The sequence below is a fragment of the Phoenix dactylifera genome, chromosome 3 (assembly GCF_051530095.1).
Source record: "Phoenix dactylifera cultivar Ajwa chromosome 3, Ajwa_hap1_PhDact_Kaust_v1.1, whole genome shotgun sequence".
NCBI lineage: Eukaryota > Viridiplantae > Streptophyta > Magnoliopsida > Arecales > Arecaceae > Phoenix > Phoenix dactylifera.
In genome coordinates, this window is record NC_143192.1 from 47855632 (window position 1) to 47927163 (window position 71532).

General features: G+C 39.1%; 6 protein-coding genes and 1 non-coding gene across 14 annotated transcripts in view; 4 read left to right on the plus strand and 3 right to left on the minus strand.

Moving 5' to 3' along the window:
* The window catches only part of LOC103724189 (uncharacterized), a 6377-nt gene extending 1963 nt beyond the window's left edge, over positions 1–4414 (minus strand). Inside the window, exons 1-4 of one of the 4 annotated variants that reach the window (XM_088718730.2) lie at positions 3325–4414; positions 2920–3210; positions 1790–2296; positions 1–321 (exon numbers count right to left, since the gene is read on the minus strand). The exon at positions 1–321 is cut by the window's left edge and continues 762 nt beyond it. In XM_088718730.2, coding sequence (XP_088574856.2) covers positions 280–321; positions 1790–2296; positions 2920–3210; positions 3325–3552 — 1068 coding nt within the window. In that variant the 5' untranslated portion in view covers positions 3553–4414 and the 3' untranslated portion in view covers positions 1–279. Of the gene's footprint in view, positions 422–1619; positions 2297–2919; positions 3211–3324 lie in introns of those variants that run through there. The other 3 variants (XM_088718729.2, XM_088718731.2, XM_008815374.5) reach the window with 3 other exon arrangements.
* Positions 4415–16374: 11960 nt separating this feature from the next.
* Positions 16375–17810, plus strand: LOC103724191 (ethylene-responsive transcription factor 2). The gene has a single exon (XM_008815376.6). The coding sequence runs from the start codon at positions 16513–16515 to the stop codon at positions 17464–17466; it is 954 nt and encodes a 317-aa protein (XP_008813598.4). The 5' UTR covers positions 16375–16512; the 3' UTR covers positions 17467–17810.
* Positions 17811–21883: 4073 nt separating this feature from the next.
* Positions 21884–36719, minus strand: LOC103724192 (COP9 signalosome complex subunit 7-like). Of its 2 annotated transcripts, none has more exons than XM_008815377.6 (10): positions 36591–36719; positions 36314–36497; positions 36063–36138; positions 35200–35285; positions 32804–32893; positions 31653–31697; positions 31472–31542; positions 23171–23303; positions 22816–22904; positions 21884–22100 (listed from the first exon to the last, which is right to left on the minus strand). In XM_008815377.6, exons 2-10 carry the CDS (start codon positions 36470–36472, stop codon positions 22079–22081), a joined length of 771 nt encoding a protein of 256 aa, XP_008813599.2. In that variant the 5' UTR covers positions 36473–36497; positions 36591–36719; the 3' UTR covers positions 21884–22078. The 2 variants fall into 2 exon arrangements, with proteins under 2 accessions (XP_008813599.2, XP_008813600.2); XM_008815378.6 differs by having other exon boundaries at positions 22816–22924.
* LOC113461080 (small nucleolar RNA Z103) lies at positions 28640–28747 on the plus strand. Its single transcript, XR_003383093.1, has one exon. It is a non-coding gene; the product is annotated as a small nucleolar RNA Z103 (small nucleolar RNA).
* Positions 36720–48274: 11555 nt separating the features above from the next.
* Positions 48275–54981, plus strand: LOC103724193 (protein ROLLING AND ERECT LEAF 2-like). Its single transcript, XM_008815379.6, has 4 exons — positions 48275–50927; positions 51056–51240; positions 53535–53758; positions 53922–54981. The coding sequence occupies exons 1-4, from the start codon at positions 49853–49855 to the stop codon at positions 54718–54720; spliced, it is 2283 nt and encodes a 760-aa protein (XP_008813601.4). The 5' UTR covers positions 48275–49852; the 3' UTR covers positions 54721–54981.
* Positions 54982–61251: 6270 nt separating this feature from the next.
* On the plus strand, positions 61252–62065 carry LOC103700664 (oleosin 16 kDa-like). The gene has a single exon (XM_026802069.4). The coding sequence runs from the start codon at positions 61394–61396 to the stop codon at positions 61760–61762; it is 369 nt and encodes a 122-aa protein (XP_026657870.3). The 5' UTR covers positions 61252–61393; the 3' UTR covers positions 61763–62065.
* Positions 62066–64626: 2561 nt separating this feature from the next.
* The window catches only part of LOC103713588 (ubiquitin carboxyl-terminal hydrolase 3-like), a 7608-nt gene continuing 702 nt past the window's right edge, over positions 64627–71532 (minus strand). Inside the window, exons 4-10 of one of the 4 annotated variants that reach the window (XM_008800571.6) lie at positions 68676–68781; positions 68379–68437; positions 68197–68271; positions 67498–67546; positions 67295–67371; positions 65104–65189; positions 64627–64920 (exon numbers count right to left, since the gene is read on the minus strand). In XM_008800571.6, the coding sequence (XP_008798793.3) occupies positions 64917–64920; positions 65104–65189; positions 67295–67371; positions 67498–67546; positions 68197–68271; positions 68379–68437; positions 68676–68781 (456 nt within the window). In that variant the 3' untranslated portion in view covers positions 64627–64916. Of the gene's footprint in view, positions 65190–67294; positions 67416–67497; positions 67547–68196; positions 68272–68378; positions 68438–68675; positions 68782–71532 lie in introns of those variants that run through there. The other 3 variants (XM_008800570.6, XM_088718733.2, XM_088718734.2) reach the window with 3 other exon arrangements.

Below are 71532 nucleotides of genomic sequence, written 5' to 3' on the forward strand. Positions count from 1 at the left end.
TGTGCTTTGTAATGATGCAAGAGAAACAATGGACCATCCATATATTTTCATCATGCAAGTTCTTCACCACCATTTCAAAGTCCGTTCTTATCCCTAGGTGTTGCCCCATCTACAATTTAGCAACAAGAACTTTCGTCTGGCTTCGACAAGAAGAAGAAACTTTTCCAAACCATCGCAGCTTATCATCTTGATGCTGCTGGCCACCATGTCTGAGGTTTGTTGGAAAGAGAGGAAATCTTGAATCTTTCTAAATATTCCAAGGGGTTCTCAACGTTTCAATTACTGGTCAAGCCAGGAGCTTTTGGTGGAATTTGGAAAGATCTGGGCCAAAATTAAAAATATTAATCAGAAGCTGCTTGATTCCGATGAAGTCCCTGCGACAGGAGGTCCTTGGTGATGGTTTCAGGATTTCAGACAGTATCTGAAACAGAAAGTCCTATTCTTAAAAGATTTGCTGCTGCAGCCATTCTTCTTTTCCAATACAATGTCTTGGAAAAGAAATAGCATATGGAAAGCCTATTGTTTCCACAAAGATTATATATCACTATAATATATATCAACACTACTATCACATTAGCAAAAGCAAACAACCGCACTTCAAGAAAAGGTGGGATTTCCATTCTGGAGAAAAATTAGCTCTAATAACAATTCCAAAAGGTATACAAACCCGATCGAATGCCTCTGATATGAGATCTAAGTTATAATTTACCCGAAAAGCACGAACCAAAAGTGGCAACTGAACAGTCTTACAACTATGGAGAACTGAAGGAATTGAGGGAAACCGTGCAAGAGCGCCACCAGGAGAACTGAAGGAATTTACAGACTGACTGACATGTAAGAAGAGACCCAAGTCTGCCAAATCTTGCATGAAAATGCCTACCACATCAAACCCTAGAAGGAATGAAATTGCGTGTGGAGATGCAATCAAATTACACTTCTTTTAAGCAAGGTTCACTATCTCGATACCAGATCCCGTACCAGTGCTACACTAGTACAGTGTCGCTACAATACAAAATTTTTTTGAGTATACCGAATATCAGTACACCATCCGCACTGTGTACCGGCATCGAACTGGTTCAGTACAGTATGCCTCAAACTGTCTGATTCGGACCAGTATGGCGTACCATATCTTTGAGTAATGATTTCATCACATCCATATATAGTTAACCAAACCTATCTTTTTCAACAGAGAGAGAGAGTAGAGACTTTTTTTCTCACAACAAAGGAAAAAGAAGAGAAGTCCACATTTTAAAGTGCATCCATTCTTCACTTTGTACAGTTTCTTTTAACGATTGAACAACATGTTACTTTCTGATATGTATATGTTTGTTTGTGGTTGTCTCTTCTCTTTTAAAATCGGCAGGAGCTATCTTGTTTCTCTTTCTTTTCTTAAGAGGCAAACATGGGAGAAAGACGCGAGCTTATTTGGTGATCTTGTGCACAGCTGTATGGGAAGGCAAACCAGTTTCCTCTAATCCCACCAGACCTAGAACCCACAAAAAAATGATCTGGGAGAGCAGATAGTTCTGATGATTAGAAGAAAGACACATGCTCATGTTAGTTATGCAGCAAGAGTTGTCATGAAATTAATGAAAGGGTCCCCAAAAGAGAAAGAGCACTGAATCAATTTGACTTCTTACATTTGTTTTCATAATGACTAAACTATACAGAACATGCCATATTGTCTTTATGCTTAACACAAACATTAGCTTATATCCATAGTTTCAATTATTTCAAAATGCATCTGCAAATTGGGGGGGCTATTGACAAAATAAAATATCTCAGTTACCTTCAATTTTCCTTCCCATCTGCGAGCTTCATCTTCAAGCAAGTGCCGCAGTATGTCTTTCTCCTTGCAGATCCAAGGGCGATCACGATCACACCACTGTCTGGGAGTGCCATGGAGTGTAAAACGAATACTTGCATCGTAAAGCAACAAGTGCTCGGCAATCTTTCCGATCACAGTATGATCAGTCAAATATGCTCCAGTGCAATTTAATCCAACATCCACATAATGAAACTCGGAGATGCTGAACAAAAGACAGCCTTCAGAAATAGGACAGATGCAATCTTGGATCTCCTGAGATAATCTAGATGAAGGTTTCTCACTGCTCATCGAGTTTCCTGCAGGTTTGGTATTAAGGTGTGCAAGTTCAGTCACAAGCTGGTTGACAACAGTCCCACCCTTGCTAAATCCAAGGATGATTGTTTTGGGTGGAGTTGGTGATGTGGATGCAGGAGAATGCACGTCTGTCGGCATTTGTTTTGTTACACTGCATGAAATCAAACTTTTCACCTGCTAACCAGCAAGGGAATAAACATGCATGTCCACATTATGTAAACAATATATGTATATCAAAGAAACTACAGAGACGTGGGGATCATTTCAAAGGTGGCAATCTCAAGCCATAGCTCACCAACAATCTACTTGCAGCTTGTTCATTGCAGAAACATTCTGTTTAGATCATTTCCTAACAAACAATAGAACAGAACCAAAATTCTGTACTAAATAATATATGACCTCGGCATTCAGCTTTATCCAAGGATGAGCATCAATAGGAAAGGCAGCTAGATAAATGATGTAGTATATTTCAATGAAATTAAATATATATTTGCGTTGTGAAAGTTGGGCTTAGTAGTATCCTTGTCTCATAACTAAATCTGCTCAGGGTAAGCAATCCAGAGAATATTAAGGAGTATGAACCTAAGGTGCAGTGTTGGATTTTTGAAAGGGGATAGCCAAGTTTGTATTCTGTCAGTGGTCTAGGCTAGTGATCATCTTTATAAAAGATCGAGACTTGGCACTTGATGACTTCACTCCTAAGAGAATTTCCAAAAATACTACTGCCCTCTAAACAAGTAGAAGAAAACCAACTCGCTTCAACAACCTCGAATTTAGCAAAAAGATTCAATTTTTACCTCTTCGACGCACTTAGATAAGATTGCAACAATGGAAGACGAAGCCGGGAATCCATTAGGATCATAACGCTTCGGCTCCCCTCGAGAGTTCACCGACGGTATGAACTCCTTATAAACCGCGAAAGGCCCGTTGAAGGTGGATGCATCCACAACCCAAGCGTTGGCGGAATCCCCCAGCTTCGAGACGAGGAGCTCGGCGATGTTCCTCGAATCCGATAGCCTCTCGATCACCGGGTTCCCGGTGCCTTCGATCCGGTCGCCATTAAAGAAGATCGCATTCACAGAAGGAACCTACTTTCCATCAAGAAATCAAGAAGAAAAACGAGTTAGGGTTCTTCGGATCGAACGGATTAGGGATTGGAGAAATCAGGGTTTACGGAGATGGAGAGAGAGTAGGGTTATTACGATAAGGGCTTTGTCGGAGTGGGAGAGGAGGAGGGACGCAGCGACTCTGAAGAAGAGGCCGCCATTATTGGGGCCGAGGGAGACCTTGAGCACTCCGGTCCAACGGTCCATGGAGAGGAGACCGGACGGCGAGGGGTGAGCGTACCGGGAGGTGATAAAAGCTGGGCTATTCGAGAAGAAGCGCGACGGAGGGCATAACGACGGTAACGCCCCTCGACTGCTTATCATTTTTCGAACAAACTTCGGCACGCGATATCTCCGATGGCGGACGGATTGGGTCCATTTGGCGGGCCTTTCACGGTGCTTAAACCGCCGGAGAGTTTCGTCTAGTTCTAGAATCTAGATGTCATGATAGGAGAAGGTTCGAGATGTTAATAGCTCGGTGGTTTGGTCTTGCAAGATTCCTTACGATCTGTATAATTCAACAAAATGATCCAGGTAGACATTTAAAGGGTGTGCTTTTTTTTTTTTTTAAGACCCACCCAATAAGGGCCGGAAACGGCCGGGCTGGGCCACCTTAGCCCATCCTAAATCCTTTACTCAGGCTTCAGATCAGGTTTAGGCCCGCAAATTTAAAAAAATTAAGGCCGAGCACCGTCACGAAGGCTGTTGGAAACGTCACCAGAGCCCTACCATTTATATTTTTTTTTCAAAAATAAAAAATTCGCCGACTACCCAATCTTGAGCAAATGGTTGCAACTGCATGCATACAGTGGTTGTAGGAGCCGAGGGGCCAGCTCTTGCGGTGGTTGGTGGTGAGAACGAAGAAGGCGACTAGGCAGAGCATTGCCGCTGCCACTCGAGCCCCGATCCTAACCCTCAGCATTGTCTTTGCTCGCACGATCTCGTTCACGACCCGCGACTAGCCACCCAAGCCCCGACCGCCGCCCTTCGTAACGCATCCACCAGCATGATCACGTTCACCACTCGAGCCCTGACCACCGCCCTCTGCATTGCCTCCGCTCACACATACCACTTGTCATTGGGTTCCTCCCAGGTATCTGGTTCGCCATGATCGATTGGGGGTGTCATGCAATTAATATCGAATGGGGAGAATTTTTCCACCCTAGTTTGGTCATGAGCTCAAGCTAGGCCAAGTTATTTCGAAACCCAGCCCAAAATATATATAGACCGTAATTTGAAACCCAAACCCGATCTGTCTTGCCTCAGGTCTAGCCTAGAACTCGACCCAAAATCAATTGGACCAAATGGGCCTCGGCCTGTCCCTCTAATACCCGAGATGCTTATCTTCAACTTTCTATCCATATTCCCACCCTTTTGAACATGTAGTAATGTTGAGATCTCGCAGGAATGATAACATAATAGACCAATATCTATATTCTATGACATCAACAAGATTGTATATATGACCAATCACGTGAAGCATATGATCTCACACTTTCCCCAAGAAGAATCAAGCAGCTAATTGTGCAACTCCTGACAAATGTCCACTAAAGTATGAACAGCTACAGAAACATATTAATCAAATAGAGGTGTCACCAGAAGCGGACAAAAATCACCGCCGGTGATCACCACTTTTCCAAACTAATGGAGGATAATGCTGGTGCAGGACCGCAGGAATCTCTCATGCTCCATTCTTTTAACAGAACTATACGCTGAACGTATGTCCAAGGTTAAGAACTTAAGATAGGTATTAACCCTAGCCTTCTATGTTAGGAGGTGCGCCGTTCGATTTTGGATTTTCTTAGCTCCAGAGTGTACAAAGTAAGATGTGGGGTTAAAATTCCTCATCTTAAATATATTAAGAATCTATTTAGATGATTAGGCTGAAAATTCTATTAAATTTGTGGATTCAGATGGTACAATTAGTAACATTATAAAATTATAGGCTGAGATAGGCCGATATAAATATCCGAATCCCATGAGAAGTAAAAAAAAATTTCTTATGAATATAAGCTTAGTCCAATCTGTAATTCTATAATTTTACTAGTTGTGCTAGTTTAATCTATGTATGAGAGTGAGAAGGGACTTCCGGTTTCTATTTTTGACCTCTCCTTTTTTTTTTCTATACTTTGCACCAATCATTGTGCCGAGATATTTTCGCCCCTTCTCTGGTCGAAGAAGGCCAGGCGGAATGCCCTGATGCATGCATCTCGGGTATGCGTGCTTGGTTTGCTTTCTTGCCGTTTGGGTTCGGTCAGTGGTGATGTTGCCCGCTGCAGCAAGCATTAGTTAGGTTTCTGGTTGGGCTTTATTGGTGTCGAAGGGGAAAAAACAAAAGGTAAGCTCCTTATGCATCTCTAAATATATTAATTGCTTCTATCTTTTTGTCCCCTTCTATGTACCCTTTCCTTTAGCCAGCAGAACTTTTCTTCCATTGTTACTGTTTGGATAGGAACAAAATTAGGCTGCATTTTGTTCGAGAATGAGAATAAAGGGAATAGTATTCTAAAATAGAGTAAAGAGACTAGGAATAGTTATCCCATGGAAATAATTATTTCACATGTTATTTTTGATTCTGTTTAGATGCAATTTTTGGCATATGGTGTTTTTGTCTACACACACACAAAAAAAATAACATAAATAATTATGCCAAAACATCTAGGCTAGCATCTGGTGTTTTTGTCTACAACACAAAAAAAAATGTGAATGATGACATAAATAGCTGATGATGGCTTTTGCTTGAAATAATTATGCCGGGTATAAGAAAGTTTTATTGAAATAAGTACTACATGCTTATGGGTATTTTCCGAAAATTATTTGGCAGTCACAAACCTGATTTCAAGTGTTATATCTATTTGCCAACTAACCCTAATAGATTCTGAGATTTTGAGTGCTGAACTTGCACTCACCAAAGTGTTTTCTTTTTATTATTTGATCATTTCTCTATGGATAGTGGGTAGCAAAATAAATATATGGCTGCAAAGCAAAACTTTTAAATTCACTTCTATATTTCTCATAGAAAATCAAGTACACATGAGATGTATACTAAAACTCAAGTTACTTATTGCTTTTTCTGCTTACAAATGTCAAGATATTCCTGGGCATTTGACTATGAACAGAGGATAGCAACAGCTGTGCTTTACTTTTGTTTGTACTTAAATAGGGTTATCACTATTTTTTATGCAGTTGCTTTTGCTTATCTCCTCATGTACTCAAATTTACACAATCAGCTATCCGTTCTTGAAAGGCCTTATAATAAAGTTATATTGTCTTGGTGATCATTGAAAGTATTTGAAATGTTGATCGGATGAACATATAGCCGTGTGGATGGCATTTATAAATTTCAAACAATTTCACTTAGACAACATTTTATATTTTATTTTCTTATAAATTTTTATGCAGACTACAAGGTTACTAGCATTTTCTAGGATAATAGAGAAAGTAGAAGAGTTGGATCTTATCTAGCCTTTACAATTTTTCTATTATAGCTGTTGGAGCAAAAAATGGAATTACGTCCCAGCGCAAGGTATTATCCACTTTGGAAAAGTACGCACATGTTTTACATCGTGCGCAGCTCGTGCATGGCAATTTTCTCTTCACGACTTTGCCCATTAAAAAGCGCCTTGTCTATGGAGAGTGATGGAGCAGCTCAGCAAAGAGCAAGATATTGTCCGCTTTGGAAGAGTACACACGTGCTTTACATCGTGCGCAGCTCATGCACAGTAATCTTTTCCTCACGACCTTGTCCCACAAGAAGTGTCTTGCAAGGGAAGGAGCGGCCCCTTCTTATAAGGTATAATTCTTTTCGCTACTCAACTGATGTAGGACTAAAGTATCGAGCTCTCCTCCACCTATCGACATACATGATGCCTTTGGTTCTATCTGCATTATTTTGCCTTGCCAATAAAAAATATAAATCAGTTTTTAATCTAAACCATAAAGTAATTCCCGTATCTTGTACCTATGCTTGATAAATCTTCCTCGTATTTATTTTTTGTATGAAACATGCCATATTTTATCAACGGACGGTGAACCCTACGTACATTTCTTCAGATCGAGGACAAAAGCAGCTGACCGATCCATCAAGTCCTATCCAAATTTCTCATATCGTACAATTATTGATGCCTAAGAAGCCCGTCATTTTCCAAAGCAATGATGATGTGCCGACGCACGAGTTTCCAGTGGGAACATCTAACTTGCCCCGCCGAACTCGAGAGTATTTTGTCCGCTGCGCGATGGGACATGGATCGCCGGTCGCCACCCAAACGCCCGACTGTTTTCGTCGAGAGCTTTTCCGAAAGATTCGCCGCCCGTGCCACGAACCCAAAAGAATGGCACGGGGCCTACCTCCAGGTTCACTGAACGGAACTCACATCCTTCGCGGGCTGCGAGGCCAAAATCCCCATTGGAATCATAAGCGAACGTTTCCCATAAGTCTAGATAAAAAAGGACAAGATGTCGAGCTGGTTCCCTTGGTCCTTGGCCTGATGTACCCGGCCAAGACCTCTCCTGCAACCTTATCGCCGCAAGTTGGTGAAGTGGGATCGCGCACACTCGACACTGCACCAATGATTGGCACGAGAGCATTGGAACCCACTGTGTCAAGATGCGGGCTTAGCCCAAATTTTAAGATGATTGCGGTTGGAAGTTGCCACATATTTGACACCTCAATGCCACAGACGAAGTTGAAAGCAGCATGGTCTGGTTTGTGCTATGTACCACATGCCTTGCATAGGAAAGAGATTCTTTGGAGGATGACTGTGCGACGGTTATTGAATGGATCCTACAGGCTTCGGAGGGATCGGCGATTACCACCTGTTGCTGAAAGATATTAGAGCCATGGGATATGATGGATTGGTGATTCAGGCAAAGCATGTATTTAGAGAGGTCAGTGAGACTGCGGATTAAGTGGCTTCGTTTGTTGCCAACCATTCGGAGGACTATCCGGAATATTTTGCTTTTTAATTTTCTTGGTTATATCCGTACATGTTATATATAATACTTTCATTTTAGTTAAAAAAAAAAAACCCATTGTGTCGATGCTTTGAGGAAAATAATGTGGCTCATTGCGAAACCTACTTCTCCTGCCACCAATAGGATGAGATTCTAAGTTTTATCACATGGGGATTAGCTAGCTTTTGCAATGACTTTATTTATTCTCAGTAAATATGTACCTTCAGTTAAATCTTGCAAAAAAAAAAAAAGGGATTGATGCCAACTAGCCAGGCTTGCATGCTTTTGTAAGAAGTGTCGTGCATAGTTTTGTGGTTGGGTCTAGCTCAAAATAATGTGTTTTGACTCGCATGAGATGGTCACCAAAACTAGCCTTGGTGCTCGACAAGCATACCACATACTTTACAAAGAAATGCAGCAAAAGTTGTCTTATCTTACTGATTTCATCTTTTCTATCTTGATTACATTAACAATCATTTAGTTATTATGTATTATTTATTTGGATACTTTAAATTCATTAGTCAACCAAATTGTCCCTTCTAATATAATCGCTGATTTACGATATTCTAAATGATTTGTGTATTAGGTCTAGAATACTCTCTACCTCACGGCATGTGCTTGTGGAACCCACAATTCTTTTCTATATCATCTCAAATGTTTTAATGGGATCATATTACACCTACCTGCTAATGGGATCATATATTATCTTTGTGCCTTTTTCATTTAAATTTTATTGTTCTTGTTAGACAACCATTTGCATATAAATTAAGTTTAGTTAACTCGATTGGAGAAGAAAATAAGAGATATTTTTTATATTGGTAATTATAATAATATACGACCCCCTGCTTAACCAATAGGGTTATATAGGCCATCCAGAGCTTTTGCCTATAGGGCCCGCAAGTAGATTCTTAAACTTTGCCGACACTATCTATCAAGTGCTTATCTATTACGGGGTTCTATGTTTTTTATCACCCTTTTTTTTTGTTTCTTAATCCGATGATGCCAATGCCATGTGAAATCCAAGATTTATGAAACAATATTTGTATTATGGATTCATAAAAAGCAAAATGGCATTTTGACTTCACACTTCATTGATCCATGCGATCTTAGCTATCTAGCTCTACTTAGTTCGCTTGGGCTTAAATGCCGAGACCTAATTTACCGACTCAACCCTATTTAGTTGGCTAATTAGATCTAGACCCAGGAGCAAAAATCCATCCCATGAGTACCGATTTAGAGCTATGGTCAGATCAAAACAACCAACATGTACCACTAATTAATATACCATCGCCCCCTTAGCGTCACTATAACCCACTTCTTGATTGAAGAAATTTATATCTTACACCACATGTACCATATGACGGTATACGATAGCTGCTTATTTTTGTTAATTTTATTCATCTAAATATTTATTAGTTTCGGTGCATCAACATCGTACATAAAGAAATATATGGTTGCGTAGAATTTAATTTCTCCCAAGACTGTGCGCGACTTCCAGGGATGCGCGCGGGGCGGTCACTCCAAAACGCCAAGTCCCCATCTTGGCAAGTCGCAGTTTCCTACGCAATCCAAATATTATATTAAGTTTTACCTAGTTTTACCTCGTGATCGAATGAGGAAGCATCTCGGAAGGAGCGATGATGAGAAGCACGGTCAAATTGACTTTTATTATAATGGTATTAGCACACGTGAGGGTTTCTCTCTTTTGGCTTGACATCCAAATAGCTGAAGAAGGAGCCCCCAAGTTCTCGTCATCCTTCGCATGCCTCTAAGATTCGAAGACAAGCGGATCCCAAAAAGTCCATGGTCAAATTCAAACGGGACCTAGACCCGTCAACCAATCTTTTTCTTCAGCTCCCTTACCTGCCCCCTCCTCCGTGGCCGTTCGACCAGCCCACCTTTCACATGCAAAGGCTTATTTTCTAATGAACTTGGAATCATCAACCCTTCTCGTGCAAGCATTTCCACAGGCTTCCTTGTTTCTTTGAGCACGCAATATCAATATATTTGCTCGAAGTGTCGCCATGTTATTGATTGGTTGATAAAGATAATGCGGAAAAGTATGACCAGGAATAAGAGTTCTTTGGTTGGGTGATACTTTGTCAAGAGGTGGTGACTTATGAGCCTCTGGTTTCTAGTATCGTCTTTGACCACAAAACCATAGGAGAGAAGGGCCAATGAATGGCGTACGTGCCTCATTTACTTGGAATGCATGCCTTTTCCTCTAAATTCTTGCTCTTTTTTTTTTTTTGCTGAACTTATTTTTGCAAAATACATCCATCAATCCACTACTGCAAAATTTACAATCGAGCATCTCTTGATAACTTAGTATGAAGTTCTTCTTATTTTATTTTTCTTATTCCATTTCTACGTGAAAAATAAGAACGAATTGAGAGCATAATATTGTTTTTAAAGAAGGTTAATTTATATTTATTTATTTAAAAACATATATTTTTTAAAAGTATGGGACAAAAGAAATTATGTTTAAGTAGACGGTCCATTTGTACTATTATAATGGGAACTTTTGCTGTGCATATTCATTCCAAAAAGCACAATGACCAATCCATCTAAACCTTAGACATTATGCTCGACATGCATCTTGCTTTCGCAGATGAGAGCGATGGTGCTGATTTTTTAATCCCTCGGTCTATTATTTAGATATTGTCTTGATGATGATCGTTACCGCCCATATAAGTCATATTGTTATCATTACTATATCTCTTTTGAGGTCTCATCCTTTTTGTAATTGCCAAAGCAGATATTAATGTTGTTTAACGCATAGCATTAAGCACAGTCTTCAATTCAATTAAGAGAGAGCCACAATTAGAAATGCGATACGATATCTAATCTGATGATCATGATCAATAGAAACATCGTATAATAGGAACTACAAAAGACTATTCGTCGAGAGTATGCCAAAAGTATTATATATCAACAGTAAGTGCTAAAAATCAATATAACAAAACATCACATGAAATTACAGGCCTTGTACCTTTGCTTCTTTGTCAAAAGTCCAAACAATAGATATAACAACCAGTGAAAGTCGAATCATCATTGATTTCATAAATCTACCTCTCTCTCTCTCTCTCTATTATAACTTACCGTTTATGTGGCGACAATCGTTCACTTTTCTTGGTATTAAGAAGTGTAGTTAAATGTATTCTAGTAGAGCATAATTTTTTTTAAAAAAACCTTTGATCAATTTTTTCAAACCCGGACGAGCTCAATACTTCCCTAATCCTTCGAGCTACAAAAGATTTTGCTATGATTTATAAGGTCAGTTACAAACAATTTTTTTATAAATCATGACTTACAAGCCTCGCGGGGTATTATTACTACAGTTTTCCTCTTAGCTAAGCTGAATGATCAAAACACTGAATCACACAAGCAGAATAGGCTCCTTTCTCTCAACGCATCACCATTCCACCAACAGTAGACCTTCTAGAAACCTTAATGTTCATGAATCTTCCTATCCACTAAAAGACCACATGGAAATATTATCACTATTACTATTAAATGTGCATTATTCGAGGAACATTGATAGGAAGTTGGAGCTTTCATGAACACTATAGTTTTATAATTATTGTGTAAGGACCAAGTAATAGGAAATAGACGTAGCACATTAAACGCATATAAAACGTCACAGGGAGAATGAATCGGGACTCGATCGGTGCCGTCAAGGGCCAGCAATTGCTGGGAGGACGGAGAGAGTAGTTGCGGTGTACGGACCAATCAGCCAACACCGCAGTGGTCCAATAAAATGGGTTGGGTTCGTTAATTACTTCGATTAGATGATGACGCGGCTCACGTGTGATTTGGGCTGGCACGGCGTGGGTGTGTGGGATGGAGAGCGGAGGGGAATGGCTTCCGGAGAAGCGATGCGACAACCCAAAAGGGCGAGGGGCGATGCACGGGGGTGGCCGCGGTGGTCCCCACCAACCTGACCTTATCCTTCCCGAGGTGTCCAGGTACGCTGCATCTTCCTTCCCCACTTGTCATCGCCGATTCCTCGCCGGCCTTTTGACCCCGCGTTTTTGTCCTTTTGCGGATGGTTGGAATTAATTCCCTCTCGTCTCCTGATGGTGATTTTTTGGTAGCTGATAGCCAAATAAATAGAAAAAGCAAAAAAAAATTATTTCGTTATATTTTTTTAATTAGGAAAAAAAAAGAAGAATGAGACTTGATTCATTTCGTTTGTGGAAATTTTAAAGGATTTTTAAATCAGTTATTCAAATTTATAAAATCTAATTCAAAATTTTGATTTAGTAATGTTATCAAGAAAATGGAACAAGTTTTAACCTTTATTTTTTAGAAATTTTGAATTTTTATTTGTGTAAGATTTTTAACTAGTAGACAAATAGGAATGGATAAGCAACATGGGAGGCCAACAGTATTTTTTTTTCCGTGTCTAACAAATAGAAAGTATTATTTCTGCATGCAAAAAAATTATAATTGCTGGTAATTTAACCTATTGTAGTTTTGCTTCGCGAAATTTGTATTGGATGAAGTATAAATTATATATAATATAAATCTTTCATTTGCTTTGTTATTTGAAATTATAGGTCGGATGAATATATGTTTATGCCTCAAATATTTATTTTTCCATGCATAAGACTTTCCATGCATTGGCGTAATAACTCAAATCTTTTGTAAAAGCAAGATAATTGATCTTAAAGTCTTTTTAGAAATTTTAAAATTAGTTTATTGGTGTAGAAAATTTTAATAAGTCAAGCTTTGATTGACGATCCTGGCAAGCTTTGTGTAATGTTTCAAGAGGCTCATATATACCTGATGAGGGGCGAAATGGATCGTCCAGCCCATAATAAAAGGTCGCCCGATTTTGGCCCAACAAAAGCCAACGCCAACCGATTGAATTCTCGGTCTAGCTCAGAATCATCCTGGTCTCGGACTCCGCCAAAAGCTCCATCGGCCTCATATATTCGCCGATCCGTCCGACCAAGTTTGGAGCGTCTCTAATATTCGCCGATTTGCCCCGACTGAGCTCGGGGCACCTAGTTTAGTAGTACGCTCCGACTCTCGAGCTCAGGGCGCTCCACCGAGCACACCTCAGAATTCGGAGAGCCGAGCTATCCTCGGCACCCTTCTAGCTGACCTCGCCAAATGCATGGTATGACCTCTCAACGGATTCGGCCTCGCCAACTACCGCACCCATGTATGCGCCTACGCCCTCCTACGTGGCCGTACATTGCAACGCCACCGTGCCAAGCTTTGATAGCTGGCCTCGACAGTCGAAGGACAGCGCCATGACTACTTCGGCCATACCCTGCTACGATTGTCAACACCTTACCGTTCTCGAAAACGGACAACACCACACGCCACCAATCAACCTTAGCTGCACGCCATTCGACTCAGAGCCATTTCCCTCTCATGATGAGGGCGAACAATGCCTCTGTCACCTGTGCCTCTCCACCGGAACTATAAATAGTCCGATCATGTAACTTCTAAGGGATATTTTGGCTGGACCAAATTTACTCGACTCTAACTTGATCGTCAGAGGGGCCTCACGGAAAACACCGGTGAGACTTTGTGTAGGTTCACCGTCACCGCCGTGTAGGAAGTGGCTTCTGTCTTATTCCTCTAACCACCGGCGACTCCTTCGACTCTATCGATATGGTCGCTCTTAGGCCAAATTTGAACCACAACAATAGCAATCGTGCTCAACCACGTAGTCAAAGAAATCTTATTTGAGACGAGATAGTTGAGTCACACCACAAATTAGTCAAGGTTTCCAGAAGACCGGTATATGATTCTAGGATGTTCACCAATCCCAATAAATGATCTTACTGCGCTTTTATTCCAATGGTATGTTTCATGAGGGGATAACCCATTAATTCATCGTTGCAATGAAGCTTTGACGAAAATATTCACACCCTCTTGTTGTAAACCGTGCCCCATTTAGAAAGTGATGTCATGCTACCATGTCTTCTTTTTCAAATAGAATATGGTAATTGCATTTAGGAATCTTCTAAAAAGTTATGTGCATAAAACATGAAATTTTAACATGATCTATAAAAAGAAAAAACTTTTTGTTGCACATCTTGTTGAGTGGGGCTTAAATGAAGTATATCTATTAAGCTATGATCCATTTACTTTAGTACAGGTCTCCAATTGATGGGCTAGTCATAAAGAAAAAAGAGTAGACTGTGAATGTGTGTATGCACACACTCTTGAAAAAACTTAAGATTAGATATTACTAGAAAGAAAGCGCTTTAAATTCATTGAACATCATGAAACTCCTTCTTTCATAATTCGCATATATATATGATCTTAGGAATGGTCTTGACTATAAGTACATAATTTTCTATAAGTTCATCATATAAATAAATGTAGGCTAGTGTTATAATCATTTTTTTCCAAGAAAAATAGGCAAAACCCTTTGAAATTTCATTGAGATGATCAATATACGCACATATACAAATACATACATACGATATATGCATGCATGTAATTAGAAACATGTTACCATTAAAGTAACGTTGCACTTGTAGCATAAAAGATCCTAACATTATGCTACAAGCAAAAACTTCTAGCGTGACATCAAGTTCAAACTTCAAATTAATTTACTGCATCTATGTGAATTTATATTCAAAAAGTTATAATGATTAGTTTATGAGACAATGACCTTGAATATCAAACAAAATGTATTCATCAAAATATGACCCTCGAATCTTAGTGAATCCAACATCGTTAAATCTATGCTTGTGGAACTTAACCGACTAGCTAGCCATCCCACAATGTGAAACATTCTTAACTTGATAACCATGCACGATTGGGCTACAAATCAATCTTAGCCTGCATTGCAGGCTCCATTGTCCCCTGGATTATGCATCATATTGCTAGTGCTATCATTATGTTTGGCTCCCCAACAATTATTGTATCCAAATCCTCAAACATATTTTCCTGCATCTTTAGCCAGTGTCAAGCTCCACTACTTCCTCTAATGCTGCATCCATAAAAATCTTATACTGAAGTGCCCAAAAGAAGTGAACTTATCATCTCCTCTTATTTCAAGTTTTTGGTCATTTAAACCACACTTATGTCAAATGAATTGTACATGAGCATTCTAATAGACAATGTTAAAATGACTATAAAGAAATGCATGTGAATAGAAAATTACACATCCAAAGTTTGACAACCTCCGGTAGGTAGCTATCTCATGCCATCTCCGATATTCCTTGTGAGCTCTCGATCTGACCAAATACCTTCTCATTTTTTACATTGAGAGAGACCGTCGAAGTTTTTCATTCTGGCATGCTATAATTTTAGAAATCTAGCAAGTGGAGCTAACTGTGGAGCTCAAACAAAGTGATATTTGATTACAACATTTAACCAAACTTATAGTAAAACACCTAACTTGCTATTGTTGAATGATGATGAAACTAAACATCTCTATTATGCCTATGATTCTCATTAGATAAATAAATAAATTACAAACCTCTTTGAGATTAAGGATAAAATTATACTCATGTCCAATAGTTTGAAAATCCTATATTTATCCTTCCAAAGTTTACTTCTATCTAACACTCTAATCTATAATTTAATAAAATTTTATTCAAACCGTTAACTTTAAAAAGGACCTAAATGCCGTATCAAAAAAGAATTTAAAACATGATTAAAATAATCTTAAGTGATGTAGTAGCCATCCAAAAATATAAAAAAAAATATACGCATCCATCTTTCTATCTAAGAATAATTTCGATTTTTCTAAATAGTTTTATTAATACCGTTAATTTAATTGATGTAACTATAGATTTTATAAGTTATTGGATGTATATTTAATAAATATAAATTTTTAGAGAAATTTTTTGTAATTTATTTTGAAAAAACTTACCAGCGGATTTATTATGTTACAGACTCTTTTCTTCCATCGGTTTCTTCGCAGCTTCCGCTGCCGATGAGAGCGGCGAGTGAAGAAATCAAAGGCCAGGTCTTGGCCAGGCGACCCAAGTAGCGACAAAGCCCGGGCTGACATGGCGCGCCGCTGACGACCTCGGTCGTGATGTCACCTTTCCACGAGCCCTTCCCCAGCTACAGTTTTAATTACATCAGCAACCAAATTGAAAAGAAAAAGAAAAAAAAACCCACTTTACCACGCCGCGATTAAAATAATAAAAAAAATTAGTAGTTCCAACACGTGCTTACGCTGAGGAAGTTTCATCGAAGCACGGCCCCCTTCCTCACCCTAATCCTACTTCCACTCCAGTGTATATAAATCTCACCCCTCTCCTCTCCTCTCCTCCCCACCATTCCACTCACCTTCCCGACTCCCAACCCGCTCTCCTTTCTTATCCTCACCAACGGTGACCAGAAATGTACTCGCAGGAGCCCAATCCCGGGGCGGAGCTGGCCGTTCTCGAGTCCATCCGCCAGCACCTCCTCGACGATATCGTCCCCTCGATCGAGGTCCCGTCCTCCGCGGTGACCGCACCTCCCGTTTACTGCCGGAGCTCCAGCTTCGGCAGCCTCGTCGCCGACCAGTGGGGTGACCTCCCCTTCCGGCTCGACGACTCCGACGACATGGTCGTCTACGGCGCCCTCCGGGACGCCTACTCCCACGGCTGGAACCCCTCCCCCGAAGCCGGTCCCGTCACCGCCTCCGCTGTCGTCGTCAAATCGGAGCCCGTGACCGAGCTGCCGCTGCCGAAGCCGGAGATCCAGGTGCCTCCGGCACACCCGGCGCCGGCCGCATCGCCATCGGCAGCGCCGGCGAAGGGGAAGCACTACAGAGGGGTGCGGCAGCGTCCGTGGGGGAAGTTCGCGGCGGAGATCCGAGATCCGGCGAAGAACGGGGCGAGGGTTTGGCTAGGGACGTTCGAGACGGCGGAGGAGGCCGCCATCGCCTATGACAAAGCTGCCTATCGGATGCGCGGCTCCCGCGCGCTCCTCAACTTCCCACTCCGGATCGGATTGGAGGATGCCGCCGCGGCTCCGGCGGTGGCGTCGCCGTCGAAGCGAGCCTCGCCGGAGCCCTCTTTCACCTCCTCCGCCGCTTCCTCTCCTCGCTCCCCCCCGTCGTCGTCGTCGTCCTCGTCGGCGGAGAAGGCGTCGCCGAAGAGGAGGAAGAGAGGGGAGGCCGCGGCGGCGGCGATGGCGATGGCCATGCCTCCGGTGGCGGCGGCCCCCATGCCCAACTCTTCTTCTCCGGTTTTCGTTCCGCTTCCGGTTCAGGCGCAGGCCGGTCTGGGTTTCGGGAGCCGGACTGAGGGTTTCCCGGTTGGTCCGGTCGTACAACTTACACGCGTCGGTCAGCTCTTGGTTAGTTAATCAGTAGTAGCAGGGTAAAAGTGCAAGAAGAGTGGATGATGAGTAATTGGCGGTCAGAACAAGAGCTTTCGGATGTCTTAAAAGGTTGAGCAAATACTAAAAGGTTCAGGGGGCAAAAAAGATGAGAAGGTAAAGCCAGCGGAAAAACAGGGAAAAGAGACTAAAGGAAGGCCTGCTTTGCTGCTACTCTTCAACATTGAAAATATCTCTTTCTAAGACTTGGTGAAGTGACTTTGGGGGTCTTATGTGATTTGTGAAAACCTTGAAACTCTTTTTGTATAAACTATGAAGAGTTCTAGGTGATCCACTTTATTCTTTAATAAAGGCTCCAGTATTTTTGAAAAGGTTTCTTGGTGGATGTTTGTATAGATAGACTTGGGTTACAAGCATGGAATGAATGAAGTCATTATACTGCACAAAAAAAAAAAGGGTCACTATCAAAGCTTTGAGCATTCTATCTATATAATTCTCAAAGTCAATATAATCAGAGCATGTGAAGTGCCATCAAAACATTGGGAACATAATCTCAGCGCATTTAACTGGATAGAAGTTTACAATAAGGTAAGAAAATAAAGTAATTGACGACCCATCATCTATGTGGATTGGCTCCATGGACCCTTGTGACTACTCCATAATTCATATATGTAAATGCTTGGACTGGTCAACAGCCCGGCATAGGCTATATTTTTAGAAATATAAGCAGTTCCAGGTGGCCTTGATGTTGAATACTAAGTAGCTAGAATCAGGGGCGAATATATGAACGCAGATGCAGGCTTCGAGTTTTAGGAGAGAGCAACGGCATTTAGAAATCATTGGCATAAAGATTATAATTCTGAGCGACTTATCCGGTAGCTTTAGTTCTTGTAAATTTCGCGGTATTAAATATATAGACGTGTGGTAGCCATATTCTTTTATTTTTACCCATAGGAATGCTAAGCGGCCGGTTGTTGGGTGCACTTTTAGAGTAGGCTGATAATAGGCACGCTTCACATTATCTGTTTGTGAACTAGAAGCAAACAAAATGATCATCAGGAGCATTGATGTCCAAAATAAGGAGAGGCTGGCATCTTGATTTTTTTTCTGATGTAATGATGAATCTGATAAATGCTCTGAAGTTTTCTGACCATCATGTTAAAAGTTCCCATAAATTGTTATATATACTGATAATGTTTTATTCCTCTTAAACCTTGAGCTAACGAGTTAATCTCTTGAGTATCCAGGAGTCAGGTGAGCCTAGTCAACCTGATGGTCAAACCTCTCTACTCAGAAACAAGTGAGTCCCTTTTCTTTTTGAAATGACTAACATCTAGCGAGCCTCACTCAATATGAAGATGACTAAACCTAGAGGAACATATGTATTTGTGTGTATATATGTAGGAGATAGACTTTGGCTACACTCGAATGGATCTCAGTTAATCTTGTCACATCTAGATTAGATAATGGGAGCTCCAAATTGATGATCCAAACTGTTGACCTGCTTAATGAGTGTCCGGGTTCAGTCCAAGGTACGACTTAATTTAGTTAGATCCAAACCCAGCCCTGTTCGGCCTTCGATCTACTTTCTAAGCCCAAGCTCACAACTTACTCGGACTTCAAGCTAGGCCTCAACTTTTGACCACCTTGGCTCCTCCTTCATCCTCGCCTACTCCTCCAACTGCACCTAGGCCAACCTCTTTGCTAACGGCCAACATCAACTCTCGTTGGCAAACCCTAGCCATATCGATCTAGACCAATGTCTCCTAGCCAGCCTCGGTCCGCACCTTCGACTAGATGTCATGGATGGATGGCTTGTGGAAGAGGAGACGACGATCATGGAATTAGGGTGAAGGGTCAGTTCGATTATCATCTTGTTGATATAGACACTTGGAGCCCATGCAATGAAGCGTTGCCGCTGTCAGTTGTGTCATGGCACCATCTGATGGACTCATGGAGATTGGATCCATGAACTCTCGGCAACTCCCACTGCAGGTACGACGGGCGAGTGCGATGACCTGATTTGCACATCCATGAGAGACCTCTTGGTGAGGCTGAAAGATGGGGAAAGGAGAAGTTCGATTCTCAAATTGGGGGGTTCCCCCATAAGAGTGAGCATGACTTGGTTGTGATGGTTAGTGACTTATTAAAAAATTGGAGTGGCGAGACAGAGTCATGATATATCAATAACAGAGATTTTAGCAGACCGGCGATTGGCAATCTTGAAGAGGAGTGAAGGAGGAGACTGGAGGTGAGCAAATTCCTTTTCCTTCTCCCTAATTCCCAAAAGCGACGAACAAGCCACCCCTCACCAACCTAGGCCTCAAGTGGTCTAGTGAATCGGACCACCAAGCATCTTATTAAACTGGCAAGCCACCCCTCATCAACCTAGGCCTCAAGTGGTCTAGTGAATCGGACCACCAAGCATCTTATTAATGTTGAAGGAAAGTAAATCAAACCACCAAACAGCTTATTAATGTTGAAGGAAAGTGAATCGGACCACATTAACTGTTGAACGAGAGCTTTAATACCTAATCCTGGGTTCAATCCGTTTAACAAGAGGACTTAAATTTCAAGCCAGGCTTGATTCTTTGGGTTTAAAATTCAAGTTCATGCCTGCCTAAAAGACTTCGAGCTTGAGTAGGCCGATTGGGTTATATGGCCTATGAATAGGTCCAACTATGATCTACTAGCTCTAAAGTTCTTATATATTGAAAATAATATGATTTGGAGACTCCTGGTCCATATGTTATTTAAATTATCTATTTTTTCTGACCATCTAGATATAAAAAATAACCTAATCTGATTCGAGCTGAGATTCCCTTGACTATAGCCACTCTCTCTCTCTCTCTCTCTCTCTCTCTCTCTCTCTCTCTCTCTCTCTATATATATATATATATATATATATATATATATATATATATATATATATATATATATACATATTATAGTGTCCTAGGACAAGAAGCTAGTGGAGAGTCTTGATATGGATAGAAGAATGGTCACCACAGCAGTGTAGCACGCAAAGTTTTGTTTTCAGAAAAAAATAACAATCAAGAGTCAGGGTTCTGCCCATCGATTTGTTTCACGCCCACAAAAGTTTCTCGATGATTTGGAGAAAGACTGCAATCGTAATTGGTTCTCGTCGAGCATCCCAGGTAACAAGCTCAAAGGAGCTAGTACGTGTTTCACTGAACTCTCTGATCCAAACAGCTAAACCGGGCATGTAATGTAACAATAGTTTATCTTGGACGAGATCCAAGTGGAAGCCAACAGTACAGGATTAATCTACTCTAATCCTCACAATCTCACGCACTTCTCTCAATTCATTAACTGCAATCAGATGGAAAATTGGCCCCATCACTCTGCAGCAAATGCAAATTGGATCTCGTGGAAGCCCGTGATCTCATTCATAATCATCCTCATTAGAGTACTTTATCCTCAAGCTACCTTTCTCATCCTTATCCCCACCAAATAAAATATCATGGAACATCTTTCCTTCACATCGAATGGCTGGTTGTATCCATATAGAATGAAATATTATTCTACCAGTAACAAGGTTCAACAGCTAATCAATCCAAACGCAGAAGAAAGGCTTCTAGAATCACATCCTCGGTGATTCCTTGGTTCCATATGTCGATGATGCAAATCAGGACCTACCAAGCTGTTCGATACCTCATGGCCATAAATCCATCGAATAAGGCAATCACTTATCGTGATCTCCCAAGCGGACGCATGCCATAAGACTAAAATAATTATGATGAGCTATCTACTTAAATCTTAATGAACGGATTGTGATGTCGGAAGAGATTGATGGCCCCCAACCCAGCTGTATTGACAAAGACCGCCTTCAGGCACAAGAGGGAGCAAAGTGATGGTAGGCCCAAATCCACGTGAGGGTTGGAATGGATTCTGACGATAGATTTAAATATCAGATCTCCTTTCTCGACCTGCTTTCCACTTTCCAAACTAGCATTCAAAACCCACACCGCCAGACCCTAAAATCTTTTCTCGGTCAAAAATAAGGCTGAGACCTCAAAGTCTTTCCCATCGCATTCAAGCTGTTTTCTTGCCTTGCTGCTCCGTTGCAGTTACCTGGGCCAGCAGATTCCACGCCCTACTTTCCAACACCGTGGGCCGCTTTGGAAGGTGTCGACGCTTGGAAGCTTCAATCTGCCACGAGGAGGGAGTGACGCTTCGACACGACGCAAAGGAAAAAAATGAGAGAGGGTATATGATCACCAGGCACGAGCCCCTAACAGAGACCATGCAGTGAGCTCGAAATCCATGCCGACGGTCGACCGGAGACCAACTTGCAAACGTCTCTAATATGATTCAATATAAGACGCATGATTGGGATGTCCCCAGACACAAATGTAATCAAATTATCTAATAAGCATGGTTTGTAACTATGTACCAGCAATCTCTTTCTGCAAATAACGCATCAAAGAAATGCTCTAGTTGTCGAATGAGTTCAAGGTACACGACTTTCTCTGGCTAAGCTGACGGTTGAAACCACTATGGGGGAGAGAGAAAACTGGCAGCTTGATTGTAGAACATCTTTGATCCCAAGGCTGTCAGCAGAAAAAGTTAATCCTGTGAGCCACTTGAAACAGGCCAACTCCACAAATTTCTCCTTCTATGGCATTGGCTGCCGCCTCCTGCAATGCGAAGATGGGAAAAGTCCAGTAAGAAGCTACTAGATGCTAAAAGACTATAATGTTTAGCAGGCTCAAGCACATGTCATGGCTGAGATGAGTTGAAGAGAAAGAAAGGGCAATTGGGCCACATATATTTGCCGACTTGATGATGTGCCAGCAAGTGGTTGTTGATTTGATCAAAGCGAAACAGATAAAAAAAAATGATAAATTCCATGAATATTTAAAATGAAGTAAAACAAGGAGAGCCCTAAGGGATAGAGACATGCTCTGCATGTTAGCATGTGAGACTGATGATCTAATCAAGTGTCTGGAGTCTGGATAGTGAGATAGAACATATGCAATGAATAAAGGCTCACTGTTTATTGGATGAAATCATGCATACAGACACCACACCAGGATAACTTATGCTGGATGGAAAGCAAACTCAAGTGGAAAGACAGGTTCTAATTTTCTCATATTTAGAAGGATGCTAGTGCCACATCGGATTTTGTTGCCATCATTCATGTGATATCACAAGATATAATGAATTTGGGGGAAAAATCACTCTTGATGACCACAGATGCATGAAAATTTCAGCCATAAACTGGAATAGTTATGGGAGGTCAGGTTTACTGCTGTGCATGTTGCTTACAAATAAGGACACTCGCATAAAAAAAATGCCGCAGATGTCAAAATGATGCACAGTTTGCATGACATTTATTAAGTTACACATTACCTCTTGGATCGGACACGATCCTCTTCATAGTCCATCATTCCTCCATGTTCAGAGAACATATCCTCGTGGCCTCGTAAGTCCATGTCTGCCTGCTTAAAGTGTTCAGCTTCTGCCACCAAGTAAGTAAGACACATCGACCAATATTGCCCATCTTTGATAAGCAGTTTTGTTACTCCGTAATTTTGCGTGCACTTTTACATGATTTTTATTAACCACATGAAACAAGCAAAATAATGATCCAAAAGCACACAAAGTTTTATGCGAATTTGGACTCAAGTACATTTCGGCAAGCAGCATGTACTGTATCTGTCAACGGCTTATAAGAAATATACATGTATTCAAATCATCAACTCACCTTCAGAGATTTTTTCACTTCTTCCACCTTGTCTTCAATTTCCTTGCAGTGTTTCTTGGTTGCCTCACTCATTGTATCAGCCCACTTGATTTTCTCTTGAATTAAATGAAGTAAATTATCTGAAGTGTCCAACCTGTAGGGTATTCGTCCACAGATGGAAGCAACATATCATAATTAATGAATTCTAGAACATGAAATAGCAACATGAAAAAAGCATGGCAAGTTCTGCTTGCACAAAGAAGTGAAACCAAGATAAACACAGAATCAGTTAGAAAATTAGAGAGAGGGAGAGAGACCCTGCATTTGTTCTTCCCAGTGGAATCAGAACCACCTGTTGCAAATGAGTCAAGATCTGAAGGATCGAGCAGTAGCATGTTGTGAAAACACTTCACAAACACAAAAGAATGTAACATTTCATTTGATTATAAATCGATAAGGTCTGGAATGCAAAAGGCCTAACATAAGCTGATTAGCTGAATGACAGTTCATTTGCAATAGTAGGCACTATAGCTCTTAAGACCAAATCAGCAGCTAGTGGATGTACTCGGTTATGGTGCACTCCATTAACCTAGTGAAAATTTTTTAGCGATGCAGAATAATCAAAGAGAACTAGAATTTCAACGGATATAGCGTTTTTAAGTTTTGAACAAAATGAAGGACATCTACTTTCCCTGTCTGAGAAGGAAAATGCAAGTGGCATCTATTTTCCACCGAGAGTGATTTGAAGAGGAATTTGGAGCAAGTCTTGTTCATACACAAGTCCTCAATGAACACAATCAAGCTAAGGGATCCTCAACATTACCAAAAGAGGGAACTACTTTAATAGCCTTCTGAATAAGAAATCAAATTTCTATTCGAGTAAGGAAAAAAGAATTGTTATAATAGCAGACCATAACAAGCTATCATGGAAAAAGTGTATTACTATTCATCATAAACACACCAAACAAATAAAGAAGAGACAAGACATCCTTAACACATGGGAGAATGCAAAAGTCGGACTGAACAAACCCCTGAAGTTAACATTTCAAAATGGATTTGGATCTCACTTGCAACTATCAAAAATCTTGATTGTAGTTACATCTGAAGATTAACTTTTGATGAAAAAACCTACCCTACTAGAATTCTTTGGGATAAACTGACATAATCCCAACCATTATTCCACAGCTTAAGAAATTCTAATAAGACAAACTGAAGCCAGTCCACCCAAAAAAACACAAGAGTCTGATGTTAAACTCATGGATATCATGTTACAACACCTGAAAGCTAGGCTGCAATTGACACTAATTAATTGTCTATAGAAATCTACTAAAATTACCAACTATAAGTTTTAGCCAGCTGTAATAATAATCTGATAACTATAGAATCCTAATTAGCACAAATTCAGCAAAAGATCCTAAATAAGCCAAACTTCTAGCCAACAATTTCAGTCACAGAACTAGGCCCCGTACCAGTAGCTTATTGATAATAGGTCCAGGTCAGCATGGTACACTACTATACCAACAATACACTGCTGGAGGCGAAGTAACAGATGTACCATACATTGGTATGAGAACCATACGAAGCCCTTGTATCGCAATGCTACCTTATCAGATTGGTAAGATATGCCTGGCGGTAAAGGTTGGTATAGAAAACCTTCCTTCTAACCCTATATCAGTTTCCTGTAGTTTGTTGATGCACACCATGATCACTTTCTACTCTACTTCGAATGTATCAGTAATTGATGATGTGTTTTAAGTGAAACATGCCTCCACCTATAATGGAATTCCATATTATAAGAGAATTTTCTTTTTTATTAATTAAAGAGTAGCTTTCAATAGTAGATGGCTCTGATCCTTCTTTCTCATAGATTTATTGGTTTAAACTGTATGAATGCAATACATCAGTTTTATACATTAACTGATGCATGCCAATCTATGCCTATCAGAATGAACCTTGGATTTTGTAATGAGATCTGGCAAGTGATTGGCATGTGACTAACAAGGTACATTATGATACCATGCCATGACAGAATGTAACCACCATAGATGTGGCAAGTGATAATTTAAAACATTTCATTTGCCTCTAAAGAAGCAAGTTGTATTAATGTCAAGATTGTTTCTTTTTCTTTCAAGATAGTGTTTGCATCTTTCAGCCATTTTGTATCTTTCTTTATCTTCATTCATGAAGGAGAACATTAGACATGGTTAACTTCATTAATGACTATCTTTTCTACCTACATACCTTCTTTTTCAACATCCTCGAGATATTAAACATTATTACAGGGTTGACAAAGAGTTTAAGCTTGCACATCGACCTGATCTTGACTTTCTAATGAAGATTGAACTAAAGCAGCTTGAAAAAGGTTATGCTTGAGCTCAAAAGTGGTGGCTTGTAGCCTTTTCAATCACCAAATGAACGAGGCAAGGTTAAGACATCATGATTTTTGAGAGTCAAACCTTGTTGACAATGTGTTATTTTCTCATGCAAGCATTTAACACATGTTCTAGATGACATTCACTGGTCCATCTTGATACAAAACCTACATTTGAATACTCAAGATAAGACATGGATTTGAGTATCACCTATTCTATTATGCCAAATTTTCTGCTTATATTCATGGTCCAAAGCCATATTAAAGGTAATAACTATTATGAAACCTTAAAGATCAATCCTAGGGACCCTTTTAAAAAAAAGGAACTAGGAAGAAATGCATAGATGGCTCCTCCAATGACTATCCAATTTGAAATCCACTACAAAAGACTAGTAATCACAGAAAAGATTTTGTTTTAAGCATCCTTGATTTTCAGAAATCAAGTCCCTTCTTAAGCGATATCCTGTGAACCCACACCTTCGCATCCTAATACAACATTCAAGTATCTACTGTGCCAAACAAGCAAAAGTCTTTTTTTGTTTTCTAATCATCCTTTTTGGGCAATCAAGTCCACTCTCAAGCAATACCCTGTAAACTCACACTTCATATGTGCTTGCACTATAACTTTTATATTTTACTGTTGAAACAAGCAAAGAGTGTTTGCTTTAATCCTCCTTTATTATGCAATCAAGTCCCTTCTTAAGCAATATCCCTTGAACTTGCACTTCACATCCTAATTCCCCTTTCGAGTATGCGCTTACACTAACTTTTCTATTTTACTGTGTCAAACAAGTAACAAAAAAACTGAAAGTTAGATCACAACATCATAATCGTATAATTTAGTTCTTGCATTATATTTGATCCTATTACCCTAGCTTCCTATCCATAAAGTTAAACTGCCTTCATTATCAATCAAAAACCTTAAGATTGGTTTATAAAGATGGGATATTTTGCTAGCTTTTTCAAAAGTAAGTCCATTTAATTTTACAATATATTTCTTTAAAATCTAAGATGAAGTTGTTCAAAGATATTTCCTTCGTTGGGTCCAAATCAATTGCAGAAACGTAAAACTTGTTCAACTAGTTATCTAAAATTGTGGATAAGTTTATACAAACTAAGAAAGATGTATTATATGTTTATATCAGATTTTCATATAAAATGAAATCTTCAAATGAGGGAGAACATGTTGAAAACATTAAAGAAATAGTTTGATAATTATTTTATACTGAAATGAATAAGTAAGGTTGAAATGCAGGGTTCTTGGACATCTTTAATATGTATACTGGCAAGATGATGTATTTCATAAAACCCAAGGAATCTATTTTTCTGAAACTATCAACATTCTTAAAATATTCTATATAGAAAAGGGATTTCTAAACATTGACACGACTAAATATATTTGGTCTATAAAAATCACAGCAAATAAAAGGATTTCCATACACTGATAAATAGACTTTTCAAACTTAAGTTAACTGGCACTGTGTAACTTTATTTTTAAAATATCAGTTGTGAAACACAATCTGGGACTTCAAAGAATATTTTTTCTTGAAGAGTTTGATAGAGGTGGTGTAGTACTCATTTATTTTTTAGTTCCTTTTATACTTTATTGGTGGGGTTTGTGCTTAGCGCTCTCAAGTAAATGACGCTTATGGAAAGAAGGTTAAAGAGGATTAAATGAGTAAAAATTACATCATAGTGGGATAATACAGCTTTTAGCTTGGATATCTACCTCGAGGAGAACTTCTTATCAATGCATGCACAAAACACAGCTTCACAGAATAGATTTAAAATCATTTTTCTGAAATGCAGGGTTCTTGGACATCTTTAATATGTATACTGGCAAGATGATGTATTTCATAAAACCCAAGGAATCTATTTTTCTGAAACTATCAACATTCCTAAAATATTCTATATAGAAAAGGGATTTCTAAACATTGACACGACTAAATATATTTGGTCTATAAAAATCACAGCAAATAAAAGTATTTGGTGAAAGTAATGCATGTATTTGGTTGGATGCACATGCAACATGGTCATTATATTTGATTCCAAAACATGGTCCCAACTAATTGTTTCAAGTACAATAAATTGGGATTTGATGCTACTGTTTTTGATTCACAATTTTATTGTTCCAATTATTCTCATTTTTTTGCTACTAAACCTTTCAAGTCACCTTTGTAGCATTTTTTTCATCACTCTGTTGAAAAATCAGATCAATCATCTCTACTAACCTTCCACACTTCTATTTCTTTTGCAATCCAAGTAGGCTTTGTTGCTAAATAATAACGATCAATGCAAACGTTGGAACAAATACTATTGGAAGATTATCAACGGACAGCCGGATATAGACACTGAAGTTTTCTACAGTAACATCATAAAGCAAGGTACAACTAACACTATTCTAGGCAGTTTGATCTCCTAATTACTATAAGCAAATTATCAAATTTGACTTTAAATGTGAAAACCATAGTTAAATCAATTACATATGAAAGTGTCAATAAAAGTTTGATGGTTAAGATCATCTATACAATATAAAAGTGTCGATAATTTCTGTCCAGAGGTGATCTGGACCCTAAAATCTAAACGAACAAATCCTATCCATCTGAAGTCTCATAAACAAATTCTAAAACCACATTTTCATGTCCCGATCTGATAAAGATTTCAAACGGTTTCCCGATCCTTATAAGGCTCTAAAAATTTCACAGCTTTGATCTGATATAGATCTCGGAAATCTTTGCAGTCCTATAAAGGGTTTAAAATCTCTGCATCAGGTAGCAGATCATTGATGGAGGATCTCATAGCCACCATTCCTGATATTGATCCCAGAAAGTTTCCCAAACGTGTAAAAGCTTTAAAATCTCTGCATAAATCTGATAGCTGATTGCTGGTGGACGATCTCATGGCCACTGCATATGAGTCAAACAAGCCATTGCATATGAGTCAAACACTAAACTCCTCTTTATCATCTGTTTTTCTCCTAATTTAGCCATCAAGTTTACATTTGCAGTTCTGGATATATTCCTCTTTTGTTTGTTTTTTTCAAGCTCTTTTACTTCCCTTTTTATAATTTTTTTATGAATCTGATAGCTATTAGTCTTGATGGATGGATAGGAGATTTTAGCGAGGCAATGATCCTTTCTCCACATGATCAATTATGATTATGCTTGCATTTTCCATTTTTTTGGTTCTCTGTTTGAAGAAAAATCAAGCCAGAGATTCTGATCCTTATCCACCACCATCAAGCTTGAATTGATGTTAGGAATTTTTAAACACTCTCTTTTTCTTACCTTTTAATAAAAATTTCTAGCGATGATTGTCAATAGTTTAAGAGAATGTGTTTGATGAGTAGCTAATATTGTGAGATTCACAGAATTCAGGAACGGGATTTCCTATGATATAGTCATGGGTAAAGGATTGGAAGGTAAAACTTATAAAATACCAGTAGGTCCAGTACCTTGATATTGAGCATTATCTTTTTGGTGCAACGACTCATCTGAAGTTTGTACAAGTAGCTTTATGATCATCTTAGCCAAGCACATTAGATCCCATAATTCATACTTTCTAACATGGAACTGAGAATCTATCTTCTCTACAATCTTTGTTGTGAATTTTTGACCCCTTCAATCCCCACTTTCTGTCCAGATTGAACTCCAACTTGGTCTCTTTCCTTCATAGATAAACTATGCACCATAAATAGCTCCTAAAGTATCTAGTAAGATGAAGAATTTCACATCTTATTAATTCACCAAAGTTAGAACCAGATCTTAGTTTGATATCCAAATCACAGCATTCTAACTACTTTTGAGAGAGTGGTCAACTATCATGATCCTATTAAAGAAACTTGCAACACCCAACTACAGCTTGATGCATTGGGATGGGCCGTCAAAGCTAAAGTTTTTGTAGTTTCGTAAGCCTATTGCCATAGTATCCCCAAACTGCAGATTTTGAAAGGGTATCTTATAATAATTTTTTGTATATATAGTTATATCTAATGATATATACCATAAAGTATTCTTTAATCAATACAATAATGTCTTAGATGAAATTTTTAATATAACAACTATGCAAATTATTTTGCTTTTTTTTGTGTGAAAGATAAATTGTTTTGCTGTTAGATGGTGATAATATTGCATACAGATGGTTAAACATAATTTATAGATTAATTAATGGTCACTTGAGCATTCTTTTTGTTGTTCTGTGTGTTTAACAAGTCCTGTATTTTTCTTTCAATAAATTCTGAGTAAAACAAGAATCAAGAAAAAAACCAAAATAGTTATCAATTATTATCAATAATAAAGACATATTTATTGTACTCTAAACTTTCTCCATGATAGTGCATATTTTCATGAAATTATTATAGAAAAGAAAAGAGTACTAAGTTCCCTATCAAACACATGCTTGGCAATTTCTTCACATGGATATATTGCATTTGTGAAGCTATCTCATCCAAAGGAATGGACATGGACAAATATGACCCAACTCAAGCATGACATGATTTCTATGGAAATAATCTTTAGGTATGCACAATTCAAAGGAAATGCATAAACATTTATATACAGTTAGGTGTATTTTATAAAAATAAATTCATAAAATATTTAGCAATACATTTTAATATTTTCAAATAAGTAAATAAATCAATAGAAGAAAGAAAGAAAAGCCATGACCTTGGTCTGGGATCAAGGCGTGTAATCATCATCCTAAGGTAATAATTATCTCCTTTTGTGTAGGAGATGTAGCAGTTGATAATCCCAAGGTACAACCCAAAAAGTGGTTTAGGAGGTAGAGAGGCATTTCATTCACAAGACATAGAGTGACTGTTTTTGAGATAGGCAAATCAAACACAGAACCTCCAATTGCCAAACAAAGGTGTAAGACCACTAGGACAAGCCCCAGTTCACAAAAATAAATAAATCACTTTTAAATAACACCATCTATACCATCTAAGAGATAGCATTTCTTGAGTCTTCTTTTTGATTGATGATTGTAGAATAAATGTATTATCTATGTCATTTAACATATCCCTTCGTGCCACTTGATGATAATCAAATACAAATGTCATGAGTCAATGTCCACTAAATGAATCATTCCTCTTAATTAGAAAATCTTATGTACATTTGCACTTTGAATTTTCTATAAATCAGGTTTTAGGAAACTTCAATAGTTTGTACCACAAAGAATCCATTGATTATAAAGTGAGGTATATTGGTTTTAGAATTATTTTTACTGATATTAGCACACATGAGCACGCAGATCCTACACACCCTTTTTTAAGTATTCAAGAGCTTACATACTGTCTTTGAAAATATGTTTTACACTTTTCATCTTAATGTGCATTGGCACCTATATTTTTACCAGGCCCAAAACATGGTAATGGTTTTACTAAAAGTGTGCACGTAAATGTATCGTATTAAATTTGTATTAATATACAAACATTTACACATATTCCATAATCGATTGAAAAGTTATAAAATACTTTTCCCACATTCTAATATTCTAAACTTTAAAGTTATATAATTAGGTTCTCTAACTTTACATATTCTGCATCATTTTAGGTTTCTGAACCCTTAGATTTTATCAATGGAGACATTTGCATTCTTAATAATATGAAAATATTTATTGATCTCCAAATTTAAGAGTGGATGGTTGATTATCAATAAAAATGGTCCCTCAAACATGTGCATTTGCATGTACATATTTACTAGTTTTAAATAGAGGCGTATTCAATGAATTCCCCAATTTAAAGCTACATTTCAAACAGTCCATCTTGTTGCTAAGACATGTCAATAGATGTTCCCCACTTAGCATGTAACTAAGAACTGATACTTAAAGAGCCATCCTGATAAGCTGACATGACAGCCATGGGAAAACATATTACTAATGAAACATGATGACAAACTGAGGCCACAGGAAACATGACACATTGTACACTGTACAAGAAAAAGAAAAATTACCAGTTTGCTAATGTTTGTATCATGTTGTTCAGTTGTTCAGGTCTAAGATCCCTCCCAGCAGCAAATTGGACCTGCACCACAAATCAAAATGAAAGATGTATTACTATTTGTGCATTAAGAAAACGAAAAAGAAAAAGAACAGAAGAAATTAATCAACAAGTCTGCAGCAAGTCATTCAAACCTCAAAGCACCTGCGCAACTGATCCAGTTTTCCTCTAACAATACCCTGTGAGAACCACAAAAACATGACCAAAAGCCCATTACTTCAACATATATTTCTACCATAAACAAGTAGAAAATAAGAGTGTAAAACACTAAAAAATACCAAACTAATTTATGAACCAGAAGAAAATCAATACAGGGAAATCATAATTCCCAACTATATGCTCATAATTAGTGCCCACTGAGTTGGATTTCAGCAGAAGACTTTACGTTGAAGAATATTATTCCACAAACACCGAAGCTTTCTCGATGATAAGGTATTTGCATTTTCTTTTAGAATAATATGAAACTATGTTAAACATGAGGTGTAACTCATATTTATACATAACCATAACCATCAAACCTAGTCCCAAGTACTTGCAGTCTGCTGTATGAATTCCCATTGACCTATAATTCAAAACTAGAGCTACCTCCAATGTTATTCAAGCTTTTCCACATCCTACAACACAACCTCCATCTTTGTTACCTCAAGTTTTCCTCTCTTGTTCCTACATTCTCCAACAAAAGTCAGTACTCCTGCTTGCGGGAGCACCTCAGATCTTTTTCTGCATACCCACCTTCTCAATCGATTCTCCACCAATTTGTCCTTAGTTGGTGCAACTCCTACAACTCCCCTAATATACTCATTCTCATTTTAGCCTTTCTAGTTTTACCATATATCCATTTCAACAGTTTTTATTCATGGTACATTCAGTTTGTTTTCTAGGGCCCTCCTTTTGTCCAATATTTTGAGCCATAACATATTGCAAGTTTGTTGCTGCTTTAATAGATTTTCCCTTAAATTACCAAGATATGCGCCAATCACATAATACCTCAACAAAACCTCTTCACTTCATGTAACCAATTTTGTCTCTATCATATGTCTTCACTTATCTCTCCATGAATTTAGATCCTAGATTACAAAGCTGATCACTCTGTGCTTGTTTTCTTAAAGGAAATGTATGTCTGTGGTATGGAAAGGAAACATTGATCGCTCATAAAGAACAATGTTAAAGGAAAAAGGGTCAAACACATATAGCAGAGCAAGGAACATATATATGTACATGGCTTGTGACTGCAAGCCATTTTTTAAATAAATAAAGAAGAAAAGCAACCTGGAAAAATGCTTACCGCATACATGCACTCATTGATGAGAAAGTCTTCAAGTTCCCTTACATTGGAAACATCTAGTTCTTGCATAAGTTGATTGTAAGGCAATACCTGATAATCACCATTGTGAACGGCTATTAGCAATATGCAATGCAATTCAGATTAAGAGTTCCCACGTGAAATGGTTCAGAAATTGGCCCAAAGACCAACACTGAGAAAGTATTAGGCACATCATAAATTCAAGAAACTAATATAACTTATATGAGATTAAAGATTAAAACATTAGCCAGTCACAAAAGGAGCAGTTGTCATTTGTTACTAAATAATTATCCATTACAATGAAATTTATGCATGCCAGGCTATAGATCACGTAATTCCTTCGGTTCAATGGATTTTCCTTCCCTTTGCCACATTTCACTCAAAGAGTTGAAGGGAGATAATGCATCAAGCCATTCGTAAGCGCCAACTTGATCCTCTTCTCCAGGCATCCCAGATCAGGGAAACCTAGGAAAGCCACTAACTCAAAATCGGAAATGATCTATAAATTAGAAGATCCTTTCAATTGGCAAGAATCCCTTATTTAAACGAAAATAGCTATTGTGAAATCATAATAATATTTAACAATACATTATGTACCTTGCTGAAAGACCGATCCTTGTTTACCAACCACATATTGTCTAATAATAAAATTCTCCCTCGTTACATTCCTCAAAAAATCCAATTCGTCCTCATTCTTCCCCCAACCAACAAAGAGATCTTGTAGCTCACCATATGCATTCAATGGCCCCTATCAAAACCTAGATATTGATTATGGTTCACATCTTTCATTGTTCACATACCACCTGTGGAATGGTACATTTCTCATAGTTGACACTACCACCACATTATCTCAGATACTTATAATTCCAGCCAGATCATTCCATTTAAAACTTAGAGTTTAATTCCCTTTCTTTCATTCCTTCAATCATTGATAAGAACTAATAACCCAAGTTCCCGTTACATTAATCATTTTGACTAACTGTTTTTACATAGATGATAAGTAAAAAAGCAATAAGAACTAGAATGAACAATAGAAAAAAAAAGCTAGAATATTGGCTTCCATAATCTCATTCAAATTCTTTACTAAAGCTACAACCATGAGCATTGCAATAAAATATTAGCACATATTTGACAAGCTATAACCTAGGCTCATGCATTAGCATGACTAACGGAAACTGATATAACTAATATGAAATCAAACTTTTGAATACATGCTGCCAATAGAAAGAGTTCTTATTTTTTTCACCAAGTAACTATTAATTACAGTGAAATTTATAAAAGCATTCCAATTTACAAATAGAGTTTAAATTGTTTATTTGGGCTCCAAACCTTGCAATGAAATTTTGGTTCCTATTTGGAATGCAACAGCTTCATGCATTTTGATAGCACCATAGATCCCTTGGGTTTCATAGTTCATCTACATGTATGGTAAAAATCAGAATCTTTCAGTGGTGTTTGGATGCTGGAAGAATATTTTCCCAATGAGGCTTCCCTTGGAGATAGAGTTAGGCAACTAGTCCATTGTTTTAGGATAATTAAGCCGATTTAAAAGGTGATCTATCTTATGATTTGAAGTGTGGATCAAAATTTCTGAAATTGGGAAAAACTCTCCCACCAGCACTCTCTCTCTTCCCCACTAAACTTTAACTTGCCTCCACCACATATATTAAAATCCGGTGGATACCTTACCAGGCATCCAATCAACCCCTTAGTCTATAGGATCTATCCCTTCTAACCTAGGGTCTATAAACCATTTTTCCAAATAACTCCCTCGATGTGCTTGAAAAAAAAAGGACCTTTACCTAAAAAAAGAACCAACTTAAATATTGCACTGAACACTGAAAAAAATAAACCATTTGCCTCACATATGTATTTAATTTTCCAAAATAGATAACAGAGGCGTATTTTCAATTCCAAGTTTCAAAGTACATACAGCAAAAAAAAGCACAATCATTTTTGCAACTCCTATAAACCTTGCACACTAACATTAAAGTGTACACAGTAACATTTCAAAAATCCAAGAATAGTAGCAAGGTTATCTAACTCTTATTAGCTGACACAGACAAATTTTGAAAGTATCGGCTGTTCCAGAACTGTATGTTAACAATAAACAAAGATACTGTTCCTGATTCTTTAAAAAGCATCAAATAATTAATAACATCATAGTTAAACATGGGGAAAAAATTGACCAACAACATAAACCTAACAAATGAGGTTCTAACAAAAAATAAGCTTATTCCATAATTCTGCAATATTGGTGCTGCATACAGTTCCATATTTGGAGTCACATGCCAGTAAGGTGTACAAGAATCTAAGAAGAAAGGCACTTTAAAGCTGGTAAAATACAATATACAGAATGAATACACACATGTAAATACCTTGTTTGTCTCAGCCAGAGTCAGCACGCTGAGCTGCTTTAGCTTTCGGACTTGATCAGGAGATAGTGCCGGAAGAGAGGCATTACCTGTAATTGGTGCAAGTTTCTAAGAAATTTCAGGAATGTTCTTCTAGATCATAGCAAAATTGGCATCTCTTTATCATCATTATCATCATACAATTTACTAACTTTTATCTCGAAAAAGTTCTGCTGGATACCAGACAATATAAATGATCATCAACAAATGAGAGCTCGGTAGTCTGTCAAAAACTTGCAAAACATAATGCTATAATTAAAACAGTGAAATAATCTATAAAATAGGCGAGAAGAGATTATCTATGTCAATATGATAAAGCTCTTAGACAGAAGCTATAAAGATAGCACAACAAGAAAGAAAGGACACTTTTTCCTAATCAGTAAAGTAAGGTATTGCAACGTTAAAACAAAAGGAAGAACATCTCCCCTATCAGGGTAACATTCTATTAAATGGTTAGCAATTAAACATGCATAAATCACCCAAAACAAGGCAGCTAGAAGTCCAGCAAATTAGCAGATCAACTTATTAAAGGCTCATTAACTCCTTTGAAAAGTTGATTGAAAAGCCTCATCATTGCATCTTCATAAGCTTCCTACCTGGAAAGCTAGGATCCTCAAGTATCATACCATCTTTTTATAAATAATAAGTATAAATAATAATAATAATAATAATAATAATAATAATAATAATAATAAATCGATAACCATTATTACTTGGAAACAAATCAAGCAGTGAAACAGTCCTCCGTGAACCCTAGACAAGCAATGCAACACTCACATCTGGGAAACGGGGAGGAAGAAAAAAAGAACAAAGAACTGAATTCTTACTTTTGTAATCGCTCCATGTGCCATATGCAAACAGTCGGAGCACATCGAGAGATGACGAATACTGGGTCCCCTCAAGCTGAATCCCAAACAAAGTTAGTGATACAAAGAAGTAGCAAAACTGAGACAACCTCTCTCCTTGAATCCAACAGAAAGAAATAACCAACAGCAGATGCGCATCAAAAGAAAGCAAATAAGCATCACAAGAAACATACCAAGAAACACAGATAATTAAAGAGGAGAGGGTTTTGGACCTTGCCGAGGTTGGGGACGGAGAGGATCTCGGAGAAGGCGAAGAGGGAGGGATGAGAGGTGACCTCGAGGACGAGACCGGCGAGGGCGGGTCCGTCCAGGACGGCGGCTTGCTTCATGAAGAGATCGATGAGCTCCGCGTGCTTGCGCTCGATGTCCATCGCTCCCCCCTCGAGCGCTCTCCCCCTTATATTTATATGTTTGTATACGTTAATTTAGGTGGAAGGAGGAATTGGAGCCATAAACAAAACTTAGAGGACGGAGGGAATTGGGATCGACCTTGGTGGGAGTGGAGTTTTTCCTTTGCTTTTCCCCTTCTTGGGTTTCGCCTTCTCGATGGGTTTGGCTTTCTTCTTCCAGGTGAAAGCGGCCGAGCAAACGGGGGTTATAGCGTTACATAAGGCGAGAGTCGGGTTTAAACCACGTTAGAGAACTTAATCCACCGTTTTATGGATCAATAGTTTCTTTAAAGCTTGTCTGATTGTTTGGGGGAAAATAAATTTTATCGTCTTGTAAAAAAATTAACATCAAAAAAAATTATTATATCGCATTAAAGATATTTTTATATAAAAATATTTCTAAATTTCTAATAATATCTTTGAATAAATAGTTCGAGTAATAACATTTTTTTTCTCATTACATTTGTTAACCATTTATAGCCCTCTTATATAAACATTATCAAGATTACCTATTTCAAATATTAAAATATATTTACATAAGTTAATAATTTTTTTAAAATTAATCATATATTAAAATATATTTTTAGTATAAATAAATTTTGGTATATAAATAAATATATTAAGTATCAATAAATATAACATAGGATTTAGTAATAATTAATAAATATTTTGTTGAATATTTTATTAATAAATATATTATTATTTATAAATATTATTAATTAATATATTGATATATTTATAATATATTAATATATTATTAATATAAAATTAATATAATTAATATAATATTGATATAATATAAGTGAGGGCATTTTCGCCGAGCAATAAGATTTTTAGAATACCTCCGCTCATTAATTTAGAAAACAAATACCACCTCTTATGGTATTTATTTTATCTTTTCTTTCAAAAAAATAGACATAGGACTTATGATTTATTTTTTTCATCTCTTAGATTCACTTTTCGTACCAAACATGATAATCTAACATAGGATTTATTTTTCCAAACTAAATTACTTCCAACCAAATGGGCCCTAAGAGTAATTCGAATGGCTCACTTGATCTTAACCAAGTTAACCAATTCTTAAATAAGTTGAGTTGCATCCGCATGGCCTGGCCCAATTTGTAAACATATCAAAACAAATTAGACAAGCTAGAATTTTAAAATTGAACCCTACTCGTTTAACAAAATGGGTTAGATCGGGTTGACCCATTTACAGCCTAGACCTATTTACACCAAATCCAAACATACTTCGTCTTGGATCATCTATGGATTTCCTTGGAAACCCAAACATACTTCATCTTGGATCATCTATGGATTTCGTTGGCAGCCGAGACATGAATTGCTGCTCCCACTTGGAATCAATCGGCAAAATGCCCACTGCTATGATTGGCAACAAATTTGCCATCCAGTTTGTTAGTTGATTGCCTTCATGAGAGATTTGACTGCCATGGAAACTCAGCTAAGATGAAAGATGCCAGATGTTAATAAGTAGCAACTAAAGGTCAGCATTTATGTTGAGACATCTATTAAACAAGGAGATAATTATCAATAAATCACATTTTAGCCAAACCTTGATAGCTTGCAAAGAAGTAGTGACCTGATGAAGCCCATCTCGTACTTTTTCTAGGTTAGCAAGAGGTACATTTTTTTCAAACTCTTTAGATGAAGCTTTTTTTTCCTTCCTTGTCTTCCCTTTCCAAATTAGGAAGCCCAAAAATCCTCTCTTTCATCAAAAGCATGGACATGGAGACCTGCACCAACATATGAGATTTTACCAATCTAGTGAATCAGTGACATCCATCAATAGTCACTTACGACCATAGCAGAGTTTTTTGTTTTTTTCTTTTTGAAACAAGGCTGGTTAAACTTTCATCTTTTTTATTGGACGAGAACATTAAAATTTGTATCAATATAGAAACATTACCAACTAAATCATTCGACACCCTCTCGCTAGGCTAGTTTTTTCACTCTTTCAAACTTATATTGGCCTGATAATTCTATCCCAAGCTTAAAAAGCCATAACACCTTGTTCATTGAATCTTACAATCATGTACACTTTGCTTGTTGAATGAAAAGCATTGCTTGATATAAAGAAGAAGTTAATAGATTACAATTCCTTGCATGCATTACCACTAACGTAATAATACTTTTCCTACCTTTTCACTTAGTCAGAGGAAGAGTAATCTATCTATACAATATACAAAGAAAAAAAGAAGATAGTTTTCAAATCAGGAAGTATTCCCTCTTAATTATGTCTCCTCCTATTTATCTTGAAAAATATGCCACTTACATCTCTTAACATTTCTCTGCCCATCAACTACCATTCTTTCCCTCTTTCTTTTTCATCTCTTTTGCAAAACTTCCAAATAAATGGGACTCGTCTCTTTCTCTAATCTGACTTCCAAACAGATCGAACTTCCGATTCAACACCATGACTCGCTCTCGTTTCTATTTTTCACCAAGCATGCATTCCATGTGCTTGATTGTTAAAAAAGAAGATTTTTATTTGAAACTTATTGTTGTGGTTGAAATTTGGCCTGAGGGTGACCACACCGGAGGAAGCCGAGAAGATGCCAGCCGGGACGGAGAAAGGGAGCCACCTCGTGCGCTTCAGGGTACTTGCACAAAGCCTTGGCCGGGGATTTCGACGAAGGATCTCCGATGGCTAAGTTAGCAGAGTTTTTGGAAGGATTTTTTGAGTGCCTTTCATGACCTCTGTATTGCCTTTTATGGGTTTTTGTACCTTAAAATAGCTTACGGAGGGCCTTTTTCTACCCCCTTTTTATAGAGTGAGGATCTCAGCCGTTACCTGAAATCTGGGGATGAGCTGAGATCAACTAGCCATTAGCTGGAGACGGCATGAATCACGGAGATCAATTCTGTGTGCGGAGGATTCGGGAGATATCTTTCCAGATTTGTTGTGAAGATGCCCAGGTGGCTGAGGTATGGTCCATCATCATCATGGGAAGAGATGGTCTTGGTCAGGTAGCGTGTGGCCAGGGCTCGCTTAAGGCATACAGTTTGAGCAGCTCTTGTGCACGGCATGGTGTTGGTTGGTGTGGCAGGGCATGACCCTTGGCAGCAAGCATGGCTGGGGCAGCAAGGCATGGTCCTTGGTTAGCATGTCATGGCGTGGCCAGCAAGCAATGATTCGTGGAAAGGGGCTAGCTAGACTGGAATGTTCGGCCACATGTGCTTGGCGAGGTCGACTCGGCCTTTAGCGGGAGCTGAGGTCGGCCTGGCCTCTGGTCGAGGTTGGCTCAGACTTCGACAGAGTTCGAGGTCGGCCTGGCTCTTAGCGGGATCGAGGTCTGGCCTACTTGGCTTTGAAGTTTGCGCAGCCAGAATTAGTTGGCTCCACGCTGGAGTAGGACGATCCATTTTGCCCCCCATCACTTATGATTTAAAGATTGATAGATAATTAACTATCAAATTGGAAACTGTAAACGATTTTTTTGAACGCACCAGACAAAGCAAAATTGACATCCACTACAAGTTTGATGTTTAAAGTTCGATAAAGAGTGTGCATATATTTCTTCTAACATATTTCTTATGCAGTAAGTTGGCATGTTCTGTCAACTTAAACATGCAACTGCTAGACCTATAAGTGACTCAAGAATATTTTAAAACACAATCAGCAACTTATAATATGTTTTCTAATAATTTTTCATGAATACCGGTTTCAGGCTTTTTTGGGTCAGAGAGCCTCAAATTTTTTTTATTTGGTACAACGGCTGTTCACCCTGCATTGATGTAGGTGCAGCGACCAGAATTAAAAAATACAATTCAACATAACTGTGGAGAAGGGCCCCTGATATATCCAGAGAACTTTTCCGAAATGCTGCACTCTATAGGAGGCAACCTGGTCGGCGTCTCTCTCTCTCTCTCTCTCTCTCTCTCTATATATATATATATATATACACCGCCTAAAACTCTCTGCATAAAGCCCCAATTTCCATTGCTGGCTGCTCTCTCATGTTAAAGGGGGAAAATGTTTGAATATTCCCATTCTCTTTTCCTTAAAAAAACAAAAAAAAAAATACCGTCCTCTCTCACACACACGAATGCGTGCTCATAAATACAACCCATGACGGTGTATCAGATGGGGCTCACGAGCTTATCTAGGCATCGGATCAAATCACATGCGTTGCATGTGCAAGACCTTAATTCGCTGAAGTTGGGCAAACCTGTGCCGACTATGGTTGAAGCTCGAAGTCGGGACTTGTATATAATTAAGGTAGAAGTAGGCACTCGCAGCTAATTTTTCAGTCCGTTCGAGGTTCTTCCGAGGAGGAGGGTACACGTTCCTCCCCTTCCACCTTCTCCTTGCTCTTCTCCTTCTCGAATCCATGGCGACCACCGTTGAGCCGTCTCCCGGGCTGCCCCCCCTAGGTCCACTTCACTACGCCCTATCCCTTCGGGAGCACGTCTCAATCGCCGGCAGTGGGGATGGTGGTGGCAGTGGAGTTCTTCCACTACAATCTCCACTATCGCTACCAGATATTATCCTTAGGTGAGATGAAGAATTTGATATATTGTAATTTGTATTTGCCTGTCGTGGATTTCAACAAAATGAATGCTGTGAAGAATTTATTGAAAGTCTGGAGGAATTTTGGGTGTTGAAGAAAGATTCGAGGGTGGAATTGATCAATAATGTTGGGGCAATAAATGACCGGTATGATATAGCGCACGAGGATACATCGTGGGGGCAAATTCGATGCATCCAGAAATTCTTCAAGGCATTCTGGTCGAGCTTGCTCAGGCAAATGTGAAGGCCAGGTCGAGCAGACCATAAGTGTCCGACCTTCGATGTCGGCACCTCTCAGCTCAGTTCAGGGATCTTGACTACTGATACGAATCGAGTGAAACCTTCTATGCGAAAGAAGCAGTTCGCTCCTACAATTCCATTGCGTGCCAGGTTATAACAGCACGTCTCCACATCAGTAGTTTGTTGCGGTATGACATTCGGAGCTTTAGCTATAAATAATTCTAAAGGTCCCCCGCAGGAAAAAAGTGAAAAAAAGGCAATCTCTGGATTAGGGGAGACTCAGTCTCTTTGTTGTTCTTTTTTTTTCCTTCCCGTGAGAAAATATTTTTTGACTTAAGCATGGGAGGATCGGGAGGCAATCTGACGAGCTCTCATTCTTGTTGGTTGTCTCACAGGTCTAAAGGAGGTGGTCCACCTCGATATTCCAGGGTCGGCGGCAACAAATAGCAAGGAGAGAGATCTTACTATAAATACTGGAATGCAAAAATCATGTAACTAAAGAAGTATTTTTGCTGCTTTATAGGTTGGAAACAAGTTTATTTTGGTGGCTTATAGGAGTTTTAGTATTGGAATCAGGACTTAGATTTTGATAATTAGGAGAGTTGACCTGCATAAGTTTCCTGTGGCTCTTCTTTTTATTTTTTTTTTCTTTTTGTATGCCATGTTTGATTTGCTAGAAAAATATCAGGAGAGGATTATGATGTTTTGGCAAAATTTGTTGATACCATAAAATTGGACCTTCCTGAAGATATTATCAAGAGGATGAGGGAGTGCGTGATGAAGGCGAAACATGGTGACTTCATCCATTGAGATGGAAAATGACATTTGGTGAAGGTTTTTATTCGTAAAAAAATTCATTTATTTATTTATCTATCTATTTATTGTGTGTGAGCATGAGAGAAAGAGAGAGAGAGCTAGGAGGGGAGCAACCCAGGCAGAAAATCAGGCGGTTCGAGGTCACCGGAGAGGCATCAATGAATTTACCAACTGCACTAGTTGGTGAAGCTTGAACAGCTTTTTCATAAAAATACAGTGGATTAAATAATCAGCTCCTATTTCAAGCATGGGAACTGAGGGTTGGATCTAGTGAATATTGCATAGTCCGAGGGGTGTCGTATTCAGAAAGCCTACATATTTTAAACAAATTGGAGGACATGTCAATTATCAAGAGTGAGTAAGGATGAAATATGGGAGACATTGCTGATGCTACTGGTGTGGCCAGAGATCATGTTTTTCATGTGGACTTTATGTAACTATAGGTTACAGACAATGGTTAAGAGTTGAAAAGATTTATGGATGGCCTGGTGCAGTATAAGTGGTGCAAGATGGGTGAGGAAGATGTTGATCATTTGCTCTTTGATTGTTAGAGGTCTAATCTAACCAACCCTGAGATAAGTTCATTGAAGGTTGGTTTGACTATGGAATATAAATGCGGAGGTGTTAAGGAACACATGTATGAAAATTGACAGTGCCAAGGTAAGAAGAGAACAGTTATTCTCGTTTTTACTTGGTGGGTTACATGGCAGGATGTTTTGATGGAGATGGTGATAAAGTAGTGAAAAAGGATTACTGGTCAGACAAGAAATTTTCAGTGCCAAGGAGAAAAACAATCAGTAGGAGTGTTAACTCTTGATAAGTTGGGATTACCTGAAGCCAGGGTATGTCAAAGTAAACTCTGATGCTTCAGTGGGATTAGAAAGAGAAAAGGCTGCATTCGGTTGGCTACTAGGAATAAAGAAGGTTGACAGATGTTAGCTTGAGCTGTGCCCACTAGCATGGATGTTCAGGTTCTAGAATTATTATTTAAGACCAGGTTTGTTGGCTGCATTATGAGAAGGCTACAGGAAACCACAATGCAGAAGTACTGAGATATTGCTTGGCGACAAAAATTGCACCAAATATCAGGGATATTTGTGTTTTAATGGGACAAATGGAGGACTTTAAGATATCACAAATTCATCAAGAAGCCAATGCTGGTGCTGATTGGTTGGCAAATAGGAGAAGGCAAGGGAATATTAGAAGATTAGAAGGAAAACTATCCAGTTGACCAGTGGAGTCGGTGTTAAGGGACCTAGGTGGTCCTTTTGTTTGAAAGTTTTTACATTTCTTTCATCCATTACTGGCTCATTAAACGGGATAAAAAAGGGAACAAAAGGCAAATATCATTTGTTCACTTACAGAAAACACCATCAATCTATCTTGTTGTACCTGGTAAGAATCATAAAGTAAACAACCAAACAAGTTATCCTTCTTTTGATTTTTGTTGATGCTGTGGTTAATCTGTAACTCATATAAAGAGTTGGACATGATGGTTTTATGTTGGATTATGAAATAAGATTCAAATGCTATTTTCATTGGAAAGTGGTTCTGGAATTATGGTAAGGAATTCAATTAGGTTTGTGCTTAGGATAATTGGTTCTTAAAAAGTTCTGCCTATTCATTTCCTGGTGATTTTGACCTCCCTCCATTTCCTCTCAAAGCACAAAAAAAAAGCTTGCATGGTACATTAGGGCTCACATCATTAGTAAGCTGTAATACACCGTATTGCAATTATTGCTATGACATGACGTGTCCTCTAGTTACTTGAGATTACCAAGTCATCAATATGTTGCTGAAAGCACTTGTTACACTGATGATAATTTGCTTACTACTGATGCTTTCTTTGCTGCATCCTTGTAAAAGCACTCGTGATGGATAAATATTGAACACCCCAAAAGTACTTTATGACAATGTAATCAAGTAGGTCTTTACGACAATGTATGTCATCAACATAGTTATATTTGGCATTTTCTGTCATTTAGTCTATAAGGTAGGAAGTTTTGTTGATGAAGTTAGTGGCCAAAATATGAAATTTCTCTTGTTTGATTCGCTTTGCAAAGTTGGGGATGCATCTTTCCCATTTTAACGTATCGAATGTCGGTGCATCCCTTTGTACTGCTTACCAATTCTGTACCATTACAGTCGGTATGCACTGATACCGACCGGCACAGCAAATCTTAAACGGTTCCTTCCAATCAAACAACTTGATTTATTGCAATATCTAAAAATCTGATGTTGTTTAAGCCAAAGATTTAGGATCATATTATGTATTTTTTGGTACATAATCTGGACATATAACATTTTACGCTCCCTATCTCTCTCTATCTCTATCTTGCGTGGAGGAGGGAGTCAAAAGTTTTTTTCTTGGCCATATACCTTCTATGATTTTCAATTTGTTCCTTTAACTTTTAGTTTGTCAGAGGGCTGTTCTTCAAGATATCTAAAAATATATAATGATTTCATTTAAGCTCAGGAAAGACCCAGTTAACATTTTCTGAAGTTTCGAGGAAGACTCAAATAATTAGACCAACTACTTTTTCAAATTATGCCAAGAAAAGTCTGATATCAAGTTGAATTAAGGCTATCAGTTAAATATGATAGGTCCTATGAGAGAGGCAGTTTAATTTCTCTTCTTTACTCACAGAATTTGTATATTTGGTTTCTCTAGACAATCCTTTTTTTTTTTCACAATCATTGCAACAGAGAGGAGCTAATAGTACATTTGGTCTTAATTTAGTGAAAGCACTAGCAAAGTGTCTAGTTATGGAGTTGTCTTTTGGAGTTCTTCTAGCTTCTAGCCAGAATCTTTGGGCTGTGTCCCCACCTGCTTCGACTCTTTAGACAAGCATCCACTATTTCTGTCAAAAATTATCAACATCACCATTAGCTCGGTAACACTACAGCTGTACCATCTGATACCTAGCTTTGGCATCTATTTACCTATTAAGTCTTTGATACAAAAGAGAAAGCCAACAAATTCACCTATGAAAACACTGACCAATCAAATAAATGTTGATACTACCACACAAAGATACTTCCTTGCTGGCCTAATCATTGTAGTTTTGTGTTTTTTTTTGTATTTAATATCAATATGTACATATGCTTTGTAGTTGCTTTGCTTCCCAGATTTATTTAGATCTTCAATTCCCCTTTCCATGAATCCACTTAATATTCTAACTACTAGCTTTTATAATTCTTGGCAAGATTTGCCTCTGCAAATCTAAGAGTACTTCTAAAAAATCACTGACTCTGAAAAGTTAACTATTTTATTTAGACTTCAGACTTTCCTGCTGAAATTCAGAGGTATTTTCAGTTTATGCTTTTTTACCTTCATGTCAATTCTCAGTTGGAGCACAATTAAATGGCCAGATTTTTTTTTGACAAGCATTTGAATGCAAATCCTTACTTCTGAACTTAATGGGGTAAGGCTCATAATCATTGTTTGCGACTGCATCTTTTTCTCTAGTTTCTGATCCCATGAATTAGGATTCAGCTAATTTTAACGTTCTCAAGGCCGGTAAAAATTTGCCTCTACTTAAATAGTGGTATTGATGGTTCATATCTGTTTCTTGATTGCTGTTCTTTTCTCCATGAACATTATTGCATAGCCTCCACAACCAATGATTCAGAGTTTAGTGGTTGAATGTCCAAGCAGCTATTTTAGCCCCAAATGAAGAAAATTGGACTGGTTCATTTCTCATGAAAAATATGAGATCATATCTGCAGGTGATGATGCAGGAGTTGGATAGAGCACGAAACAGATTAAAAATAGTTATTTTCTGAAGTGCAAGAATGTTCATCTGTGGTTTGAACTTGCATCCATGGTGAACTGGTGTATACCTATCATTTCCCCCTTACACATATCTTCTTTTTTTTTAACTATTGGGTATTATTTATTGTTGTTATTTTTTTAATGTGGTCCATGTATCTTGGCGAGAAAGCTTATATCCATGGAACAAGGCAGCTAAAGTCTCATTAAACATGTAAATGAAAGTTTTGGGTAAGCCATGAACCTCACCAACCAGAAAGGCTTTCTCAAAATGTGGAACTTCATTTCGATCAACTCCACGACCTTGCATAAGATGCTTATACATGGCTGTTTCTTCCTAAATGCATCTGTGAGCAAGCAGGTGCATACAAGAGCTTTACGGAATAGGATAATATGGAGTATCATTTTTGTTGGTATTAGTTATATCTTTTTTTTATAGATTGCTAGTAGTAGTTTGTTGCATCTGGTTTGCTCCTTGTATGTACAATATATTGCACTTGTTAGGCCCTTCTGAAAACAGTTGCTATTAGGCTTTGGGTAACAAAAAGTGGCTAAATGTTTGAATTTGTCCATTCTGTTATTGATTCATCCATTCATTCATTTTCCACCCACTCCAAGCTTTACCTGGAAATTTTGCTTCCCCTTTTAACAGATGTAAATTATAATAATTAGGCCAAAACCTGCATATTAAGCTGTATGGATGCAGGAAAAGTAAACTGCTATAAATTATGGTTAATTTTTTGGGGAAATATGGGTAATTACTAGGCTAATATTCTTTCTCTGTTTTTTGCATTATAGCTGGCTTGGCTTAGCAAAGCTCACATCATCTGAATGCTAATTGTTATTTTCTGCTCGATCTTCACATTTCTAGTGACTTACCTGTATAATTTTATTTCATTCGCATATTTAAAATCTCGTAAGATTCTGCTTCACCATTTGAAACACTCGAACAAGATTTGTTAATATGGTTGGTGTATGATTTGATGGTTTTGGTCTTTTGCAAAGTCTGAAACTTTTGACTTATGTTGCACTACTGCCCTCTTCATAAGGTGGGATATCAAGGATAGATAAGTGGTTTTCTTTTTCAAGTGCAAATATGCTGCTGATCCCTTTTTTTTATTTAAGTTAGAACACTATGGGCTCAGTGGCTAAACTTTTATTAGCAGGTCTAAAGAAGAGTATAAAAGAGCTTAAATAAAGTCATCACTCATAAAGTTGTATGCTATACATTGGAAATAAAGTGCTCTTCCAAGTTTGATCTCGCATTGGGGTATGGAAAGGCAGCATTCACCACGTAGTATTTCTTGGTGGGAATTTTAATAAAGACAGAAGGAAAGAGATCAAAGGGATAGGGAGAAAGAAAAACAGGAGACTTTTTTTTATTATTATTATTTCGTTTTGATAGGACTTTGAACAGAGGAAAGGAGGACCCGGAGAAAAGACACAGGAGAGCAGGGAGAGAGAAAGGAGATGGGACGAGAACGAAGACGAAGGAAGGGAAGATAAGGGCCAGAAAAGAAGGCACCATGCACGTGGCTGGTTGGTCCGAATGAAAGGTAGATGGCAACTTTTTAGTCGTTTCCATTCTCCTTTTCACACCGTCCTTTCTCATGCCTTCCCTTCTCTTTCCCTTCACCACATACTTTAGCTAAAGCCTCAGTTGTGTACCCTCCAAAATATTCGCATTGTGGCCACAGTCGCTTTGTTTCTTTAATTTAAACAACACTACGTCCATCTGAAAAAAAAGAAAGAAAGAAAAGGAAAAGAAGAAAAAGCCTAAAAGAACACAATTGCAGTGGCAAAGCAATGAGTAGAACCAAGTGTATGGTGACTCCATATCTTGTGAACACTTGGAAGAGTCCATCATCATCACGATCACCATCGTACTCTTCAGCTAAATATATTCATAATTATTTTTTAAAGATTGTTAAGATTGTTTATAAAAACTAAAGTTATTTATTGATTTTTAGGATGGATTATTTAAAAAGCATTTCGTATCCGTTGTTTTTTCACTTTGATCTGATTATATATTCTTGCAAATATGACTTATTGTATATTTATCTTTCAAAATTCATTATTTATATAAATATCCCAAAATAATTTTTTTAAAATATACCTTTTAATTTTTTGATTAATGGTGTTAATAAATGATTGTTTAAGTATAAAAATAACTTTATTATCCTTTTGTATTAATACTCTAAAAAATTCATGCAAAAGATAACTCTTTACGAAATAAATTTTAATCATATTAATGCAAAAGAGGAGTAATTACTTTTCTATACTTAAAATGATTATTTTTTAACACCATTAAGCAAAAGTAATGATTTGCAAAAATATAATGATTTGAGAAGTATATACACAAATAGTAATTTTTTAAGAACAATATGCAATAAACCATAGTTATAGGGGTATATATATAATTTTGTCTCTAGTTCTTTTGGGATTGTTGATCTTAAGCATAATTTATCTTTCAAGAAATTTTATTTGTCACTTCTTTCCTTTCACTTCTTTATCACTTTTTATTCTTGAACTATCTTCCATGACATGGTAAATCTTCGTATCCAACACTCACTATGGGAGAAAGAAAACTCGTGCTTCCTATAAATACTAGATACATAAATGAGTCTGATTGATGCATATATGTTGCTTTCTTTTATTATTATTATTATTATTTTGTCAGGCAAAAGCATAAAGGGCATAATGGGTTATGAGTTAATCTTGCAACGATATAGAAAAAGTAGATATACTGTAAATCTGCCCATTTAGTACCATCAAGAAATTATCATTTACTTAAAAAAAAGGCAAACAAAGCTAAATATGCATGATAAAAGCATTGATCAATTCTCTTTTGAGATATAGTCACTCTCTCCTTCATTTCATGAAAAAAAAAGATAAATAGATAGATAGATAGATATATTCCTAGGTAGAAATTATGTCAAAAATAAATTGACGACAAATATTAAGCATATGCAATGTTTATCTAAGAACTGCACTCAAGGCTACCATTTATTTCCCACACGATTTAAAGATCTACTCTAGTACTATGAAACTTAAAAATGTGCCTCCATAAAGATAGGTTGTGTTTTGTAAATGGGCACAACGCAATGGGTGGCAACTGCCTATTGTCTTAACCTTGTGCCACATTTTCCACCTGCTTATGAATTCTTAAACAGCAACAATAACATACGAAAAAGAACGTAAAACCATTCTTAAAATATCATGTCCACCTTAAACCTCCAATCAAGCCTCTCCATTAAATGGAACATAATAAGAACAAATTCATAATCACACTTTGAGATTAGAACTTCAGTTGGGATGATACTGCCCCTTGCCCATTGAGCAAGAGATTGGTGGTTCCATTCCTGATGGTTCCGGCTTCCCCTTTCAAACCCGGATTAATGTTCATGTCCTACCGGACATTGGCTGGATCTGTCCGGAGATCTGGATTTGGTTCCAAGTAGAAACGGATGCGGTTATAAGCTTGGGCGGTATGAAGCAATATATTTATCACACTGCAGAGTATCCCAGATGCTCGCTTTTAAGTACATATCATACGTACCCCATGGAAGTGCCTTATATTTCGGCTAAACGAATAAATTCCCTTACCGGAAAAATATCCACGGGAAAAGACGCTTTTATTCAATGTAATATAATGGGTCCATTAAACTAACCGATCCCTAAGGTCCATCTCCAAACCGACAGCTCAATCCGCACCGACCGCGATCCATCACTATTATCAGAACCATCCAATTTATGATCCGTGGTTAGGTAGCGGTCGTGATAAGGACTCACCAGTGGGCGCCGTGAGGCCAGGCTATTAATACACTGGAGTTTGACTCGTCCGCGGAAAAGCGATTAAGCACCGAGTGGACGAGAAGAAAGGGGAAGGTGGGATGGAAAAGAGTGGAGAGAATATTATGAGTGAGTGAGTGATTCGGGAGGGGGTCGGTCTCTCTCTCTCTCTCGTTTTCCTTAGGTTAGCTTTCGTTATTCCGGCAGCGGCGCGATGGGGTGCACGGCGTCACGGCTGGACAACGAGGACACGGTGCGGCGGTGCAAGGAGCGGCGTCGTTTCATGAAGGAGGCCGTGGACTCCCGTCACCACCTCGCCTCCGCCCATTCCGAATACCTCAACTCGCTCCGGCTTACCGGCTCCGCTCTTACCCGCTTCGCCCAGGGCGAGCCCCTTGCCGTCTCCGACCACACCCCTCCCATCCTCCTCCTCCGCACTCACCCCAATCCGCCCCCTTTCACCGCCACCTCCCTCCCGCCGCCCACTCCCCAGCCTCCTCCGGCGCCTCCTCGCTTCTTCCCTTCCCCCTCTCCTTCTCCGACCATCGCCAGCTCCAAGCTCCCCCACATCCTGTCCGATTCCAACCCCGCCTCCACCCCCTCTTCCTTCCGCAAGCCGCCCCCTGCCTCCGCCAAGTACTATCCCCACCTCCCCATGAACTCGACCTACGCGACCACCCCCTCCCAGTCATCCTCCGCCTGGGACTGGGAGAACTTCTACCCCCCTTCCCCTCCCGATTCCGACTTCTTCGACCGCCGGAAAGCCGAGCTCGAGGAGATAAATCGCCAGCGCCAGCACCACCACCTCCCCCGCGAAGAAGTGGACAAGGAGGAGGAGGGAATCCAAGGAGAGAGGGAAGAAATCCACTGCCGCGACTGGGACGAGCACTACAGCGGCACCACCAGCTCCACCACCGAATGCGACGGTGAGAACGAGGAGGAGGAGGAGAGGGAGTCGAGATCCGACGGGATTGCCGCCAGATCCGACTACGGCGGGTCCGACCCCAGCCGGGCGGCGCCGTCGGAGATCGGGTCGTCCGCGGCGGCGGAGGTGAAGACGGCCCGGCGGGAGATGTCGGAGGCGGGATCGTCGTCAGCCGGGTGGAACGGGCGTGAGGACGTCTCCTCCGTCGCCGAGCTCAAGATGGTGCTACGCCACCGCAACCTTGCGGAGATCGTGGCGGCGATCGAGGAGTACTTCGTCAAGGTGGCCGATGCCGGCGAGGGCATCTCCAATCTCCTGGAATCCGGCCGCGCCCAGTTCGAACGGAGCTTCCGGCAGCTCAAGAGTGGGCAGACTCGACACTTTCCTTAGGGCCAATTGCAATTATTTGTAATTAATTACACTTTGCAGGGCCTTTTTGCATAAAAATCCAGCTATAACTGATTAATTATTATTACTTTTAAAATCATATAGAGACGGTGTACCATTCGAACAGTGTACTGAGCGCGCTGTCGTCGAGCTGGACCTCGAAGCCGCCGTTGGCGATAAAGTATCGGCTCGACACCGGCGTCCTGGACGACTCGGGTGGAGGGAAGAGCCACGGCTCGACGCTGGAGCGGCTCCTGGCTTGGGAGAAGAAGCTCTACGAGGAGGTCAAGGTATTTTCCTATTATTTTCCTTTTTTCCCGAGAAGGACGATAAATTAATAATATTGGTATTATTTTGTTGTTGTTGTTCTTGTGATTCTTTCTACCCTTTTTTTTGGTCTTTATTACGGGGTGTCACTGTTCTAGCGTACGCTCTGATTTGCCCCCGTCTCGGGTGCCCTAGATTACAGGGAAACCGGACGGGTATCTTCATGCATACACGTTGGAATGTCAAAAATGCCCTCCCACTGACATTGAAAGCAGGGGGCCGTGGGAATCGTTGTGTGGAGGATAAATTCCAATTCTGGGCAGGATTCTTTGCCTTTTAGCCGAGTAACATTGAAACTGGTTAAAACCGACTGTTATCTTTTGCTGCTCTTTGGAGTATTTCTATTGGTTGGATGGACCACTCTGAATAGCTGTTTATGTTGTCTAATTTCTCTCTGATGCCACTGTCCCTAGGAAGGAAAAGCTCAATTGAAATTTTAGAATTGTGGTCTCACAATATCTTTAGGTTCTAAAATTAGAATGTTAAGAACATGAAGTATCAAAATTTTAGTTCTTTCTCTTTATTCTGAGATGGGCCTGGTAATGAACTGGTTTGGGTGCTTTTAACAAGCCTCTTCATCTGGTTCCTTGTCCCATCGCTCTTCCTTTCTTAAGTGGTGTGTTGAGCTTTCTTTCTATGCCAGTAAAGGAAGATCAGCAACCAGTTTCATAACTAAGGAATTTGTCATTCAAAATGTGATTTTAAGTTGGGATTTCTTGTTTTGAGGTTTTTGGTCCCTGACGTGATTTCTTGTTTTGAGTTTATTGGTTCTTGTCACGAGGCAAAGTGAAGGGATATGATTTTCTTTGGATGCTGTTGTCTGGGTGTCCGTATAGCTTGTGTGCTGGCCAGGTACTGATCTTTGAAGAAGGAATTATTGCTATCACTATCTTCCATGGGTCATGTTCACCACCTGGATGAATTGTAGCTCTGGCCCCTGGCTGTCATGGTTCACACTGTGGTATCAGCTTAGGCATGATCAGTTCTTGGTACTCGCCCTATGAAGCTTGGCAGACAAACAGACAAGCAACCATTAGCGTCGGCCTGGTTTTTTCTTGGAACGAATAGGCTCAATTATGAATACCATATAGAAATGCTAAGAGAGAAAGAAAGGCTTGGACGGTATTTGTGCTAAGATGTTGGCTTGGATAAGACCAGTACATAGTACGATCCAAAAGCTAATTCCAAACAGATCACATAAGGGTTTTAGCTCATGTCCGAATGCTGGTATCTGGCTCCGTACTGTATTATCACTATACAGGAATATGGTGGGGTGCTGCGCCATGTTCCTTTGATATGATTGGGGAATAGTCAGGTCCACAAGGAATTTGGCTTTATATAAAGAAGGGTTAGGGTTAGCTATCTGGGTCAATTGAGCATTTTCTTTTTTATTCGACTAATAAGATGAGACCTGAAACAAAGCATACAATCTATTCTACTGAAATTTGTGTTTTACTGTCAGGTTCAATTGAGGTATGCTTTTGCTTGCCATCAAATGTGTTGTTGCTTTCACTTGATTGGTGATTTTGCCTGTGGTAGATTCTCATCCTGTACATTTGCAAGCCGCGTTTTTTAAACAAGTTGAAATTATGGGCATCGCCTTTTATTCATGAGCTTCCATGTAAAAAATGGAGCAGACTGAAAAGTACAAAACATAAGTGAGTCTTTCATTTACATAATTGTAAAGTACCTTTTCCTTTATGTTATTGAATTCACTTGTGAGGGTGGCTACATGTAGGACTAATTTTCAGTCTCAAAGGCATGACATCAGTCTGTCAAATACAAAATGATGCATCAATTGACGATTTAGAATAACTGAAGTTTTTCCATAAATTGGATCACTTTATCAAGTATCATCGACCCTCTGAAAGATTTAACTTGTATATGCTGACCTCTAAATTATCAGCTTCTAATCATCTATCAGGTCATTAGTGCATGGCTAAGTAGTCGAAGGAATTCCCCATAGAACCACCCAAGAAAAATGATCCTTACCAAGCTAGTACCTAATTATCACTCATCAAGAAGTAGTATGTTGATTTTGATCAATTGATTTTTTTATACTTGTGGATATAATGGCTGAAAGATTCCACTTTTTTTTTTTTTGAGGAAAAGAAGTTTTCATATACTGTAATTGGGAAGATGACCACCTGCTTATGTATGCTATGGTTCTTTCTTTTTGATGCATTTTGCCGTCTTTTGCTTTTAACTTGAAGACGATGATTAATCTATGTTTTAATGAGTGAATTTATAAGTGCAGACTAGAGAGGGCGTTAAGATTGAGCATGAAAAGAAGCTCTCGACATTGCAGAACCAGGAATATAAGGGAAAGGAGGATGCAAAACTGGACAAGACCAAGGCTTCTATAAAGAAATTGCAGTCGTTGATCATAGTCACATCTCAGGCTGTCACCACCACTTCTTCTGCCATCATCAGAGTCCGCGACAATGAACTCGCCCCACAACTTGTTGAGATATGCTATGGGTAATGTATCTTCCTCTCCTGAATCTCAGCTGTTTACCTCACATCAGTAATTTTGTATGCAGAAACAGCTAGGGCGCCCTTTCCTAAGAACCCAGAAGGTCCTGTAAAACCTCCAACAACCTCCAACCATATCTGAATTATGTTATAACATGTGAACATGCAGGCTTTTGAACATGTGGAGGTCCATGCATCAATTCCATGAGGTCCAAAATCATATTGTTCAACAAGTCCATGGTCTTGTGAATCGATCATCTGCTGGTGAGCCGACATCTGACCTCCACCGACTGGCTACTCGTGACCTTGAAGCTGCTGTCTCAGCTTGGCATTCAAGCTTCAATCGTCTCGTTAAGTACCAACGAGACTATGTCCGAGCCCTCTACAGCTGGCTCAGGCTTACTTTATATCAAGTTAGCAGTGACAACCCCCAGAAAGACCATTCTTCTCCAATCTCGCTTGAACTTACTGCCTTCTGTGACGAGTGGAAGCAAGCACTCGACCGGCTTCCTGATACTGTGGCCTCTGAGGCCATCAAAAGCTTCATGAATGTCATCCATGTCATTTACACCAAACAGGCAGAGGAGCTAAAGATCAAAAAACGTGCTGAAGCTTTTTCGAAAGAGCTCGAGAAAAAGTCGGCATCATTGAGATCCATAGAGAAAAAGTACTACCAATCCTACTCGATGGTCGGCATGGCGCTTCCGGGCAGCGGACATGACAACGATGGACAAGTTTTTGACACACGTGATCCACTAGCAGAGAAGAAGTCTGAGATTGCTGCATGCCGGAGAAAGGTGGAGGATGAGATGATGAGGCATGCAAAGGCAGTAGAGGTGACAAGGTCGATGACTCTCAACAACATACAGACCGGTCTGCCTGGGGTGTTCCAGGCGATGACTGGGTTCTCAGACTTGTTTGTGCAAAATCTGGAAGTTGTTTGCCGGCGAGCTGGGTCTGTCAAGTAGCACGCTCATCAATATTTTTTTTTTGATTGCCTACTTATATCTATATAATCCAATCAAAGAAGTATATAGTTATAATCAGGATGAAAATTCCCCGTCTTTTGGTGTGCAAGGGGGATTTATTTGCTGTAGATATCAGTTTTGTTCTTGATAATTTTTTTGCCCTTTCTGGAATGTGGGAGGGGGTGGATGTCTTTGTACAGATGAAATGGGTTGGTTGGTTGGTTGGTTTGTGCTTTAATAATCATCAACTATCTTGGACTCTTTGCTCTCCTGATTTATGATATAATTTTCAGTTCTTTATGGCAGGATCAGGTCCTGCTCTCCACAATGAGGGTGTTTGGGGAAATTTCAGGGCTGAGATGTTTTTGATCAGACGGTGATCCGGCCGGTGTCGGGGGGTTTGTCTGCTGGCTGTTGGTCCCCTGCGGCTGGAAGATGTTTTTATTATAACTGGGAACATTGCTATCCGGATTTCCATTCTTCGGACCGCACAACTCCTCCGCGCCCCTTGTGGTTGGTGACGCTGGGAAGTGCCGAGGTGCCATTACAAAGTTTCAACTTCTTTGTGTGTAAGGTTTCATGTTGCTAAAGAATTCTTTTTGAATGAATGGTTCTCCTGTCGTCCGTATGCCTTGTATGGGTCATTTCCAGTCCTTGTTTATGATTTTTAATCCACCAGCTCTTAGAATTGATGCAATCATCGGTTCAAGATTCTTTTCTTTTTGGTAGCAAATCATTGGAACATTGGATGAGGGAGGAGAAAAAGAGAACAACAAGGTTTCCAAAAGATGGGCCATGAGGTTGATCAACAACGCTTGTTGAATCATTGCTTTGCTTACTAGAACCGCTCTCTCTCTTCTCTCTCTCCCTCTCTCTTCCCCACCTCTGTGTTGCTGTTGCTGCTATTGTTTTTATGGCTTAAGAATCATGGTGTTTTTGTAGAAACTAGAAAGCAGTGTGGTCGGATGTTTTGCGAACCATTTATCTTCTATTAGTTGCGCATCGCAAATCATCTCTGGCAGGTTGATGGTTAAATAGTTCGGCAACAATACATGATGTTTCTTCCTTTTCTGTGCAATTTTTTTTCTCTCATACTAACGGTTCTTACTGCTCCTATATGCGTTATCTGATGCCAATGGTTTTAATGGGATGCCGACCTGTCTTGGTTGGCATCCCTCTCTACTTGGGCGAAGTCCAGGTTGTGACCAAATTTTATCACACAGACAATTAATTACCTTGAATAAAATCAAAACAGCAGATGTAGCAAGGGGATAAGAAAGACAAATTGTGAGGATCCGTGCGGGCGTGTGTTTAGTCCCACATCGGTTATTCGCTGGGTAGATCTTGGGTACTTATACAGGATCAAGAAATCCAAATAATACCTTCCGACTAGCCATTTTGGATGAGGTCCTGGATTGTTGCACAAATCTTTGCTATTTAACCATGGCTTTGAATCATAGGCATCTGTCGGAATTTACATGACAAGCAGGGAACTCTTAGTAACTTTTTCTTAAAAGGGAGTCTTTTTATGAGCTTTGATCATGTAATGATGCCGAATACAATGCACAAATTTACCTTACGCTTTGGATTTTAGTTATCTGGTAATATTCTTGACTCCACGACACCTGGGGATGTATGCCATATGATGGCTGGTTGGTGGAATCATCTTGTTATCTCTGTTGGGCGGGGGGCTGAAATTAACTCAACACAACATCTTCCCTTGGTTGGCTATCAAACATGGACTCCACATAATTAAGGTCTTAGGCGAGAAGGGCTGGTTGGTGGAATCATCTTGTTATCTCTGTTGGGCATGCAGCCACTGAAACTAATTCGCACCTTTTTCTGTTTTGTTTCTTACAGTAAGAGCTTATGGTTTGCTGTGAAGACTTGGCTTGGAATTAAAAAGGTTTCCCTCCTTCCTTGCTTTCACTTTGGACCTCATGGCAGAACAAATGGATTAAAAATTGTACGAGAACTGCCTGGGATCAACCTGCCATTGACATTTGTTTCGGAATTTGGCAAGAAAGGGGCAATGGCGTCTCTTCTCCAGAAAGCAGTGTCCAGATTTTTTTATTGAGGTGCCTTTGTTCCAACAAATATTCTAGAGCTCATAACCTGGTGTCCATGAAGTAGCCGAACGTTCTTCCTTCTACTTACTTCTGCACTCTGCTTTCCTTTGTTTTGTAACGCTTCTGTTTTCCTTTTCATTTCCTTTACATACTTTCTTGCAGTAAAATTTTCAAGGTAGGAGTGGTTTTACACTCCTCCCGAGTCTCTAATAGCAAAACAAAAGGAAAAAAACATGCACTTGCATTTGCATGCAAGTCAAGTCAATGCCAGCGTGAACTCTCCTTCATTACCCCAAAAAAGTTTGTCTCTCATTCGAGCTGTACTCCGGAAACTTGTCTTCTCATAATAGAGGTAGCAGACTGTTTTAATTGATGCAAAGAGACTTATTCCCCGCTGGAGAGGACTCGTGAGCAGCCAACCATACATGATATTGACATCGCATATGAGCTATAAGTTTGTTTTTTAAGAGTCCACAGGACTGTATAATTAATTCTACGCATAATCTCCTGCAAGCAAATACAGACAAAGTCCTCATTGGATACCCATTGGGTGCCCGCTTTTCATAGCCGTCTTAGAAACTGTAACAGAGAAGCTAAGAAAGCCCCACCAAATGGAGCATATTCCGAGTTCTCTAATGTTTGTTTTGTTAAAGGCAAATACTTGTATCACATGGTATTCTGTATTCATTTCTGATCACCCAAAGTCTTGGATCCAGTGAACCATTTGTTTATAGTTTGGATTCCAGCATCGAATCGTTTTTCGCTGGAGTAGAACGTAAAATATTCGCTCACTCTAGCGGCAGAACACCCATTATTCCGTAACCCAAAACCACAAAAACTTGCTCTTGAAAGTTAGAAAAGCCTTCTAGGAACACAAAAAGAAAGGTCTACCAAAATGATAGGACCTTTCTTTATGCAAGATTCCGAGTTCTAATATGAGAACGGATCAGTTCTTCTATTCAGCCAGAAATGCTAGCTACTTTAAATGCTAATGCATGCACCAAACCTTCATTCTTCTCCTATAGATAGACACTTTCACCAATCTCCTTGATGTGTCCTAACAAGCTGAGTAAAGCTAATCAAGCTAGCGTGTGACTCCGGGACGAGATGTTTCAGGTCCCACAAGAACCAAAAGAGAGAAGATCCCACTAGAAACCATACAAATGCCAAACTATTGAAGCGAGGCCCAAGAGGCACCCTCCTTCCACCACTAAAATACTGTATGATAATTGGACGGCAGTGGCTGCATGTAGACCCTGCATGGGTCCGGAAACATCACACCCCATGATGCTTACATGTGGGAACATGATGATGGAGAGAGAGGCTTCTGCCAAAATTATGTGCTCATGGAAAGCGACTCCATCCATTTGATGTTACAGAAATCGTCGAAATAATCCAAGCCAGCAAAACAAATCTAGCTAATTGAAAGAGATTTTTCTGTGTCCTCGGTTGGTAGGAAGGGACAATAAGAGTTCTTGTGTCGGAAAGTTGATGCCACACCACTTGGTCCTACAGCTTTAAGGGCTGTGAAGACCCCAATGAATAGGATCTCACCCGTTTGTTGAAGCAAATCAGGCAGAGGGCCTTTGATGTCTAAATTATATAGGACACCTAGCTCATTCCTCTTGGTTGAGATTGAACAGTGGCCGGAGATTTCCAAAGCTGCAAATTCTTTATGATGGATAGAGAACCTAAATGATATAAGGGCAGCTGCTTTTCTTGGGTGGATGGATAAATGGACCCTAACGGAATCCTTTGCGGTGCGGCTTTTGCACTGTCTAGAGTGCAGCACCATTGTGGATAGCCACTATATCATCCATTCTGAAAGCATGCGACTCTCCTTCGTTTATGTGATGCATTATATATCGTGCCTAAAAATATCTGGAGATATTCCTAGAATAAATAAGAGCTTCTCGTCGCACCATAAAGGATTCAAACTCCGGAATGGACCACCTCTGAAAACTACAAGAAAACATAGGGACGGAGGCTACAAGCAGAGGTTTCCTTTGTAAAAATGGAGAAAGCAAACGGCTCACGTTCCTTAAGAAAGTAGAGCAAAAGATGGAAAGAGACAAGCTGCATGCACTTTTCTTAGAAGAATAGGTTACGTTGCTTTAGAAATTACATAGTGCAAGTTTGGAGAAGTTTACCAGGGTCGAATGGTTAACGTGCCCAAGATAACTATGGTTATCTCTATTTAAAGTTTTTATCAGTTATTATGCACATTGTCTATTTTAAAAAAAATGAATTATTGCTTTTTTTGATTAAAAATACATTCTATATTATATATATAACAATTTGATAACTATAATTTTACTTGATGAGTTTATCTATCACTTTATATATTTAACTACTAAAACAAGGCCAAACCTAGTTTCCTCATAGACCGAGATCATTGATTGATTTGCTTAATCCGGCATGTCGACGACCCAATCAATCGTAGTTTGGTTTTCAGAAAGCACTCAAAGCAAGCGTTAAACCAAAGAGTTGTTAATTAGATGGAGTATACCAAAAAAAAGTGCATGTGGAATCACTTGCCCGTGCCAAGGACTATGAAAGAAAGGAGTCTTTCTAAAGGCTCAGGTCTATGATCTCCAAGATTCTACACCTTGTTGCTGAATATTGATAAATAAATGCCTAAATTAATCTGGCAATCTTGTTAGGTGAATTAACACAGACTTTTCATAGAATTGGTACCAGAGAGAAAATTGAGAGATTCTTCAATCCATTGCAATTTTGGAATTATTGTTATTATTAAGGAGGTTAAGTCTATCTGCTAAGCTTGGGCTTCGGCAGCCGAAGTTAATCTTGAGAGAACCCCATGAAAGTTGAGTCAAGAATTAGAACACTTGTACCTCTGATCATTTTGAGGTTGTATATATACTTCTGTTTAAGTGGGTTATGTATATACTTAGAAATTGATAATGCAAGTCTCAAAGCTGGAACAGTGGGCCCGCAGGCCCAATCAGTGGCAGGCCTTACAAATTAGAGTAAGTCCGGGCTGAAACGTGAACCAAGTCATGACCTGGAAGTTCACTTTTCATTATGAGCCTTCATTCGGCCCATCATGTAATTTGTTAGAATCATCTCAAGGACCCAAAAACATCCAAATTTACGTAAAATGAATCAAGGCACTCTTGTCTAATCTTATCTAGTTTGATGTCCCACACTATCACATTTTAAAGATTTTTTATATAAATAACTATATCTAATCTCTATTTTTTTTCAATAAATTTATTTTTAAGTTGGAGGTTCCATGGGTTACTCAATCAATCACCACCACCTTGCATTAGTGGAATAGGAATAATGATGGCTGAGCAACTCCATAAACCAATTCCAGTAACAGATGTAAGTTAGGTTTTTGTTTTTCTTAAACATCTTAAGCTTAATTTAGATCAAATACCATGACATTGTAATTTTTTGTAAAATCTTTTGCATATACACCCTCAAACGTTTCTCTTTTTAGACTATACATATATTTAACCCCATTTTCATGCACAACTTTTGCGCTCCATTATGTTGTGCCAATCATTTTAATTACATTATATCCTTCCTCGGCAGATCTCACCTGCATGTACACGTACGTCAAGTATGCACACAGTAGTGGTACATGCATGATAGCGGTATCCTGCCTAAAAGATGGATGGATCATACAACCCTGGTATGAGTATATTTACGGTAATCAAAAAATAAAATAAGATAGAAAAGGAGAAGAGTGGCTTTATATCAGACAATCATCAAAATATTGAGCCACATATAAAATGGTCCAATCAGCCACGGCCCGTATATATCAAGGGCCCTTGGCTTACCACCCAACCCGTCCACCTGGGTGATGTAGGATGGCAGGGAAAAGAGGGAGAAAGAGAGAAGAAGGAGAGGAAAGGAAGAAGAGAAAAGAAAGGAAAGGAGGAGAACCATGCTTTTCATCTGGGTTTGGCCTGGCTTCACGCAAGGGTTCAGAGAAAAGAAGGCTAATTCATTCAATCATTCATCAAACCCTAAATACGAACATGAACCCATATATGTAGAGTCAAAAATAACAAAAAGATCCTTAGAAAGAAAGTAATTACATAAAGTCCTAAAATGATAATATGCAAATAAACCTATAACATAAAATCAATCTAACTAAACTGGTTGAATTCATTGAGCTGGCCGACTGATTTGGCATCGGTGTCTACACCACGGGTAGCACTTGTGAGCTCGGACTCGATGGAGCCAGAGTCCATTGCGTCGAGTCGACTTGCTCGTGGTTCACCCCGCCACCGAAATCCAATGGAACACTCTCGATCCTCTCGTCCACCTCGGTAGTGTCGCCGATAGCAGCCAAACCAAGCTCACACGCGTCACCTTTCCACCCACTTCACCCTCATGCAAACCACCCTGCACTTGAAACCCCTCGGCACGTGCCTCTCCACGCGTCCCACACCATTCCTCCTCCGCCCTTTCTCTTTAATAAGAACCCACCTCCTCACTCCATCCGTATCTTTCCCTCCCTTGGAGAAGAGAGCGAGCGAGAGAGAGAGAGAGAGAGAGAGAGAGAGAGAGGAGGTTGGCACGGCACAGCATTAGTGAGGAGTAGAGCAAGAAGAAACAAGGTCGAGGAGATGGCGGAGCATCAGCCGACGTCGCACACGATTGTGAGGGGAGTGACGGCGGCGACCATCGGGGGATTGCTGCTGCTGCTGTCGGGGCTGACGCTGACCGGCACGGTGATCGGGCTGACGGTGGTGACACCGCTGCTGGTCATCTTCAGCCCGGTGCTGGTCCCGGCGACCATCGCCGTGTTCCTGCTGGTGGCCGGCTTCGTCACCTCCGGCGGGTTCGGGGTGGCGGCGCTGTCGGTGCTCTCCTGGATGTACCAGTACGTCACCGGCAGGCGCCCGCCGGGGTTCGACCAGCTGGAGCAGGCCCGTGCCCGGCTTGCCTCCAAGGCCCGCGACATCAAGGAGTCCGCGCAGCACCGCATCGACTAGGCCCAGTCCTCCTAATTAAATAAACGAATCACCGCCCCCTTCCCCTTCACTTTCTCGAGTCAGAGCTTGCACTCCGCCGTTTGCTTCCCGAGACGTCCTTGGCGTTATTCTTATCAGAGTTTCCGTGTCTTGTCTGTGTCTTGTGGGTCGCCTTTTATTTGCAGCTGTTTTCCCTGGTAGAGGCTTTCGTTGCATGCTGAGGATGACGGTGTTTAGTGCACTTGCTTTAGTTTGGTACCAGTTATGATGCTATTGCCGACATTGTTGAATAAATTGTGGCTCCTGCTTGTGTGTCTTATTATAGACCTGTTTGTATGCAATTATCATGATGTTGGAGTTGCTGTCATGATATATAGCCAGATGTTTGCACTTATTTATATTATTTACTTAAATTGGAAAACAATAGCTGGACCATTTTAGGATCTCACCTAAGTTCTAAAAAATATTTAAAACCTCTCTGGCGGATAATCATTGGGACTAACTTAAAATTTTTCTTATGGTTCGTCTCAATGAGTCTGCTAAAATATTTTTTTTACTATATGTGGGTTATAGAAATCGCCTTGTGCTGTAGTACTTTTTAGTATATATGGGCTATGGATCGGTTTCGTCTGCAATTAAATATACATCTGTACGGAATCTCATAGTAGCGCGTCGGGTTCCTATTTTTGGCCCAGCTGGTTGTCAGCCTGCACCGATATCAGGCTTTGTTTTTTTTTTTTTCCTCTTCTTTTCTCTTTTTCACTCCACCGGGTTGAGAAAAGGGGAGAAGAAAAGAAGAAAATAGGGAAAGAGAAGCTGGTTTGTCAGGTTGCGCCAAGGAATAAACTTGTCGTCGTTCATCCAGTTCTGTTCGAGATGAGGTGTCGCGTGCACTTGTGGGGTAGCAGCGCGCGAAGGTTACTGTTGGAGTAGCAAAACAACGCGGAATTCCAACCTTGGCTGTACTTCTCCGGAAGGAAAGTAACGGCTGTTAAGCCGAGTTTGGATCCTCTCAGAATGCTGGCCTTGTTTAAGTAACAGCAGTTGGATTTTAATGGCTTAAGAGCTTTTTTTGAAAAAAAAAAACTTCAACTTCCAACCGGTGAAAAATAGTTTTTTTATGTCCCCCACAAATTTTTTTTCATAAAATATAAAAAATCTTATTTTTATAAGAATACTATTTTTTATTTCTCTTCTTCAAAAATTCCAACCATACATTTTTTTTATTTATTTTCTAGTTAGACGACACATTTTCTCCTTCCTTTTCTACGAACCAGATGAGTTCTTAGATGTAGTATACGGTGAAAAATTTAGAGACGTGGAATGGGATTCACAAAATAAAAAACCTATGTTTATACGTATATTTCACCCTAGGTTCGAAGGAAAGCGCAAGAGGTAAACACACGCATGTGCCACCATCCTCAACTGCCAGGTTAACTTTTTGCTATTTATTAACGGTATAATAGGTATTTCATATAATTTTTTTAGAAAAGCATATGCTCAATAAAATATAAGCCACTCTAAAATATGCTACTTTTTCATGCTCAACCAAACATGCTAAAACTATTTTTCGAAGCATCATATCTACAGAAATCATCCTCTCAGAAAAAATATTCTAGTGAAAGAAAAAAAAATTCACAAACAAAGTGTTTTAAAGTTCTAAAATATGCCTCTTTTTGGTTGCAGTGTTGCTGCCGGTGGGAAGATACTAAAGCAAACAATGGATTCCATACTTTGCCGTCCATAATATAGTAATGTTGTGCCAAATTATTTGATCGATCAAATTCAAGCCCCACCTCATAGGTTTTAGGGATTAAAACGACATGCGCAAGTATCTTCACTTTCCTGGAGGCAGGGAAGTGGTTCATGCTGTTTGAGTGACAATAGAGCAACTCTAGCCGCCGCAGATAATAGGAGATGCAACATTTTAAGCTGCTAAGAGGCATAAAAGCCACCTTAGGCTTCAAGAGCAAGCTATTGGAGCTGATTTGATGTGATAGGATCTATGCATATATTTGGTTGGAGGAAGTTGGACTCTAACGTTAAAATGAAAATGAGTAGCTCCCACTTCAGTTGTTTGATTGGAAGAAGTCCTATTCCAATTACAATTTAGGAAAGAATAGAAATGCTCCAATCCTCCAAAATCTAATTCCTCTTTAATTTTGATCCCAAAACAAACACATCGAGAGATATGACCACTCCGATTCCCATTCTAATCTATTTTGATTTTAATTCTAATTCCAACCATGAACCAAATGCATTCTACAAAATAACGGCCTGAAACTTGACTTGCGGTTGAACTGACAACTAATTAAGTCATCAGTCGTCAGCCATGCTGAGTTGTGCTGAGGTGCAACCAACAGATACTGCAAGGGCCTGTTTGTTTCGTTGTATCCAGGTCCACTTCGCGAAATGTATGAGCTGCTTGGGTCCCTGCAGCTCGTTGGGGACAGGCTGCAGCAACTCTTGCTGCGATTGGGCTGAAAGGGCTTGTTGGGCTTGAGTAAGGAACAATCTGACAGCAAGGACCTGCAAATAGCCAAACGACGCAAAGGCTCGCTTGATAGTCACCTACGAGATTCTCAGCCCAACGCCTACCGCACTTGTTGCTCCTTTCCTGACCTGTCCACGACCCAAGAAGGAAACATCATATTCATATCCGACTTCGCCGGATACGAACTGTTCTGAATAAAATATAGACATCGACACTACAGGGTGCTTTGGCCGGCATTGCTTCCTCGGGGCTGAAGAATATCTTAATAGAGAGGGAGATGTTTCCAGGGTTGCAGCAAAGATGCCGCGGGAACACTATGAAACTCGCCATGTATGCTGCTTCTTTCAAATTTGCAGCGCAGCATTAAACTCTGGAGCATCCAAGAACAGACTAAAGCATAACAGCTGGAAAGCGAGCTGCCAACAATCAGCAAACATGGAATGCAAGTAAAAATTCCATGCAAGGCATGATTGAAGAGTAATGATACCACTATTTTGTCACATATCTGCGACTTGGTCGAACAAGGCATATGCTTACAGGACTCACAACATCTAATTCGTTTCTGCCTCAAAGCTACCATGACAAGGAGATCAATATATGGTTTCTTCCAAGCCCAAAAATATTTGAGTACTAGCACATGTAGCAGCATGGCATATTAACCAAAACGGCAGCACTGTCTGCTTAACTGCAAACATCACGAGTCCATCACCATTTTGTCAAGATTTCTATCTACACAAACCCATAAAATCATAAAGATTTTGAGTTAATGATCAGGGAACATGTAAAAACTTAGGATAGCAGGCAGCCTAACATGGACTGTCATACAGAAAGATGAACTGAATAGCCAACTGGTTTCAGTGTTAATTACATTGCTTTCTTTGAGAGTGCCATGACATTGAAGTTCATTGAGTCAGGATTTTTCTGGATCATGGCTTTTATAACCTTTGCAGCATCCTGTCAAAAGAAAATTTGCAAAGGCATTACATATAATATACAGAATGACTAACACAGGAAATATGCACAAACGAATGTATAAAATGAATCAAGCCACTTTGCATGTCGAAGATAATGTATCCGGTAATCCAATGGCACTGAGAATGCCAAAGCACCAAAGAAGCATTTTTTTAACAGACCATATTAGACTTTATTTGAATTATTTAATATTAATAACCATTATACTTTTGTTCCACCAAGTTATGCATCGTATCATGAGCATGCCGTTCATCAAACTAAATGCAACATTTTCCATCCTTCATGGTTATCCCCGTCCCATACTTTGGGTATGTGAAGTCTTGGTGGCTCTACGGCAGCCTGTTAAGGCAGACACAGGACCTCAAGGTGATGACTTTCTGCCAGGCAGTCCATTGCAGAACATTCCCATTGTTAGGAATTATGAACCAATAGACCGCTAGTTGGTTGAGTTTATTCACAGATCATATTTATATGATGATCCACACTGTTGAAACCAACACGTTCTGGAACTTCTAATAAAGTCTTACCATCTTACTTAACCATTTGTTCTTATTCATGGCAACATGCTAAAGAGAAAAACAATTCTCACAGAGCCCTGAAGAAACAGGATAAGCACCCTATTACTCTCACCGGGGGTTGAGGATCGCGTTCCTAGTTGGCAGGCCACCTAAAAGCAGAACTTCAAGGCTGTCTAGTACTGTTATTTTACTAAGAACTAAACCCACCCATCTGTATATATATTAGCGGAACTCACTTTTAGATGAGGCTCCAGTCTCCAAAGGCGCATGCAAAAGTTACCCCCTTTTTTCAATTTTAATTCACTACACGAAAGAAAGGCAATATTAAGATATTTCTCTAAAAAACATGTGGACAATATGAAAGAGCACTTCTCGATCATATTACATGACTGTTTCAGGACAACAGAAACAAATGTTGTGAATAGAAGTATGGAGCAATAATGTGAAGCCACTGAGCATAAAACATCGCAAGGAAGAGAATGATATGATGGATGGGAAAACTAAGGATGATAGGGTTGAAATGAGTCAATTCAAGGAACCGTACTAAGAATCAATGTTACATGGACTCGTGTATGGATGCCAGGTGAAGGTATGTGTTTAAATGCCCGATCCTTCAATTTTTTATGGATTTCTTCTTTCACATCCACACTGATGTGTCCATAACAATACCCATTTCTTGGCATCAGGTTCAGATATTTGAAGCAAACCACAGGTTAGGAGGACATAGCTCAGGATATACTGGCGAATAACTATTCACCAGGAAATATTGACTTGCCAGCCGGCATGGTACTGAAAAATATGTACTATTCTAGTGCCTTACTAACGTGCAGCACCAGCTTCATATCGCTGAGTGCTAGTACTTGGCATGCTGCTGTGCCAGAGAGCTTCCAGCATTGGCACAGATTGTCAAAGCACAACATACCACGGGAAGTAATGTGCCTGTGCCAAGCTAGAATGCTACAGGCATGTGATTCTTCATCCTTGTGTCCACAGAATCAGTACAGGTGGAAGTTGGGAAGGATTTCAAAGAAACAAGTATTGGCGGATGAATGTATCCATCAATTGAAATGAAAGAACAAGAATTCATAGTCATCCATAATAATTTTAAGCCTTGAAGGGCATGATCAGATGTTTTCATAATTTTCTAGAGCATAAGATATGCACTTCCATCAAAAGATAATTAGTTTGTTTGGACACTACAGAAGTATCTACACAACAAGATACTATTTTTCATGCATAGCTTAAAATGAAAGCAATATCAGCCAAAGAAGCTAGGACATCACCATTAAAATGATGGCGACGACGATGATGATAAAGAAATGGTATGATGACATCATGAGATAGTTGTATAAAAAATGATGATTATTTTCCAGAAGACTTCTCAGAAAAGTATTTTTGTAACATATCGATTGTTGCCATTTCTTTCCCTGGAAATAGAATGGCTTCCCTTGCAACACCTTGATCTCGTAGTTTATCTATAAGACTATAACTATTCTTGGCCAACTAGTCAGCAAAGGACAGAAGAGCACAAACAATAAAAAAAAGGATTATCAAAAGAATACAGAGCACCTGCAACAAGCTACTGGGTGATGAGGGACCATGAGATATCGGCTGGGACTTCCTCCCATCAAGCTCATAAAGCTCTCCTACAATATGCCATGAAAACAATAATGCATTTGCTTTATTCTGACTGTAGAAGATAATCCAATTCAAACGTCAGTGGTAAATAAAGCAACTTAGGAAACATCTAAGGAGAAATTGATCATCCTTACCATCAACACATGTGAAGCAAATAAAATGTTCATTTACATCTGAAGAAGCCTGGAAGAATAAAAGAGTCAAATACAAGGTATGATTCACAGTTTACTCCAAACAAAAGTACCAACTATATGCTCCTTACAAAGGTAGCAACTCAGGTCAGCTTTAACCCAAACCCGACCTGACCCAACTCAATTAGGTCAAGTGGGCAAACATGCAACGAACTTGGGTTGGCTTTTGAGCCTACACATAAAAAGTTGATTCCAAGTTGTTCATGTTTGGGTTGGTCAAACACATTACAGCTCATGTTGAGAAAATATTGCACTCCCATCACAACCTGATTTAGATAAAGCCCACATACATATATACATATGGTACCCGCAGCTATTTTTCTAGTATTACTCTAAAAAGAGACCTTTTTAACTGGTTTCGTATTAATCACATCGAGATCATAAATGGCCTTTCTTGCAAACTTGAAGGTTAACTGAGTGCTGATCATATTAAAATACAACAATAAATGACCGAAGCTGATTTTTTTTTTTTTTGGTTACGACAACAGAAGCAATTTACCACATTAGTAACATTAAATGGGTTGTAAAAACTTGAACACGGGCGGCCAAAAAGTTTGAATGATATATTAATTGCTGAATATTATACTGACACTTAGTATCACAAATTGACAGTATGCTACTCATTAACCAAATAAGTATCACCTCCGTATCCCCAGCAGTAGCTGCTACAGAATGAGCATCCTCCATTTCCCTGTCTTTTTCAAGAAAATCAGCACGCTGAAGAACACAAACATGATGTGAAAGACTCAAAAGTTAATGAACAGAGAAATACACAATGGGGAAGTCAATAGCTAAATGAACTGGGAATGAAGGTTGATAAAAACCTCAAATGGATCCAAGTTAGCTGTTGACTTGTAGAACCTATCAAAGTACGAGCCCCCGACTGGAAACACAACAACGAAGAGAACATGCAGTTGAAAAATAATTAGCCATGAACATTAATAATTGCCGTAATGCAGCTAACTGTTCTGGCTATCAGATCCAACTTGAACTGAAATCTGTTAAATTCAATAACACTCAAAAAAGACCCTTCACCTGAGAAATGTATATAGCATTATCTGTGAAAGTACAAGGAACCATTGTCCAAGAATTACAGAACTTAACGTATGGCTTGGACTTACCTAGATTAATTTCAGATGTTGCATTTCCTACAGCATGAAGAATACCAATGGTTCCACAAGCATTACCAACTGTCTGCTTTAAAAAGTACACCTTTTTATTTGGCTCCTGCAACCAAAGAGACAGATAAAGAGTAAAACTCAATGCAATATTGGTAGCAGAAAATATCATCCTTCTGTCAGAGGCTGTCTTATACCTAATTCATCATTCTTCCTACAAAGGGTCACATCGTTCATCATTATAAGCTTCCTCGATTCTCGCATAGCTTCCAACCAGTTTCTTTAGATTTTTCCTCCCAACATTAGACACAATCCTGATTCCCCCCCCCCCCCCCCTCAAAAAAAAAAGGAAATAAAATATATATAAAGAGAGAACACTCTGAAGACATCACTAAGCGTTATTTGCCTATTTGAACTTACTATGTTTTCTTCAAGTTATCCCTTAAGTTTCAAAATAACTGCATATTCATTCATCAGACCCAGTTTAACCCTAGTGAGATAGTCTTGTCAATATCCCACATATCCTGTATTCCTGTATGACACAACCAAGAAAAAGAATGCAATCTTTTAATATATTACTCACCTATTACGACTAACAAACATCAAAGACACCTTTTCCAGATCTGCAAAATTGAAGCCTCCCCAGAACAAGAGAAAAATTGAAAATCCTATGATGTTGAACTCATACAGCTCAACAACTTAAGATCATGGATTTAGTACCATAGCATATTGTTCCACACAGTATAGCACATAGCAGGCTGGGCAATATAGGCATCATACAAAGGAATTTGCTGGCCAGACTGTGACTAGCAAGCATGGACCATTGAATTTGCTATGGGAATTGACACATGCTGGGCATGCAATCGGCACCACAAAATACCATATATAATGCCATCTTGAGGCTGGCAAAAGCATGGCATTAAAACCTTTCCTAATATTGAGTATTAAGGATTTGTCTCATGTTTATCCTTTCTGGCTTTAGTGACAAATAAACATCTGTTTTGTTAATACACAAACTTGCAACTCAACAATCTTTAGAGTTTCAGTCATTAGAACTGAAATGAATTCTCACCCCCAGTCTAGATGAGCCCAGGTACGTAAAACTGTCCTAAAGAAACACCAAGGTCATCTATTAATAGATGTTAATGTGCCCAGCTATGCCACTATAATGTGCTAATGCATGAAATTAGCCAGCAATTAACGAACCCCTACCTGTAGGTCATTTGCTCATATAAAATGCAAATCTTAAATCATGTAACTTTTGATTTCACCACTATTGAATCAAAATCAATCTAAACACAAAAATAAATGCATCATGCAATAAATCATTTTTGATTTTAGATAAGCATTCTTATATTATTTTAAATATTTTATGTTATTTTATATAAATATTAATATAGTTCCAAAGATTTGCATCCTCATTGTAGCACCCACAAAAGGTCCATTGTCAATAATGAGTTCGCACATTTTCAAAATAAGAAGCAAAGGGAAGCTAGATAACGAAAACATTAAATTAAACACATTACTGACCAAGATATGCTGTAACTGCAAAAAGTAAACGCAAAGTACTATTAAGCCAAATTAAACCAGAAGAGCATGAATCCAACCAGGGATAATTAGTCATGCAATATTAAGATAGAGTTGAAGAGGGTATTTAAAAGTCCAATGAAAACATCAAAGAATTAAAAAAACTCAAGAGTGCCCCAAAAAAAGACCTTGAGAGCTTGAAAACTTCTATAAACACACACAAGGTAGCTCGAAGATGCTCACCAGCAATTAAGGAATGACAAAAGAATTATCAAAAAGAAGGAAAGCCATATAAAATGATTCAAGAAGTTTATATTTGATAACTACATGGCTAAAGACCAAGTGCATACCAATTTGGAGAACGGTGTTTCGGAAACTCATATGTTTTGAGCACCAATAGTAATAGAGCAAAGGAAGATGGCTAAAATTTTATATTCTGGACATATATATGAGCTGTAACTTAATAATAATCAGGTAGCCAAATACTGCTGGTAACTTGGTTCATATGTGGGGTTATAACATAAAATATAAATATATATCAATATACCATTTACATTAACACTCTCTAATGGCTTCTAACAATATTTGCGGCTAAACCTTTAAGAAATCTCCTAGAAGTGTCTTTATGAACCAATAAGACCTCGAAAAGTGGTTATCTTATTATTTTCTAAGGAAATGACCAAGCTTAAGTTTACGAACAATGTTTTTCCATTCACTATCAATATGTATGCATATCCATGCGAACATTCAAAAACAACGATTCCATATTGACCTTGCCACTTAATTTCCCTCAGGCATTATAATCATATAATGAAATAAAAATAATAGCCATTTTTCTTGACACCATCCCCCAAGTGTAAACAGATCATATACAGTAGTGGTCCATTTTCTCCATCGTCATTTTCATTGTTTGTGGTTTACAGTCATTTTCTAATGGCTTGCACTGACTGCACGTATGGCACAGACTTTGTAAATGCTGGCAGTCGTGGAGGGTGCAGGACCAACGCACCGCAGGTTCTTTTTTCCCCCTTAACCGTGGGTACAAGGTTTTGTATCTCTTTTGATTTTCTTTTTCCCTTATACTACCTTGAAATCTGGCCACCAGCCTACTGCCTATACTATTTTAATACATTGTATTTCCTACATCTCAAATTTTATGTTACCAAAGAAACGTTTCTGCATCATTATAATTATACGTATTAGCTTGCCACCTAGCAATTTGCAATATTACAAAATGACATGCAAAGTAATTCCAATACTTTTTACTTACTCCTTTCTTGCAATCTCTTAATTTTCCAAGAAATTCAACATAGTATTTTCAAAATGCGAAAGG

Coding starts and splice junctions, on each gene's coding strand:
- LOC103724193 (XM_008815379.6), top strand. CDS start 49,853: ATGGGGTGCACGGCGTCACGGCTGGACAACGAGGACACGGTGCGGCGG. Junction 50,928..51,055: donor GAGCTTCCGGCAGCTCAAGA/GTGGGCAGACTC, acceptor AAAATCATATAG/AGACGGTGTACCATTCGAAC. Junction 51,241..53,534: donor AGCTCTACGAGGAGGTCAAG/GTATTTTCCTAT, acceptor TTATAAGTGCAG/ACTAGAGAGGGCGTTAAGAT.
- LOC103724191 (XM_008815376.6), top strand. CDS start 16,513: ATGTACTCGCAGGAGCCCAATCCCGGGGCGGAGCTGGCCGTTCTCGAG.
- LOC103724192 (XM_008815377.6), bottom strand. CDS start 36,472: ATGGACATCGAGCGCAAGCACGCGGAGCTCATCGATCTCTTCATGAAG. Junction 35,286..36,062: donor CACATGGAGCGATTACAAAA/GTAAGAATTCAG, acceptor CACCAATTACAG/GTAATGCCTCTCTTCCGGCA. Junction 31,543..31,652: donor AGTTGCGCAGGTGCTTTGAG/GTTTGAATGACT, acceptor TTTGTGGTGCAG/GTCCAATTTGCTGCTGGGAG.
- LOC103700664 (XM_026802069.4), top strand. CDS start 61,394: ATGGCGGAGCATCAGCCGACGTCGCACACGATTGTGAGGGGAGTGACG.